The sequence below is a fragment of the Nicotiana tabacum genome, chromosome 1 (genome assembly GCF_000715075.1).
Source record: "Nicotiana tabacum cultivar K326 chromosome 1, ASM71507v2, whole genome shotgun sequence".
NCBI classification, from domain to species: Eukaryota; Viridiplantae; Streptophyta; class Magnoliopsida; order Solanales; family Solanaceae; genus Nicotiana; species Nicotiana tabacum.
In genome coordinates, this window is record NC_134080.1 from 19,155,746 (window position 1) to 19,227,834 (window position 72,089).

At 39.1% G+C, this 72,089-nt stretch overlaps 2 protein-coding genes across 2 annotated transcripts; one reads left to right on the top strand and one right to left on the bottom strand.

The window, feature by feature from the left end:
- The first annotated feature begins 31,878 nt into the window (after positions 1-31,878).
- On the top strand, positions 31,879-36,646 carry LOC107772698 (elongation factor G-2, chloroplastic-like). The gene is made up of 4 exons (XM_075243468.1): positions 31,879-32,304; positions 33,440-34,854; positions 35,182-35,694; positions 36,080-36,646. The coding sequence occupies exons 1-4, from the start codon at positions 32,046-32,048 to the stop codon at positions 36,245-36,247; spliced, it is 2,355 nt and encodes a 784-aa protein (XP_075099569.1). The 5' UTR covers positions 31,879-32,045; the 3' UTR covers positions 36,248-36,646.
- Positions 36,647-37,520: 874 nt separating this feature from the next.
- LOC107764535 (hsp70-Hsp90 organizing protein 3-like) lies at positions 37,521-42,107 on the bottom strand. Its single transcript, XM_075243516.1, has 7 exons — positions 40,905-42,107; positions 38,868-39,156; positions 38,713-38,798; positions 38,405-38,628; positions 38,082-38,148; positions 37,932-37,991; positions 37,521-37,819 (listed from the first exon to the last, which is right to left on the bottom strand). Exons 1-7 carry the CDS (start codon positions 41,793-41,795, stop codon positions 37,706-37,708), a joined length of 1,731 nt encoding a protein of 576 aa, XP_075099617.1. The 5' UTR covers positions 41,796-42,107; the 3' UTR covers positions 37,521-37,705.
- Positions 42,108-72,089: the final 29,982 nt, after the last annotated feature.

Sequence of the window (72,089 nt, forward strand, 5' to 3'; positions counted from 1 at the left end):
ATCCTGACCTTGCTGAGAAGCTTCGTGCTATTGACAATCAACTCTTTGAAATTAAAGATCTCCTCACATCCACTTAGTCAACTTTTAGTGATATTCATGCCATCTCCAAAGAAATAGGTCTGATGTGTCCAAGATAAAAATTGTTGTTCTCAGAGTAAGGGAGAACGATGTCAAGGCATTCAAGGAGGTCCATGACAGGTTTGATGGAATGAGAATTTCAGCCAATGCCAGCTTTGACCAACTGAAGGAGGCCATTTGCAATACTCTCACCTACTTTCTGCGTCGTTAATGTGGTTGTTTAAGACAATTTTTTGATGTGCTGTTTTTGGACTATTAAATCAGTTATTGGACAATTTTTTGTTTTTGTTTCTTGTTTTGTTCTGGTTGCTTTTTGGACTATAACTCTACTACATATAATGCTATAAACCTTGGTTTAGTTCGTGGTTTGCTCTACCTATTCCCTCTTTGCTAATGCCAAAAAGGGGGAGAAAGATATATGTATGTATTTACACAGGTACACAAAGTTTAGTCGATTGAAGGGTAAGTGCACGTTAGCATCTTGGCTGACGGGGAGTCATAGATCCTCTACAGCAGGAGTCAACTACAAAAACATTAGCAACTATAACCATGGACCAGTCAACTGCATACATTGAGGGGGAGTAAAATAGCAACTATAACCATGGACTAGTCAACTGCATACATTGAGGGGGAATAAAATACAGTGAAGTCAACTGTTGTTTATACATATATATTATTTTGTCATCATCAAAAAGGGGGAGATTGTTAGATCTGATTTTAATGATGCAAATAATATATATGTTCTATGTGCAGGAACTCATGAACAACATTTAAAGATTGAAGAAATCAATCAGAGAATATCAAGGAACCAATGGTTAGCTATGAGATGGAAGCAATCAATCAGGGAATTTAAGGAAAACAATTCGAGATTAGCAAAGATCAAGAAATCAATGGATAGCTACGAGATAGAAGGAATCAAGGAAAGCAATCCAAGATCAGAGAAATCAATCAAAGCCAAGACGGAATCAATCAAGCCTAGACTTAAGGAATCAAATAAATCGAGCGTATCCAAATTCGGAAGGTGCAAGATCTTGGGAAGCATATATGAAAAATCAATCAAGTCTCTCGTAAACATAGCCATTGATGTATGACCTTATTCTTACAAAGAATCAATTTCTCTCCAAGGATCAAATCTCTTGGGTTAGCAAATCTCTCCAGTAACCAAGCCTCTCTCAAAGTATTTAAACTTGTATTTGTACCCTAGAGCCACATACTTTGATCGAACCAAATACCCTCTATTTATTCTACTACAAACAAACATTGTAGCTCTATTAGATCTGTTGTGTAACAAGTTAGAGAATAAAGAGAGAACAATATTGGTGAGGCATTGTATCAAAAGAAACGAGTGAAATAGGAACTAAGCGATTGGTGTAGATCACACCATTATCTGTATTCTCGAAAAAACTTATTCATTGAAAAAAGAACTTTCTTGCAATCCAAAGGGATTAGACTAGTATTCACATTGAATTCGAACTAGTATAAAAATTCTGGTGTCTTTAATTCTCGCATTTAATTTCTGCATCTTAATTTCTGTCTTTACTAGTATCAAGTTCTTATATCTAGTCGACTAATCGTAAAACTAGTCAAATGATAGCTATTAAGTTTAAAAATAAACAATTCACCCCCTCTTGTACTTTCAAATACGTGATATCGTATCCTCAGTATTGTGTTCCTAGTCAAATTTGTTAAGAAAAAATGTATTATTCTCCAATATTCTTGTCCATTAATGAGCACGAACATTGAATATTCTCATGAAATTATGCAACATTTCTTTTTCAATTGAAGTTATTCAATCAAGTCGGTTTTTTGGAATCTTTCCAATTAAACACTTGGATGTTATTCCAAATAGGTGTATCAGCCGCCGCCATGCAAGTTTCTATGGATATTAATTCAATAATTGCATGGTTTGAAGGCCATGTTGATGGACATTAACTTTACTGATGCAAACAAAATCTCTACCCAATAAGTGTATAGGGTAAAATATTATATGACACATGGTCATCTAAATAAAAGTACGTGGAATTCATGACGAGGATGACCGAATACCGAACATAGATATTCCGCTTGTCACCAGAAGGGATAATGTTCATAAAAATGTGTTAAATGTCTTGCGCCCTGTAACATTTAATAAGGAATATTCTGCAATATTAAGCGCAACGGCCCGTTATAGGGAATTTGGCTTTTATATTCACCGTTACATCTTCATCAATGACCCTCGTAATTGACATTAAAAGTGGGCACGATCCTAGGACCTTCTTCCCTAGATACAACTATAAATAGTGAGCTTAGTTATCATTGTAAGACACGAATTTTCTGACAAACTTATACTACATTCTATATAAAGCTTAATACAATTTCACTCTAAGTATTGCATAATTCTTTATTTATTTTATTATTTTCAGGATCAAATTAGTTCACTTGTCTAAAAACCACGTATAAATTTAACTGTACCGTTTTACGGGTAAACAATGAGATAACTATTAATTAGAGAGTACAGGAAGAGGGCCCATGCATGCAATAATACGGACTACTTAATAAGTATGTTACGTGCACGTACATTCATTTTTACTTCTCCAGTATTTGGTTCTGACTTATGACTGCTAACTACTAAGCTGCTATTAATATATATCTGTAACTTTAAGGTCAGACGGTTGACTGATAATATTTGTCTAAAACTGAATGTAAATCTAAATCAAAACTTTAATTTATTACATAAACTTAGATGGATTGCAGATTCGACTAATAAGGATTAATCACTTGAACTTAAGATTCGACTAATAAGGATTAATCACTTGAACTTACGACGACGAGAAGATTATTTTACGACTGAAACCGCAATCAGGTTTGTGAGACTAATGCATTAATAATTTATAGTTTGCTCAAGCTACTTGTCGAGCGCGCGCATATATATATATATATATAGCGATATTCAAGAAAGACGACATAGAAAAATGATCATTTCCTATGCTAATTTGCAATTTGAATAAAGAAAATGATCATCTCATATCCTAATTGTATAGATCAATCCTGTATTATTTTTTACTAATCTCTGTGAAAGATGATCATTATTTAATAAATATATATATATAAAGAACTACAAAACCGAATTTCCTAACGCCTTACTCTTCAAAAACGGATTAAAAGTTTATCTTCCAAGATTGAACCATAACTGCGCATCTGCACTCTCGATAGTTGATGATTCTATATATATATATATATATATATATATATATATATATATATATGTTGGTAGTATAAACTATTATTAATTTTCACATCCTGATGAATCAAAATGGAATATCGTGTATGATTAGGTGCACTAATTCCTAGCTCATTCAACCTTGGCGGGTTGAATATGAAAATGGAAGGCAAATTTCTCTGCTGTACATCAAAATTTCTTTTCCTGCTTCTTATATTTTCCACCTTTACAACTTTTTTCTACCATTGCAATATAAGAAAATCTTAGATTGTCCGTAACTCAGTATTATTTAACCTATTATGTTGGTTTCTTAGCTGGCTTATACGTAAGAAATTGCAAGTATTTTAGCTTTTTCCTTTTAATTAAGGTCATTTGTTTAGTTGACTGTTATGAAATTTGAGCATTTGTACTGTAGTTTGGTTTGAGTAGGATATTTATTACTGGACAGAAATTGTATATTGACATATTTTTCTTAGCTTAGAATACACAGCATTTTCACTTAGATTTGTTAGCATAGGTAAACATAGGTAACTTATTAATTATAAAATTCTCAAAAACCAAAGGAAACGGGGACCTGTAAGAGTAACCGAGATTTCCATTGATCAAATAATAGTTAGAGAATACTACTGTAATATACAAACAGTAATGTATATATATACAAGCCAGAGAAAAAAACCTGCACAATTTTGCCTAACGAAGGAAGTTGAAGTTCACAAATATGGGATTTCAAGCTAATGTCAAATAAGACCTAATTGCACTTTTGGGGGGTTTAATTGCATTCAAACAACAATTTTCAGGACTCATGCTTTGGATACAAAGCCCATCAAAAGTAGTACTACAAAGGCCATAAAATTTTGAACTTTGTAAATTGACTGGGATAATTTTATTTTTAACATTGAATTAGCCACTAATTCTTGGTTGAATGACACAAATATATGATACTTTTGTGTCACGATTAATTTTTTTACCCTAGTAACACAAGTTCTAAAAAAGAGTCTCATGCTAGAGTTTTAAAGCATGTTAGGCAGTACTTTTCTTAAGTGCTAGAATTTTAAAGTACGACGCGCAGAATATTAAAAGTAAAAATTGTGTGGGTAGTCACTTTTTAAAATGGTATTTACTTTTTATCCAGTATTTTCAATCCTTAGCAATAGTAGCCACCAATCTATTAAAACTAATATGAAAAAACTGTGTTACTCTTTCTTCTATCTCTTTCATGTTAGGGAGAAGAACTGTGCAACTAGACTCTTTCTCATCTGTTGGATTGACGGACGCATCAGAATTCCTCCTCGAATCATCAAGGGTTAAGCTCCTTTTTGCAATGGAAAGACTTGACTGTAGCGATCTCATTTGTTTCTGCCATATTTCTTCCATGGATTTCATTTTCAACTCATACTCTGACCAAACGATTCTCATACTCTGACCAACGATTCTCATAAATTGTAATTATTATTATTATTTTTTGTGAAAAGATATAAATAACGTATGGTTTTCTGCTACATTATAGATCCTGAACTTACAGTTACAAGTTCAAAAGTTAAGGACACTTGGTCATGAACTTAGAATTACAAGTTCAAAAGTTAAGGACACTTGGTCCTGAACTTAGACTAACAAACTCAAAAGTTAAGGGCAATAGGTCTTGAACTTATAGTTACAAGTTCAAAAGTTAAGGACAATAGGTCTTGAAGTCCTGAACTTAGATTAACAAGCTCAAAAGTTAAGGACAATAGGTCCTGAACTTAGGCTAAGAAGCCCAAAAGTTAAGGACAATAGGTCCTCAAATTATAGTTACAAAGTTTAAAAGTTAAGGACAATAGGTCCTGAAGTCCTGAACTTAGACTAACAAGTTCAAAAGTTAAGGACAATAGGTCCTAAACTTAGGCTAAGAAGTCCAAAAGTTAAGGACAATAGGTCTCGAACTTAGACTAACAAGCTCAAAAGTTAAGGACACTTGGTCCTGAACTTATAGTTACAAGTTCAAAAGTTAAGGACATGTAGTCCTGAAGTTAAGTTCAAAAGTAAAGGACATATAGTCCTGAAGTCCTGAAATTAAGTTCTAAAGTTAAGGATATGTACTCCTGAACTTAAGTACAAAATTTAAGGACATGAGCAGAAGGGTATTTTTGTCCAAGCAATTAAAGTTTGTTAAAGCAGTGGCTAAAGACTAAAGACATTTTAAACAATGGCTTAAAAGTAAATACATGTGTTATTATTGGCTAACCGTGCAATTCCCCCATAATAAAACACGCAACAATTATAGTGATCATTAGAATTTTGCCATAAACACTAATGGATCGCCAGAATTTAGTCGTATTATGGCTGAAAATTTAGATAATCGGTAGAATTCCTAGTGCTTCAATATTCTAGCGATCGAGGAAAATTCCATCAAACGTACTTTAAAATTATGACGCATTGTGATGACCTTTATTTTGGAAATAAATTCTGTGTTTCGAGGCCTTAAAACCACCTTTTTATCTCACCTCAATTTGTGTGTGCAGTCTGGACGTATTTCTGGAAAGCCATTATGTGAAAATCTGTGAAAAATGGTAAATGTTGCTTTTAAAATAAATTTAAGTTGACTTCGGTCAGTATTTTGGGTAAACGGACTCAGACCCGTGATTTGACGGTCCCGGAGGGTCCGTAGAAAAATATGGGACTTGAGCGTATGCCCGTAATTGAATTCCGAGGTCCCAAGCCTGAGAAATGAATTTTTGAAAAAAATTATTTAACTGAAATTATAAGAGTTTTTTTGAAATTTGGATGTGTTTGAATTTGATGGTATCGGGCCCGTAATTTAGTTCCGGAGCTCGGTACATGTCTTATATGGTATTTAGGTTGAGCCTGTAAAATTTGGTAAGAAACATACTTGATATGACGTGAATCGGACCATCGGTTGTTAAAAAAAATGGAACTTAAGAGTTCATGAGATTTTTCTTTGATTTTGATGCTAAATTCATAGTTATTGATGTTATTTTGATGATTTGATAGCACGATCAAGTTGCATGATGTTTTTAGACTTATGTGCATATTTGGTTTGGAGCCCCGAGGGCTCGGGTGAGTTTTGGATAGGCCACAGAGTATTTTGAACCTTAAGGAAAGTTTGTTGGTATTGCAGGTCTGCAGATTTCACATTTGCGAAGTCTGGCTCGCAAATGCAAGCTTGCATTTGTGAAGACCCATCGCAATTGTGATGATGGGGTGGGGTAGGAACCCTCGCATTTTGCGAGGCTTATGTCACAAATCCGACTTCAACAGGGACCGCAAATGCGAACAACTATTCGCAATTGCGAAGAAAGCAGGATTTGGCCTACCTTTGCATTTGCGAAGTCTGGGTCGCATTTGCAAGTTCGCATTTGCGAACCTGACTTCTCAAATGCGATATCTGCACCTGTGCAAATTATAACTTAGCCGAGAATTCTTCATTTTTCAAACTTTCTCAAAACCTAAATATATTTGGGCGATTTTTAAAAGGCAACTACTTCTTCCAAATCGATTGTACGTCATTTCTAACCCATTTTCTTTAATCTTTAATATCTTTTCACATGATTTCAACTCAAAATAAAGGGTTTTCATGGGAAAATTGGGTGTTTTGGGTAGAACTAAGGTTTTTCAAATTTTGGGGATTTGGACCTCGATTTGAGGTCCGATGTCAGAACAAATTATATATTTGAGTTCGTGGGTGAATGGGTAATCGGGTTTTGGTTCAAACCTCGGGTTTTGACCATGTGGGCCCGGGATCGATTTTTGACTTTTTGGGGAAATCTTTAGAAAATATATTTCTATGCATTAGAATTGATTTATTTAGCATTTATTGATATCGTTAAGTAAATTGTGGCTAGATACAAGTGAATTGGTGGTGGAAACAAGAGGTAAAACGGTAGTTGAGGCATGATTTGTGTTCGAGGCATTGAGTTATGTGTTTGGTATAACCTTAGCTTGAGGGATTAAGAGTTGTGTCTTATTTGCTATGTGTTGATTGTGGAGTACGACGTATAGGCATGGTGACGAGTATCTATACATCGGTGTCAAGCATGCATGTGAGTCTCGTATAGTAATTGTTGTGAATCTATTGTGACTTATTCATGCTCAATATATGGATTATCATTGTTGGTTCCCTTGCTGGGATGTTATTGTTTATGATATTGTCTCCCTTGTCGGGATATTATTGGTTATGATATTGTCTCCCTTGCCGGGATATTACTATTTATGATAGTGTCTCCCTTGCCAAGATGTTGTTGTTATACTCATGTTCCCTTACCGGAATTCTTTCATGACTGATGTTGAATTGTAAATGGGATCGGGTGGCACACTGCCACGGTAATATATGAAATGGGAGTGGGTGGCACACCACTACGGTAATATATGAAATGGGAGCGTGTGGCATGCCGTCACGGTAATATATGGATTGGGAGTGGGTGGTACGCCGCCACGGTAATATATGAAATGGGAGCGGGTGGCACGCCGCCATGGTAATATATGAAATGGGATCGGGTGGCACGCCACCACGGTAACATATGAAATGGGAGCGGGTGGCATGCCGCCATGGTAATATATGAAATGGGATCCGATGGCACGCTGCCATGGTATTATATGATTCGGGATCAGGTTGCACACCTGCAACAAGAAAGAAATGAAAATGAACACAGTGTTTGTTTTCCTTATTCTTGTTGGCAATTGAATTTTGGCTTCTTTACATTTCTCTTTGGTATTTTGTTGATTATCTGATACTTCTCGCAGCATGCTTTTCCCCCTCCCATTTTTCACTATAAATATCTGCTTTTATTTTTCCGATTTATATGATCAACTACACAGGTTTATTTGGTAATCTGGTCCTAGCCTCGTTACTACTTCGTCGAGGTTAGGCTAGGCACTTACCAGCACATGGGGTCAGTTGTGCTGATACTACACTCTGCACTGTGTGCAGATCCCGGTGCAGCAGCTTTCGGGCCTCAGTGAGGGTGCTGTCTCCAGTCCATTCAGGTGACCCGAGGTAGTCCTGCAGGCATCCGCAGGCCTTGGCGTCTCCTTCTATCTTTCTATATTGTTTCTTTTATGTATTTCAGAGACAGCGTTGTATTTATCTTTTGGACCCTTATTTGTAGTATTCCTAGATAGTTTGTGATATTGTGACACCAGTTCTGGGTAGTGTATGTTTAAGGATTGGTATCGACATTTTTATTAAACTATTACATTTTATTCTTCCGCTTTATTATTTCCGCTAATTATGAAATGTTATATCACAACTACTAAAGGATTAAAAATGTAAAAGGTTAAGTAATTGAAACATTTGGCTTGCCTAGCTTTTACTAGTAGGCACCATCACGACTTCCGAGGGTGAAAAATCTGGGTCGTGACAAGTTGGTATCAAAGCTCTAGGTTACTTAGGTCTCACAATTCACGGACAAGATTAGTAGAGTCTGACGGACTGGTACGGAGACATTTGTATTTATCCCCCAGAGGCTACAAAGTTAGGAAAAACTTCACATCTATTCTTTCTTGTCGTGCGGTTTGGTTTCTCAATGCTAATTGAATTTTTACTCTATTCTTTCACAGATGGCGAGAACACGCGCTTCCCCATCCATCGATCAGTAGCCCGAGCCCCCAGTAGCAGCTCCCACGAGGGGCATAGGGCGAGGCCGAGGCTGTGCTAGAGGCTGAGGTAGGGCAGAGCTCAGCCCAGAGCAGCAGCACCAGCGGCGGAGCCTCAAATTGAGTTTGATGGTGAGGTTCCGGCCCAGGTAGTTCCGGTTGGGCCAACTCAGGTCCCAGAGGGGTTCATTGCTACCCCAGTACTCTAGGATGTTCTGGTCCATCTAGTGGGCCTTATGGAGAGTGTCACCCAGGCAGGCTTACTTCCTATAGCACCAGCCATCTCTTAGGGCAGGGGAGGAGCACAGACTCCCGCTACTCGCACTCCGGAGCAGATGGCTCCCCAGTTTAAGACTCCAATAGCTCAGCCAGTTGGAGCAGTTCAGTTGGGTGTGGTAGCTCAGACCGGTGATGGAGCAGTTATGTCTGCTGATGCCTTGTGGAGATTGGACAAGTTCACCAAGCTCTTCACTACCACTTTCAGCGGTGTATCTTCTGAGGATCCCCAGGATTATTTTGATAGTTGTCATGAGATTCTCAGGAACATGGGATAGTGGAGACCAATGGGGTCGACTTTGCTACTTTTCATTTGTCTGGATCCACCAAGACTTGGTGGAGAGATTATTGTTTGGCTAGAACAGCTGGGTCACCAGCTTTGACTTGGGATCAGTTTTCTCAGCTATTTTTGAAGAAGTTTCTTCCTATCACTCAGAGGGAGAACTATCGGAGGCAGTTTGAGCGTCTCCAGCAGGGTTCTATGACTGTTACTCAGTACGAGACCAGATTTATTTTACTTGGCCCGTCATGCTCTTCTTATACTTCCCATTGAGAGAGAGAGAGTAAGGAGGTTCATTGAGGGACTCGTTCAGCCGATTTGATTGCAGATGGCTAAGGAGATGGGGAGCGAGATTTCTTTTCAGGATACGGCCAATGTGGCTAGGAGAGTTGAGATGGTTCTATCATAGGGGGGTGGTGAGGGTTCTGACAAGAGGCATCGTCATTCAGGCAGATTCAGTGGTGCCTCGTCTGGAGGCAGGGATTCATTTGGTAGAGGCCATCCTTCTAGGCTTTTTCAGTCAGCACTTCAGGTTTCTCACGATGCTTCAGATGGTCGTGGTTCTCATATGAAGTATTATGATCAACAGTCCTACAGTGCATCGCCAGCCCCTATCAATGCACCTCTACTACAAAGTTTTTAGAGTGGGTATTCAGGCCGTCAGGGTCAGCAGTCTCAGCAGCCGAGGGCTTGTTTTACTTGTGGCGACACGAGACATATTGCTAGATTTTTCCCTAGGGCACCGAGCAGCTTTCAGCATTAGGGTTCCCGTGCCATGGCTCAAGCATCGGGTGTTCTACAGCCCGCTCAGTCAACTAGAGGTGGAGGTAGAGGTGCTAGAGGTGGAGGTAGAGGTGTTAGAGGTGGAGGTCAGGCCACTAGAGGTGGAGGCCAGCCAGCAACAGGCCGTCCCAGAGATGTAGTTCAGAGTGATGGGGCCCAGCCTCGATGTTATGCTCTTCCAGCCAGGCCTGAGGCTGAGTCTTTCGATGCAGTTATCACAGGTATTGTTCTGGTTTGTAGTAAGGATGCTTCAGTACTATTTGATCCAGGGTCTACATACTCCTATATGTCCTCTTATTTTGCACTGTATTTGATCATGCCTAGTGATTCTTTGACTGCTCCTGTATATGTGTCTACACTATTGGGTGATTCTATTATGGTAGATCGTGTCCATCGTTCATGTAAAGTTGTGATTGGGGGTCTTGAGACCCGAGTAGATCTGTTACTTTTGGATATAGTTGATTTTGATGTCATATTGGGGATGGACTAGTTATCACCTTACCACGCTATCTTGGACTGTCATACCAAGACTGTGACCTTAGCCTTGCCGGGACTGCCTCGTTTAGAGTGGAGATGGACTCCTGGTCATTCTACCCGTAGTATTATCTCATATATGAAGGCTCAGCGAATGGTCGAGAAGGGGTGTTTGGCCTATTTGACATATGTTCGTGATTCTAGTGCTGAGGTTCCTTCTATGGATTTTATGACTGTCGTTCGTGAGTTTCCTGAGGTGTTTCCTTCAGAACTACTGGGCATGCCACCCAGCAGGGATATTGACTTCTGCATTGATTTGGCTCCGGACACTCAGCCCATTTCTTTTCCACCATATCGTATGGCCCCACCTGAGTTGAAAGAATTGAAGGACCAGTTACAAGACTTGCTTGATAAAGGCTTTATTAGACCTAGTGTCTCGCCTTGGGGTGCGCCGGTGTTGTTTGTTAAGAAGAAGGACGGATCGATGAGGATATGTATAGATTGCCGGCAGTTGAACAAGGTTACAATCAAGAATAACTATCCATTGTCGAGGATTGATGATTTGTTTGATCAGCTTCAGGGTGCCAAGGTATTTTTGAAGATTGACTTGAGATCAGGCTACCATCAGTTGAGGATTTGGGCATCTGATGTCCCTAACAGTTTTTCGCACTCGGTACAGGCATTATGAGTTATTGGTGATGCCATTTTGGTTGACAAATGCCCCAGCAACTTTTATGGATTTGATGAACCGAGTGTTCAAGCCTTACTTGGATTCATTCGTGATAGTCTTCATTGATGATATTTTGCTCTATTCCCGCAGCCGGGAGGAACATGATCAGCATCTGAGAGTGGTTGTTCAGACTTTGTGAGATAGTCAGTTGTATGCTAAGTTTTCAAAGTGTGAGTTCTGGTTAAGTTCAGTTGCATTCTTGGGTTATGTTATATCAGCAGAGGGTATTCAGGTAGATGCAAAAAAGATAGAGGCAGTTAAGAACTGGCCTAGGCCCGCGTCAGCTACATAGATTTGGAGTTTCTTGGGTTTGGCAGGCTATTACCATCGGTTTGTGGAGGGGTTTTCATCTATTGCAGCCCCGATGACCAGGTTGACCCAAAAGGGTGCCTAGTTCAGGTGGTCGGACGAGTGTGAGGCAAGCTTTCAGAAGCTCAAGACAGCTTTGACTACGGCGCCGATATTGGTTTTGCCCACAGGTTCAGGGCTATATACAGTTTATTGTGATGCATCTCGTATTGGACTTGGTACGGTGTTGATGCAGGATGGAAAGGTCATTGTCTATGCTTCGTGGCAGTTGAAGATTCATGAGAAAAATTATCCAATTCATGATTTGGAGTTAGCAGCCATTGTTCACGCGTTGAAGATTTGGAGTAATTATCTGTATGGCGTGTCATGTGAGGTGTTCACAAATCACAAGAGTCTACAGTATTTGTTCAAGCAGAAGGAACTAAATTTGAGGCAGAGGAGGTAGTTGGAGCTATTGAAAGACTATGATATCACCATCTTATATCATCCAGGAAAGGCCAATGTGGTGGCCGATGCTTTGAGTAGGAAGTACTCCAGTATGGACAGTCTTGCGTATATTTCGGTCGGTGAGAGACCGTTTGTTTTGGATGTTTAGGCCTTGGCCAATCAGTTCATGCGGTTGGATATTTCTAAGCCCAGCCGTGTGTTAGCTTGCACAGTTGCTCGTTCTTCATTATTTGAGCGTATCCGTGATCGGTAGTATGATGATCCTCATTTGTGTGTTCTTAGGGACACAGTGCGGCACGGAGGTGCCAAGTAGGTTACAGTTGAAAATGATGGAGTTTTGAGGCTACATAATCGAGTTTGTGTTCCTAATGTGGATGGGCTTCGAGAATTGATTTGAGAGGAGGACCATAGTTCCTGGTACTCTTTTCATCTGGGCGCCGCTAAGATGTATCAATATTTGTGGCAGCATTATAGGTGGAGGAGAATGAAGAAGGATATTGTTGCATATGTGGCTCGATGTTTGAATTGTCAGCAGGTAAAGTACGAGCATCAGCGACTTAGTGGTTTGTTTCAGAATATCGATATCCCTAAGTGGAAGTGGGAGCGGATCACTATAGATTTCGTTGTTAGACTCACATAGACTCGGAGGAAGTTTGACGCAGTATGGGTTATTGTTGATAGGCTGACCAAGTCAGCACATTTCATTTGGTGGCAGTCTCTTATTCTTCTGAGCGGTTGGCAGAGATCTATATCCGGGAGATTGTTCGTGTTCATGGTGTGCCCGTGTCTATCATTTCTGACCGAGGTATACAATTTACCTCACGTTTCTGGAGGGCAATTCAGCGAGAGTTGGGCACACGGGTCGAGTTGAGCACAGTATTTCATCCTTAAATGGACGGGCAGTCCGAGCAGACTATTCATATTTTGGAGGATATGCTCTGAGCTTGTGTTATGGACTTTGGAGGCTCGTGGAATCAATTTTTTTCTTTAGCGGAGTTTGCCTACAACAATAGTTATCAATCGAGCATCCAGATGGCTCCTTATGAGGCTCTATATGGTAGGCGGTGTCGATCGCCAATTGGACAGTTTGAGTAGGGAGAGGCTCGGTTGTTGGGTACGGATCTAGTACAAGAGGCCTTGGACAAGGTCAGGATCATTTAGAATAGGTTTCGTACAGCTCAGTCCAGGCAAAAGAGTTATGCCGACCATAAGGTTCAAGATGTGGCATTCATGGTCGGCGAGCGGGTGTTGCTTCGGGTGTCACCTATGAAGGGCGTGATGAGATTTGGGAAGAGGGGCAAGCTTAGCCCTAGATTAATTGGTCCTTTTGAGATTCTTGATCGAGTGGGAGAGGTGGCTTAAAGACTTGCGTTGTCGCCGAGCTTATCAACCGTGCATCCAGTGTTTCATGTGCCCATTCTTCGGAAGTATCACAGCGATCTATCCCACGTGTTAGACTTCAGCACTGTCCAGTTGGACAAGGATTTGTCCTATGAGGAGGAGCTGATAGATATTCTATACCGGCAGATTCGTCAGTTGATATCGAAGAGTTTCCCTTATGTTCGTGTTCAATGGAGAGGTCAACCTATTGAAGCAGCGACCTGGGGGTCCGATTCTGATATGCAGAGCCGATATTCCCATCTTTTCTCCAACTCAAGTACTTCCTTCTTATGTCCGTTCGAGTACAAACAGTTGTTTTAGATGTGGAAAATGTGATGACCCAAAAGGTCATCACTTGTTTTGGAAATAAATTCTATGTTCCGCGGCCTTAAAACCTCCTTTTTGTCTCACCTCGATTTGCATACGCAATCTGGGCGTGTACCTGAAAAGCCATTATGTGAAAATCTGTTAAAAATGGTAAATTTTGCTTTTAAAATGAATTAAGTTGACTTCGGTCAGTATTTTAGGTAAACGGACCCGGACCCATGATTTGATGGTCTCGGAGGGTCCATTGGAAAAAATGGGACTTGGGTGTATGCTCGGAATTGAATTCCGAGGTCCCAAGCCCGAGAAATGAATTTTTGAAGAAAATTGTTTAACTAAAATTATAAGAGTTTTTAGAAATTTTGATGTGTTTGAACTTGATGGTATCGGGCCTGTATTTTGGTTCCGAAGCCCGGTACATATCTTATATGGTATTTAGGTTGAGCCTGTAAAATTTGGTAAGAAACGGACTTGATATGACGTGAATCGGACCATCGATTGTTAAATAAATGGAACTTAAGAGTTCCTGAGATTTTTCTTTGATTTTGATGTTAAATTCATGGTTATTGATGTTATTTTGTTGATTTGATCGCACGAGCAAGTCCGTATGATGTTTTTTGATTTGTGTGCATGTTTGGTTTAGAGCCCCGAGGGCTCGGGTGAGTTTTGGATAGGCCACGGAGTAATTTGAACTTAGGAAAAACTGTTATGTGTTGCAGGTCTGCAGGCTTCCGCTTTATTATTTCCGCTGATTATGAAATGTTAAATCACAACTGCTAAAGGATTAAAAATGAAAAAGGTTAAGTAATTGAAATAACTGGCTTGCCTAGCTTTCACTAGTAGGCGCCATCATGACTCCCGAGGGTAGAAAATCTGGATCGTGACACGCATAGCTATATTTTCAACTTTTCGTAACGAGATCAAAATATAAATAGTGTTAAAAAGGTCCATCTAACTTAAATTTCCTACTAATCCTTATGCAAACATCACAACACCTAAAAAATAGTAAAAATTATCTGGGGTAGCCACTATTTAAAGTGGTATTTACTTTTTTATCCAACATTTTTAATGATGAGCAAAAGTAGCCACTAGTTTATTAAAATTAATATGAAAGGACATTGTTATCCTTTCCTTTCCAAACGAAAATACACTGGTATCACAGGCTGGATAGATATGCCATTTTCAGGTTCTTTCCTTACTTCTACTTGTTCCTTTTTCACTTTCTTTCCTCGAGTAAGTATTTCAGTTCATTTCTAGAATGTGACACTTAAATGTTCATTTTCATGATCTGCATTCGTAGTAATTAAAGAGTTTTAGAAGAAAGTCGTTCAAGACATATTCGAAGATTGGCTGATCTGGATATTAGGAAAAACTTTTGAAGTGCATTCTGATCCTATTCCTCCTAAGCCTTCCACCTAATTATTATTTTAAGTTAAAAAGTTAAGAACACTTGGTCCTTAACTTCGATTTTCAATTTCAAAAGTTAAGGATACTTGGTCCTGAACTTAGAATTACAAGCTCAAAAGTTAAGGATACTTGGTCCTGAACTTAGACTAACAAGCTCAAAACTTAAGGACAATAGGTCTTGAACTTACAGTTATAAGTTCAAAAGTTAAAGACAATGGGTCCTTAAGTCCTGAACTTAGGCTAACAAGCTCAAAAGTTAAGGATAATAGGTCATGAACTTAGGCTAAGAAGCCCAAAAATTAAGGACAGTAGGTCCTAAATTTAGACTAACAAGCTCAAAAATTAAGGACAATAGGTCATGAACTTACACTAACAAGCTCAAAAAGTTAAGGACACTTGGTCTTAAACTTACAGTTACAAGTTCAAAAGTTAAGGGCACTTGGTCCTGAACTTAGACTAACAAGCTCAAAAGTTAATTACAATAGGTCCTGAACTTAGACTTACAAGTTCAAACGTTAAGGACATGTAGTCCTGAAGTCCTGAACTTAGAGTTACAAGTTCAAAAGTAAAGGACACTTGGTCATGAACTTTATGAGCAGAAGGGTGTTTTCGTCCGGGCAGGTAAAATTTATTAAAGCAGTGGCTAAAGACTAAAGATATTTTAAACAGTGGTTTAAAAGAAAATACATGTGCTATTAATGGCTAACCATGCACTTTCCCCTAAAAAATAAGCAATTTAATCCTCCAAATTAAAACGGGGACATATGGATAGACATTAATAAAAGAGGTATTTTATCAAAGGACAAAGAAGGTGTTATGATATACATATTTATATGGATGTCCACTAATCAAATATAATTCTTACTACTTTGTCTCATGACGTAGATAACCTCCACTACTTCTCACCATTATAGTTGTAACTCTTAGACCTCCATAACCTTCCCATGATCTTCTTTCATGATCTCAAATGTTTAATAGCATGTTTAAAGTAACCTTTTTGTAAGCCTCTATGTAACCCTATAAATAGAGGTATTTGGGATCATGTACTACACACTTAAAAAACACCTGACGAAATAAGAAAGTTCTCTCTTCCTCTCTACTTCTCCCGTCTATATTCTTGTTTTACATTATTACTTTAAGCTTAGTTTCTTACCAAGTTATCAACATGAATGCCTCATTCTTCATCAAGTTGTGGTAGATGTTTCTTAACTTTCTCGGCTTGGCCTACTCATACCCTTTTGGTTGTCAGATAACTATTTGTTTATCTGTTTTCACATAAAATGGTAAGAGTCTCTATGCTATTTTTGTTTACCAATCCACGTATTTTTAATTTTATGATTATGCTTAAAAACTGACATGCATTCGGTGTGGTGGTTTAGACTTCCAAGATATAGATCATTCTTCAATCTCTGATTTAATATATTAGAATAGGTGTTCAAAGTCCAACTGACCTATTTTAACAAGTTCAAGTAATGATCTAATAAGACTAGTATGCTAATTCAATTGCAGAGTGCCAAGTTTAATATATAGGTGCATTATGGTAATAAGACAACTTACCATATCGTTATTATCTACGTAAGCCATATAATATTTTCCTTTAGAGTTAATATTAATAGATATAATGCATAATCTCTTTATGCTTTTTGCAGCTGTTAAACATTATGATGAGTTCCCCTTTTTATTGATGCAGATACTTAAGTTTTATTGATCACTAGATGAGTTTACACTTATATCCATTGGAAGTGATAATACTTTAAGCCTTATGATGATTAAATGCGATGATGCAAGGGTAAGAAGATGGGTTCAAGCCCACCGTACCATGTGGGTAAGACATCGATTTCGAATCTTGATGCATCATGATAAGAGTTGGTTTGAGTCCCAACACATGCCTTTATATGGTTAAGGCATTGGGTTTGAGTCTCAATGCACCATATTGATGATATAATGACTAAAGAAAAATAATATATTTTTTATGAAAAAGCATGAAACATGCCCTACTTGATTTGCTCCATTCTTAAAGTGAATGTGGCAGCGGTGCATAATAAGTCTCAATGAAGACAAGTGGTTGACTAATGAACGTGGGCATGCCTAAGAGCAAAATAATAGTAGTCATCATTATGGTAATTGTAAAAAGGAGAATAATAAGGGTTCTCAAAATAATCCTTCAAAAGTGAAGGAAATATGTATCATTGTGACATGTTAATACGAGACACGTTCACATAATTATAAAAATGTGACTTGTGATAAGCATGGTAAATGCAGACTCATTCATGAAAGTGAATGAAGAAATATATGTGTGGTATAAATTATGCATAAGTATGCGCTACTGCATGGTTGAATAAACACTACAACTCACCTTTTCGGGAGGTTTGAGAGAAAGAAAGATAATGAATATTACTGTGAAGTTACATGAATATGTCTCGAGTACATGTGGTATGCCAAAAATATTTTGCCATGCCTTATAAAAAGTTATTAAAGACAAAATTAAAGCAAAAACTAATTTTGCTTATGATGATTTTGACCATGACAATTATTACAATATTATTTTCTCCGTGAAAGAGAAATTCACAATATTGATGGCGTGACAAAAGATCTTATAGTACAAAATCAGCTAAGAGCTCCGGAAGAACCAATTTGTTACTATCCAGATGAATAAAATTGTTAATGACATCGATATTGTATTAAGACTCAAAAACCTTTTTGAGTTTCAAATGTATTAGCCAAAGTGGTTGGCATATTGATACTATAAATGAAAGCAAGATTGAACATCTTAATATTACTATAAATACCGGAAAAATATAAAAGGTTACCTGACTTTCCTTCTATTTATACTACGCTAGTATAAGAATGATGATAGAATCATATGCCACAAGTAAACTAGAGGCTTACTTAAACAAATATCAGTTGGCATGGCCGGTTGGCCATCCCGGATCAATTATGATGCGAAAAATTGATTAAAAATTCACATTGGCATATATTGAAGAAATAGAATATTTTTCAAGAATTCTCTTGTGCTACTTATTCTCATGATATACCAGTTAAGGTTGGGATTAAATCCCTTGATTTCTGGAACGAATAAAAGGTGATAAATATATGGGCTCAGTCACCTGCCATGTGGACCGTTTACTAATATATGATTTTTAATAGATGCATCTATTCTATGGTCACATGTGCATTTGTTATCAACTTGCAGTTTGACTTTTGCAAGATTGCTTGCTCAAATTATTAGAGCACAGTTCCAGAATATAAATTATGATGATTTTCAGAATGTAAATTATGATGATTTGTCTTGATAATGCTGGTTTAAATCCAAGTTGGTTTATGTTAGAAACTGTGCGTCCACCAAACTATATAGAAAACCGGGTTCTCTATGTGTTTCCTCTAAAAATACTGATGAACTAAACTGCATAGCGATCTGGTCCTATATCAGTTTGGTATAGTGCTAAGTTTGTGTGAGTCCGCCAATTAGTAAAGTACCTGGTCCTTTATGCGGTTCTGCTGTGAATGCTTGTAAAGTTGTATGTAAATAAGGCAGAGAATTTTTACGTGAAAAATCCCACACAATGGGATAAAAAACCCACGACCTACACCTGTAGGCTTTTAACTTCACTAACGTGTATTCTCCCTATTACAAGCCACTTTACAATAACCCTATTGCAAAGACTTCAACTAACGTGTGATGCTCTCATAACAAGCCACTCTATATCTATCCTAGTTACAAAGACTTTGACTAACTTCTGATGTTTCCACCACAAGCCATTTTGTCACACTACGGTTACAAAGGCTTTTGTTTATGACTAATCCTAGACACAACATAAACTTAAGGAGTTTACGTATTTCCAACGGTTTCCTAGTCAACGCTTCTAAGAAAGCCGGATAGGAGTTATAATAAAGAACACATGACAAAGACTCAACAACCCTAAGGACTTAAGATATCATCAATCTTGGATCAGGTTCCTGAGGTTGCAGTAGCTTTTGTTCTTGAGAGAGGTTCTTGAGCACTTGAGAGAATTTTCGTTTTTGTATTTGCAAGTGTTGGAACCTGAATCTTGTGCCTTGCATAAGGTTTATACTAAACAAGACATCCTTAGTTATGTCCAATCTCAATGGGAAGTGACTGTTGCACTGTCTGCTACACTGTTGCAGGCAATTACTTTCTGCAGTTGCTTTCCAGCTGTACAGTTGACTTATACTTCTATCAGAGAACCCTAAGGGACCAGATCCCTGTTGTGTTCCTCTTTGTACAGTTGCGGACAGTCACTTTCTGTAGTTGCATTCCAGCTGTATAGTTGATTGACTTGTACTTCTGTCAGAGGATCACCAAAAGATCGGGTTCCTAATCTGGTGTTTGTGCACACTGCCCAGATTATCTTAAGTTGAGTAACTTGAATGATGTTTCTATAGACTCATTGTAAATACACCTTGATCACATCACTTGAAGTGATGTGAGCACTTTAGTTGATCAGAGAATGAGTGGGCACTGGAAACAGTGCAGTGCGGCAGAATCTTCATTTCCATCTGTGTCCAATTGACTTTGTACTGCTGTGAGAAACTCACAAGAGTATCAGGTCCTTGTTTGGGTTCCTACCTCCTGAAGCTGTAGCAAGTTCACATTTGGCTGGAATCCGTTAGATGCAGTATAATCTAAGTGAGTCAGGTTCCCTATCTGGTTCTTGACATTAAGTTTGTTAGATCATCAAAACACAAGACAGAGATATTAAAACCTATCAATTTCTCCCTTTTTGATGATGACAAACTTAGCATAAAAATAAGAAGTTAGAGTTTAGAGAACCAGATTGAATAACAGGAGACCACAGGTTTCCCCTGACTTTATGCCCTTACTTACACATGTTTCCCCATATGTTCCCCCTGACTTTTTACTATCACTCTTGATCTTTTATCTGGTTTTATACAGAAAGTTTGTTAGATCATCAAAACATAGATTAAAAGACCTTAAGCCCATCAATTTCCCCATTTTTGATGATGACAAACTTTTAACATTGATGACTATTTGACTTAACCAGATAAGGTACCAGCAACTACATATGTTCCCCCTGACTCTATTTTTCCCCCTGACTCTATTCTTCCCTCTGACATATGTCTGCATATGTTCCCCCTGACTCTATTCTTCCCCCCAACATATGTTCCCCTTGACTCTATTCTTCCCCCTTTTGGCATCAACAAAAAGACACAGTCAGACAAAAAGGCATAAAAAAGTCCAACAAAGCTAACTCATGTCACATATGTGCACACAATCATGATAGAAAAGAGAAGCAAAAGGGAAAACAAGCATTGTACAAGCAAAAGAAGAGTTATTTTATTAATAAGAAACTTGACTGTTTCAACAGGAGCAGCACGGTGAAATCCAACATGCTATCATAAAAAGACAAACAGAAAAGAAAAACAACAGCCACAAAATCAACAGAGCAAAAGATAACTGGCCAGTGAGAGGATCCTAGGGGGTACTAGAAGAGGGAGGCTTGGAAGAGGAGGCAACACTGATTTTGAGAGCTAGGTTCATGCGGGCAGTTGCAGACAATTGTTAGTCAAGTAGTTTCTCCCGCATGTTCTCCACTAGTTGCCTAAGTCCAGAACCTGTCTTATACCTGCCATCTCCTAGATTGTCGGGCAAGCATGCAACTCCACAAGACTTTTTTGAGTGCTCAAACTCTCCTGCCCAAGGCCACCGTCACTTGGAATGGTTTTTATTGAATCGGGTCCTCCCACAGTTTCCCACTTTTGTTTTCTAGACATTTTAACAAACTTCCCGTTCCTGCTTGCAACAGCCACAATGGCACTTTTTCAAAACAAATCTGTCTCAATCACAAGCTTTTGTAGATCTTTTTACTAAGAAACTAGGTTCCTCCACAACATCTTTATCAACCTCAACCACTGGAATGTGTTTATCAGCCACAGCTTCCTACTATTTCATCAACCTCTTCTTCTTTTTCTTAATACTCTGCTTACTCTTCTGTAAGGCAGACTCAAAAAGCCTCTTTCTTCTACAACCACCTGGTTTGTTTCAGCTAAAAGAGAATCAGGTTCTTCTATGATGGTGTCACGAACCAGAGACTCAAAAAGCACCAGAGTCCTTTCATCCCCTAAGAATGGAGTTTCTTCCCCCTGAGATTTAGGAACAGAGGAGAAGTAGAGTTTGCAACATATGGAAGTGAGACAGGGTTTGATGGATGAGTAGAGGTGACTGAAGATGAGGAGGAAACCGGTATGGGTATAGTAGTATCAGGGATAGTGAAGAAGTAGGTTTTTAGTGATAGTGTTAAGGGAGGAGGAGATGTGGGAGTGATGTTGATGGCAAGAGAAAAAGATGATTATTCGTTGGCCATGGTGAGAGAAGTGGTAGAGAGTTCTGAAGGAAAAATTAAAAAGATGCAAAAAGGAGACAATGGTTTAGAATTGCTGGTCTGAAAAGTCGGATGATGTGGCAGTTGAATTAATTTTTCTATCTTTTTTTTTAACAAGTATGCGAAAAACATATTACTACTAACCTGTAGTGCATGAACCAGGTTCCTAACCTATTTTTGTAAAAAGGTTTTTACAGCTCTCCTCCAAAGTTCAACACTGTACGTTTAGCTTCTATGATCATCATGTGTGTTTACCTGCAATGGTATAGATGTGAGTTAGGCCTAGTCAGAAAAACTTTAGCCAATTTTACCTTAGTGTGACTATCATAATCATGTCAGTAGAACCAGGTTCTCAATTAGGTTTAAGATACCCCAATGCCATCCTGTTTCTCAAAGTGTTCCCTGCTCAGAGCTTTGGTGAGGATATCTGCAATTTGATCATCTGTGCAGCAAAATCTTATACAAATAAGACCTTTTTCCGTATTGTCCCTAAGAAAATGGTGTCTGACATCAATGTGCTTGGTTTTCTTGTGTTGAGCCAGGTTCTTTTCCATGCTGAGAGCACTGGTGTTGTCATATAGAAGCGATACACAATCAATGTATACACCAAAAATTTCTAATTGTTGCTTGACCCATAGAGAATGAGCACCCGAGGCAGCTGCAACATATTCTACTTCAGCTGTTGAGAGAGCTACTGAGTTTTGTTTCCTTGTACCCCATGAGATAAAACATGATCCAAGGAAATGAGCCATTCCAGATGTGGTTTTCTTGTCCACCAGATAGCCTGCATAATTAGCGTCAGCATAACCAATAAGGTTGAAATTGTCCCCTGAAGGATAGTACAGAACCAGGTTCTGTATGCCTTTAAAATATCTCAGAATTCTCTTAGCAACCTTCAGATGAGATTCCTTAGAATTTTATTGTAACTTTGCACGTAATCCCATACTAAATACAATGTTTGGCCTGTTGGCAGTAAGGTAGAGTAGAGATCCAATGATTCCCATGCTTCCATATCAAACCTTTTCAAGAGTTCTTTGATGCATTTCTACTGACTAATACGCATTCCCTTTATGGAATGCTTCGCTTGAAGACCCAAGAAGAAATTCAATTCCCCCATCATACTTATTTCAAACTCACTTCCCATGAGTTTAACAAATTCTTCACATAATAAGTCAGTTGTAGCTCCAAATATGATGTCATCCACATAAATCTGATCAATGAGCAGGTTCCTTCCCTATTTCTTCAAAGATAATGTATTGTCAATCTTTCCTTTTGTGAAGCCATTTTCCAAGAGAAACTTGGATAGTCTCTCGTATCAGGCTCTAGGGGCCTGCTTCAATACGTACAATGCCTTATCCAATTTAAATACATGTTCAGGATGTACATGACGTTCAAAAACCTGGAGGTAGCTTGATATAGACTTCTTCCTTGAGAAAACCATTCAGGAAAGCGCTCTTCACATCCATTTGGAATAGGGTGAATTCCATATGTGAAGCAAAGGCAATGTGGATCCTAATAGCTTCCATGCGAGCTACTGGGGCAAAAGTCTCATCATAATCGATCCCTTCCTCCTGATTGTATCCTTGGACAGTAAGCCTTGCTTTGTTCCTTGTAGTATTTCCATGTTCATCTAGATCATTCCTGAATACCCACCCTGTCCCTATGATGATTCTGTCTGAGGGTCTAGGTACCAGGTTCCATCCCTTATTTCTTTCAAGTTGATGTAGTTCCTCGTACATTTCAGTAATCCAGTCAGCATCCTTCAAGGCTTCCTTGATATTTTTTGGGTTCTATTTGGGATAAAAATGCTGAGAAGGCTAGGGAATTTCTGGTTTTTGATCTTGTCTGAACTCCAGAATCGAGGGGGCGATTATATTATCAAATGGATGGGAGCTTTTGTGTTTCCAATTTGGGACTCAAGTTTGATTGGTAGAGAAATAGGGTAAGTTAAATGGGTTTCCCTACACTCCTTGTTCTGTTACTTGGAGAGTCCCTTGCACTGCATCTCCAACTCTTTCTTCTGCTTCAGGGGTAGTAATGGAAGTACCAGGTTCCTCTTGAGAAGTAGAAGAGGATTTTGCATTGTCTCTCACTTGTCTCCTTCATCTTACTCATCAAATCAGCCTTCCCATTTGAAACCCTAGATATTTCCCAGGGACCAAAAGTGGTTCATTATCTTAATCATCATTGTTTCCTCTTTGAGGAGGATGTCTCATTGAATAGAACATGAGCACTTCCTTCCACACAGTGTGCCATTTTGTTGTAGACTTTGTAGGCTTTTCTTTATGGGGAGTATCCCAGAAGGATTCCTTCATAGCTTTTTGCATTAAACTTCCCAAGCTGGTCCTTCCCGTTGTTGAGAACATAGCATTTTCATCCAAAGGTTCTCAGATGAGTTATATTTGATTTTCTTCCATTGAGCAACTCATAGGGGGTTTGTTTAGGAGGGACCTAATCATACACATGTTCACCAAGTAGCAAGCAGTGTTTGTTGCTTCTTCCCATAAATTTTTGGCGATTCCACTATTAATGAACATTGTCTGTGCCATGTCTTCCAGAGTTATGTTCTTTCTTTCAACAACATCATTTTGTTGTGGAGTCCTTGGTGCTGAGAAGTTGTGAGTGATCCCATTTTCGTTACAAACTCATCAAATTTTGGTGTTGTCAAATTCTGTCCCGTGGTCAGATCTGATGCATACTACCTTCAATTCCATCTTCACTTGGATTTCTTGACAAAGGCCACAAATACCTTGGAAGTCTCATCCTTTGTTCTAAGAAACAGTGTTCAGGTGAATCTTGAATTTGCAGATCACGAACCAGGTCCTTCTGAATCAATTTATTTAGATGTGAGAAGCTTGAATGCCCCAATATTTTATGCCAAAGTTCTGTGTCATCATCAACTGACTTCAAACATCTCATATCACCAGCTTGTAGAGATTCAAAAGTTAGCAACGTAGATGTTCTTGTGTCTTTTGGCTACTAAGACCACTTTGCCAGTTACCACATTGGTAACTGTGCACACTTTTGATAAGAACTCTACATTAATCTCTTTATCACAGATTTGAGAGACACTCAGGAGACTGTACTTCAGAACATCCACATAGACACGTTCAATTGAGTGTCAAAGTGTTTTTCCAACACCGAGAATGTACCCCCTTTTTTCTAAAGGATACATTCCCTTCCTGCAGAGCTTTTAGTGAGAGAGAGTCTATGGTGCTTCCAGTCATATGCTTTGAGCATCCACTGTTCATGGTCCATTGTAGTCCGCTTCCTCCCACTATTCCCTGCACATCTAAATTATGGGTTAGATTTAGGAACTCAAACTATTTTGGGTTCCTTGTTATGATAAAAGGGATGAATTAAGGCTTTTCTATTCTATGCAGTCAACATTGGTTTCTTGCGAGCGGTACCTGGTCCCCTGTTAGTAGTCACTTTGTCAGTAAACACTTTGTTTTTCTGAACAGATTGAGCCCTGGCCTGGCAATTTTCTTTGAAGTGTCCATTGTTCCCACAGTGGATACACAGCCAGTTATCAGGAACAGTGACGTACTTGTTGTGAGGGTTGTAACGAGTTTTCTCCTTTTGGAACCCGATTCCCTACCTGTTTCCACTATTGTTGAAGTACATGGCAGTGACAGTATCTGAGGACCAGGTCCACTTGAGAGATTTCTCAAGATCACTTTTTATTCATGTTGAAGTTGCTTATGTTTCTCGAGTTCACCACATATCCTAATTCTAGCAGCTTTCAACTCATTTTTAAGCCTAATGTGTTCCTCACTAGCTATCTCCTTTTCTTTTTCAGAATTTTTAGGTTTTAACTTAGTACAAGGTTTCACTATTGTTTCCCTTAGGTCTATAATTTCTGCCAAAAGATCATTCTTCTCTTTTCTGAAAATTTCAATGGTTTTCTTATGGTCAGTCACTATAGCCACTAAGTCGTCTCTAGTTTGTTCAAATTCTGCTAATTCTAAGGTCAAAGAATCCTTATCCTCCACAAGACTATGAAAGGCATTGATTAATACATTAGCTAAAGACATGAGTTTTCTTGGAGAATAGGATTTCAGATTTCTCTGAACATCCTTGAAATTTACCTCTTTGTTGTCATCGTCTTCATCATTATCTGATTGAGCCATTAAAGCAAAAGTTGAGTCATATTTAATCTCCTCGCCTTCAATTACCATCATGGAACTATCACCACTACCAGGTTCATCATCTTTCTCACTGAAGGAATCCCCTCATGTTCCAAGAGCCTGTCTCATCATATTGTCAGCTGATTTTTTTCTCTTGAAGTTCTTGGAGAGTTCTTACTTCAAGAGAGGACAACTTTTCATGAAGTGTCCAGGCTTTTCACACTTGTAACAAAGATCATTGTTCTTTGATCTATTAGAGCTGTCCCTTTTTAGTACTTCTCCATTTCTTTTGACCATCTTCTTAAACCTTTTGGTTAAGTAAGTCATGTCACTATCTTCCTCACTCGAATCAGTGTTATCAGCTTTAAGTACCAGGTACTTTTCCTTCTTTGGTTCTCTCCTTTCAAAAGTTGGTAGAGCAGCCATGAGGATCCTTCCTAGGTGTTAGCCTTTGAGAAAGAACCTGCTCTGATACCACTTGTTAGAAACTGTGCGTCCACCAGACTATATAGAGAACCGAGTTCTCTATGTGTTTCCTCTAAAAATACTGATAAACCAAACTGTATAGCGATCTGGTCCTATATCAGTTTGGTACATTGCTAAGTTTGTGTGAGTCCACCAATTAGTAGAGTACATAGTCCTTTATGGGGGTTCTGCTATGAATGCTAGTAAAGCAGTATGTAAATAAGGCAGAGGATTTTTACGTGGAAAAATCCCACACAAGGGGATTAAAAAACCATGACCTACACCTGTAGGCTTTTAACTCCACTAACTTGCAATCTCCCTATTACAAGCTACTTTACAATAACCCTATTGCAAAGACTTCAACTAACTTGTGATGCTCTCATCACAAGCCACTCTATAACTATCCTAGTTACAAAGACTTTGACTAACTTGTGATGTTTCCACCACAAGTCACTTTGTCACACTATGGATACAAAGGTTTTTGCTTATGACTAATCCTAGCCACAACATAAACTTAGGGAGTTTACGGATTTACAAAGGTTTCCTAATCAACACTTCTAAGAAAGCCAGATAGGATTTACAATGAAGAACACATAACAAAGACTCAACAACCCTAAGGACTTAAGATATCATCAATCTTGGATCAGGTCCTTGAGGTTGCCGCAGGTTTTGTTCTTGAGAGAGGTTCTTGAGCACTTGAGAGAATTTTCGTTTTTGTATTTGCAAGTGTTGGAACCTGATTCTTGTGCCTTGCATAAGGTTTATACTACACAAGACATCCTTAGTGATGTCCAATCTTAATGGGAAGTGACTGCTACGCTGTCTGCTGCACTGTTACAGGCAGTCACTTTCTGCAGCTGCTTTCCAGCTGTACAATCGACTTATACTTCTATCAGAGAACCCTAAGGGACCAGGTCCCTGTTGTGTTAATCTTTGTACAGATGCGGACAGTCACTTTCTGCAGTTGCGTTCCAGCTGTATAGTTGATTAACTTGTACTTCTGTCAGATGAGCACCAAAAATCAGGTTCATAATCTGCTTCTTGTGCATACTGCCCAGATTGTCTTAAGTTGAGTAACTTGAATGATGTTTTGTATAGACTCATTGTAAGTACACCTTGATCATATCGCTTGAAGTGATGTGAGCACTTTATTTGGTCAGAGAATGAGTGGGCGCTGGAAAAAGTGCAGTACGGCAGAATCTTCATTTCCAGCTGTGTCCAATTGACTTTGTACTGCCGTGAGGAACCCACAAGAGTATCAGGTCCTTGTTTGGGTTCCTACCTCCTAAAGCTGTAACAAGTTCACATTTGGCTGGAATTTGTTAGATGCAGTGTAATCCAAGTGAGTCAGGTTCCCTATCTGGTTCTTGAAATTAAGTTTGTTAGATCATCAAAACACAAGACAAAGATATTGTAAACCTATAAGTTTAGCATAAATTGTATGCCTCCAATTATAGCTAACCTATTATTTATGAGAACAAAACTCCCAAAAAAAAAAATTGGTATGAGGTGTATTATTTAATATACAACAGCAATTGTATGCATCTAGCCAACAAGTTATGATAAATTTTCCCTATCATTATTGGTTCAGGGTTAGAAATCAAACAATTTCCATCTAAAAATATAAATGTACTATATGATTTAGTTGTTCCACCACAATACAGAAAGATTGGTCCCTAAAGAAGGTTGGGGATATGTGTTGGTGATCCCAACATTAGGGGAAGAAAATGGACAGCTAAAAAAGTAATACATGGAATGAATTATTATGAGTACACCTAGATCCCCGTACAAGGAAATGTGAACTTGAAGTTCAAGTGATAATTCATTTGTAAAATATTGTCACGCGCATTTACTGACTCAAAGCTAAATATTATATCTCAGCTGCTAATTCTCCAAATAGAATAAAATGCATGATGGACAGAGTGTATGGCAAGCATGAATCGTAATAGACTAATCGGTTCCAAAGCTAAAACTCCTTGAAGAAGGAGAGGAGCAAATGATCAAGATGGTCATAATAAGGAGACAAATATTCTAGAAGATCACCACGACCTAATATTTCATAAGACCTCATGGGAGAGGCTCAGGTACCTGAAAATAATAAGATAAAGAGATTTCAATAAGTTATGTCTTTATCGAGTAACGATGGAACCGATATAAAGTGATCGTCGGCGATATTGTTGATATAATATAGCGCTCAATATTATTAACATTGACAAGGATCTTGAGCTCAAATCTATCATGGAATTTGGACAGATAAATAATTGACTAAATAAAAAATAAAAATTGACTTCACCTAAAAGATATGAAATTGGACGAATAGTCCCAAAACCTGAAAGTATAAAGCCAATGGATGTATAAATGTGTTCTTGTGCGAAAAGTTAAATAAAAAATCAAGTCGGTAGACATAAAGACGACCGGTGGCACAAGAACACATTTATACATCCATTTGCTTATGATGAATTTGACCATGACAATTATTATGATATGGTTTTCTCCGTAAAAGAGAAATTCACCATATTGTTGGTGTGACAAAAGATCTTATAGTATAAAATCAGTTAAGAGCTCCGGAAGAACTAATTTGTTACTACCCGGATGAATAAAATTATTCATGACATTGATATTGTAGTAAGTCTAAAAAAAACTCTTTGAGTTTCAAATGTATTAGCCAAAGTGGTTGGCATATTGAGACTATAAACGAAAGCAAGATTGAATATCTTAATATTACTATAATTAAACCGAAAAAATATAAAAGGTTACCCGACTTTCCTTCTATTTATACTGCACCAGTATAAACATGATGATGTAATCACATGCCACAAGTAAACTATAGGTTTACTAAAAGAAATATTAGTTGGCATGGCCGGTTGGCCATCCGGGTTTAATTATGATGCGAAAAATTGATTAAGAATTCACATTGGCATATATTGAAGAAATAGAAGATTCTTCAAGAATTCTCTTGTGCTACTTATTCTTATGATATACCAGTTAAGGTTAGGATTAAATCCCTTGATTTCTAGAATGAACAAAAGGTGATATATATATATATGGGCTTAGTCACCTGCCATGCGGACAGATTTTAATATATGGATCTATTGTATGATCACATGCGCGTTCGTTATCAACATACAGTTTGGATTTTGCAAGGTTTCTTGCTTAAATTATTAGAGCACAATTCCAGAATGTAAAGTATGATGATTTGTCTTGATAATGTTGGTTTAAATCCAAGTTGGTTTAGCAGAAATTGTATGCCTCCAATTATAGCTAAACTATTATTTATAAGAACAAAACTCCCAAATAAAGAAATTTGGTATGAGATCTATTATTTAATATACAACAGCACTTGTACGCATCTCGCCAACAAGTTATAATAAATTTTTCCTATCACAATTGGTTCAGGGTTAGGAATCAAACAATTTCCATATAAAAATATAGATGTGCTATATGATTTATTTGTTTCACCACAACACAGAAAGATGGGTCTCTAAAAAAGGTTGGGGATATGTATTGGTGATCCCAACATAAGGAGAAGAAAATGGACAACTAAAAAAGTAATACATGGAATGAATTATTATGAGTATACCTAGATCCACGTACAAGGAAATGTAAATTTGAAGTTCAAGTAATAATTTACTTGTAAAATATTTTCAGGCGCATTTGCTGACTCAAAACTAAATATTATATTTCAGTTGCTAATGCTCCAAATAGAATAAAATTCATGATGGACAGAGTTTATGACACGCATGAATCGTAATAGACTAATCGATTCCAAAGATAAAATTCCTTAAAGAATGAGAGGAGCAAATGTTCAAGATGGTCATAATAAGGAGGCAAATATTCTAGAAGAGCACCACGACATAATATTTCATAAGACCTCATGGGAGAGGCTCAGGTACCGGAAAATAATGAGATAAAGATATCTCAATAAGTTATGTCTTTATTGGATAACAATGGAACCGATATAAAGTGATCGTCGTCGATATTGTTGATATATTGTAGCGCTCAATATTATTAACATTGACGAGGATTTTGAGCTCAAATCTATCATGAAATTTGGACAGATAAATAATTTCCTAAATAAAAAATAAAAATTAACTTCACCTGAAAAATATGAAGTTGGACGAATAGTCCCAAAACCTTAAAGTATAAAGCCAATGGATGTATAAATGTGTTCTTGTGCGAAAAGAGAAATAAAAAAATCAAGTCGATAGACATAAAGACGGCCGGTGGCACAAGAAGATTTGTAAATATTCTGGGATTGGTTATATGGAGACATGTTCTCCTATGGTAGATGTAGTCCTTCCACGTTTTGGTATGACAATACATTTGATATGCATATAATGAAAATCCTTAAAGGATTTTAATTATTCTGAAAGATATAAAGGATTCCGGAAATTTGTGAAATAAATCTTCAAGAATCCTTGTATGACATGTATGATTTATTTTTGTGTCTTAGTGCAATTGGTGTACTTGCTAGAATCTTGAGTGTAATGTTTTACTAGCAAGATTTAATCTTACTTCGATATGGAGATACTTGAATTCAATTAGTATTATATTACAAGAGAAACATTGATAGATTTGTTTATTCTAATAAATATTGCAAAAGTTTTGTTGGTTATGCAAATGGAGGGCATTACATGAAGTTCATTATTCATATCAAAATACTAACAGTTTATAAATTAAGTGACTCAACATGAATGAGACATATGATTTTTTTAAGAGAAGATTACAATAATATTGAAGACGATGTTGCGTGCATAATTGAAAGAAAGATATATTGAAGGAGATAGAATAAAGCACATCTCGCCAAAGTTTCTTTGCAGAGACGATCTTCAACAGAATGATAAAATACATATTTAAAAAATTCATTCAAGTGATAATTTGGTGGAATAATTAACTAAGGCATTGTCTATCTCAATATTAGAGAAGTTGTTATACAATCTTGGAATTTGTCATTTTCGAGAAATAAAGTGATGTTTTCATCAGGAGGAGGCAAATACATGTTGTACTCTTTTTCCCTTAGTTAAGGTTTTATCCAATTGGGTTTTCCTGGCAAGGTTTTTAACGAGGCAGCAAGTAATGTGTATTATAAGATATGTGTACTCTTTTTCTTTTACTAGAATTTTTTCCTAATGAAGTTTTAACGAGGCACATTATCTATGAATATCCAAGGGGAGTGTTATGAAATACATATTTATATAGATGTCCACTAATCAAATAAAACTCTCACTACTCTTCTTTATTATGTAGATAACCCAACTACTTCTCACCATTATAGTTGTAACTTTCACACCTCCATAATTCTCATAATCTTCTTTCATGATCTCAAATGTTTAATACTATATTTAAAGTAACCTTATTGTAAGCATCTATGTAAACCTATAAATAGAGGTATTTGGGATTATGTACTATACACTTAAAAAATATTTGATAAAATAAGAAAGTTCTCTCTTCCTTTCATACTCCTTTTGTCAATATTTTTATTTTATATTGTTATTTTGAGATTAGTTTCTTAACCAAAGGAAAATTGTAGCGCGAGAGAACTATTAGTGGATGTCGTTCAATGTCTCACAAGACAATATATAAAATACACTCTTTTTTCCTAGGCCTTACAATATTATCCCATAGTCCAAAATCCAAATAGACCTAAAAACCAAAGGTCTAAAAATGACCAAATCACCAAAAATACTCACACCTCAAACTGTTTTCATTATCCCCACCCCACTCCTTTGAGTCCTGTCCATACCAATATAAACCAGTAGTAGTAGAAATATAAACACAAACACAACCAGAAAACAAAGTAGGAGGAAGAAAAATGGCAGCAGAATCAGTGACAAGAATGTCATCTGCTGCTTCTTCACTCTGCAACTTTAATGGGTCTCAAAGACCGGTGCCCATTTCTAACCGGGTCAGCTCTTCTTCTCGGAGGAATCGTTGTGTTAAAGTACAGTCCCTTGCTTCTGAATTCCTTGGAAGCTTCAAACTGTGCTCTGTTTCGGCTTCTAGAAGCTCAAGATTAAGTCAAAAGCCCAAAAAGAATGGCTTTTCTGTCTTTGCTATGGCCGCCGCTGAAGGTATCAATTCTCATCCTTTTTTCATTTTTTCCACTCTTTCAATGTTATATACTTCAAATTTTTTTTGGGATTTTAAATGGAAATTTCAATTCTTTTTGTAGAGGTTCAACTGTGTTGATTTTTTTGTGTAATTTTAGATGGATAACTTGTAAATACAACTTTTTTTGGGGGTACCTAGTATAATAGTTGAGGTGCGCGAGAGCGCAGACACCACCATTATTAAAAAGAATAAAATGTCTAATTATGAATGAATGGATACAGAATAATTATATAGCTGACTCCTTTCAGTTTGAAATTGAGAATTAGTTGATTGATTGAATTTGAGAAATGAGATGGTTTTATGTTATGTGACTGCCTTAGACCTTAGTTACTGATTTGTATAATTTGAAACTTGATTAGGATTGAGAACATAATAAATTGGAGCGAATGGGCTCGAGAAAAGAAAGGTCATATTTGGGGAGAATAAAAGGGGTTTGGTTTGAGGATTGATGAACAAGAAGGAAAATGAAATAATTTAATTTTGGAATGTGGAACAGGAATCAAAGGTTGACTCTTTAGTCCGGATAACTGTAGAATGTAGTACTTAATTTTTGAAGGTGTCTACTTTGAGTTCCACATTGTGGAGTTTCTTGCTTAAAAGTTCAAACTCATGGTGAATAGTGATATCCTCTGTTTAGTGCATTTCAAGAAAAAATGTATTGAGAATTAAGAACTTGTTTTGATGTCAACTTCTTGATATGTTCTTTTTTCTATATAATCATGGTGTCCGGGCTAGCTTCCGTGCACCTTGACTAATTCCACGAGATACTTGCTACCTCCAACCAGCAACAAGATCACCTAGTGTTTTACCTCCATTGGGATTTGAACCTGAGACTCATGTTATGTTCTTTTTCCTAAAAAAACTTGATGATTGGAAATATTCAAGAAACTTCTTTTAGATTTATGGTTTATCAATCACGGTCTAAACAAACATCAAGTCTTAGGCGATGACCATATATTATAGGTTGATATTGACTCGTAAGTCTGCTGGTATAGATAGATGTTATACGGGACTTCTTTTTTGACTAGACAGTGTATTGGTAACTCAATCGCGGAACAGAAACTCATGTGCTGCCTCCTCTTTTTTTTCCTGCAGAGGGGAAGAGAACAGTTCCTTTGAAGGACTACCGAAATATAGGAATTATGGCTCATATAGATGCAGGGAAGACAACTACGACTGAACGTGTCCTTTACTATACTGGCAGAAACTATAAAATTGGTGAAGTGCATGAGGGAACAGCCACAATGGACTGGATGGAGCAAGAGCAAGAGAGGGGGATTACAATTACTTCTGCTGCTACTACCACGTTCTGGAACAAGCATCGTATCAACATAATTGATACTCCTGGTCATGTGGACTTCACTCTTGAAGTAGAGCGTGCCCTTAGGGTTTTGGATGGTGCCATATGCTTGTTTGACAGTGTTGCTGGAGTGGAACCTCAATCGGAAACTGTTTGGAGACAAGCTGATAAGTATGGAGTCCCAAGGATATGTTTTGTTAATAAGATGGATCGTCTCGGAGCAAATTTCTTCCGAACAAGAGACATGATAGTATCAAACTTGGGTGCTAAACCACTTGTAATTCAGATTCCAATTGGTGCAGAGGATAACTTCAAAGGATTAGTTGATCTTGTGAAGATGAAAGCTATTGTTTGGTCCGGAGAAGAATTAGGAGCAAAGTTTTCCTATGAGGATATTCCTGCTGACCTTCAAGAGCTGGCTGAGGAGTATAGGGCCCTGATGATTGAGACTGTAGTTGAATTGGACGATGATGCTATGGAGAACTACTTGGAAGGAGTTGAACCTGACGAGGAAACCATTAAAAAGTTGATCAGGAAGGGAACTATTGGTGGCAGTTTTGTCCCAGTCTTGTGTGGCTCAGCTTTCAAGAACAAGGGGGTTCAGCCGCTTCTTGATGCAGTTGTGGATTATTTGCCTTCTCCAGTTGACTTGCCAGCAATGCAAGGAACTGACCCTGACAACCCAGAAGTGACCATTGAGAGGGCCGCAAGTGATGATGAACCGTTTGCTGGTTTGGCATTTAAGATCATGAATGATCCTTTTGTGGGGTCTCTCACATTCGTCAGGGTATATTCAGGAAAGCTTAGTGCAGGATCATATGTTGTGAATGCAAACAAAGGCAGGAAGGAGAGAATTGGCAGACTTCTGGAAATGCATGCTAACAGCAGAGAGGATATAAAGACAGCGTTAACTGGTGATATCGTCGCTCTTGCTGGATTGAAAGATACAATTACAGGAGAGACATTGGCTGATCCCGATAAGCCTGTAGTGCTTGAACGCATGGATTTCCCAGATCCTGTTATAAAGGTTGCAATTGAACCCAAGACCAAAGCGGACATTGATAAGATGGCGACAGGCTTAATTAAACTGGCTCAAGAGGATCCATCTTTCCATTTTTCACGGGATGAGGAGATTAACCAGACAGTTATTGAGGGAATGGGAGAATTACATCTTGAGATCATTGTTGATCGACTCAAAAGGGAATTTAAGGTATCTATTTGGAAACCCCTACGCAACCCTGCAACACCACACCCCCCCCCCCCCCCAAAAAAAAAAAAAAAGAACTACTTTTTCTCCTATTATGATCAAGAAGAATTTCAATTTCAATTGCAATTGCTACTTTCACTATTACTCTTATTTTCTGCTGAAAGTGATATCTGATAAGAGAAAATTGTCTGGATATATGCAAAATTCTTGCTTATCAGACTCTCAAGCAGAAATTTATTACCTGGGATATTTGCAAAAAATGTCTCTCACATGGCTGAAAATATCTGATTTCTTACATTTATTAACTCAGTGTTGCTTACCCATTGACAGGTGGAAGCTAACGTTGGAGCTCCACAAGTAAACTACCGCGAGAGCATTTCCAGGATCTCAGAAGTGAAATACGTCCACAAGAAACAGTCTGGTGGGTCAGGACAGTTTGCCGATATCACAGTAAGGTTTGAACCCATGGAAACAGGTGGTGGATATGAATTCAAGAGTGAAATCAAGGGAGGTGCGGTGCCAAAAGAATATATTCCAGGTGTTATGAAGGGATTAGAAGAATGCATGAGTAATGGGGTGCTGGCTGGCTTTCCCGTTGTTGATGTTCGTGCAGTGCTAGTAGATGGCTCTTACCATGACGTGGATTCAAGTGTTTTGGCATTCCAGCTTGCTGCTAGGGGAGCTTTTAGGGAAGGGATGAGAAAAGCTGGTCCGCAATTGCTAGAACCGATAATGAAGGTTGAAGTAGTTACACCAGAAGAACATCTAGGAGATGTGATTGGCGACCTTAACTCAAGGAGAGGTCAGATCAACAGCTTTGGAGATAAACCTGGTGGTCTTAAGGTATGATTAGCGGACTCCTTTCATCTATCTGCTTGTTATATCTATGTTTTGCACTTCCAACTGCACCTTATTTTGAATGAGAATTGGAGATGCATAGTTTTAACACAGTAATCGAGCGTATCATAGTATATGAATTAAGTCAATTTAAAAGAAACAATCAGTGTTTCATCCATTCTGATTTATACGGCACTCTTTCCATTTTGAAGATTTGCAAGGTAGGTAGCTTTCTCTATCTTAAAAAAGGACCGCTTAGAGGAACTGTAACATGTCCTATTTTACCAGTATGAACAACAAACATAAGTTAAAAGTATGCATGTGATAAATTGCTGTTTCTCTGGAAAAATATATATGAATCCCTCTGATGGATCTAATTTGGTTGGTGCAGGTGGTTGATGCTTTGGTTCCATTAGCAGAGATGTTCAATTATGTTAGTACCTTGCGAGGAATGACAAAAGGCCGCGCGTCATATGTCATGCAATTAGCCAACTTTGATGTTGTTCCCCAACACATTCAAAACCAGCTTGCCAAAAAGGAGGAAACAGCAGCTGCTTAATCAGCCAGCTTCCAGATTTTGGATCCAAGAACTTAAAAATAGGTATTTACTCGACGAAGATGTTAAGGCGTGCACGATATTCTTTTTGTACCAGCATGAAAGACTGATGGAGAATAGTTGATATTGGTTATAGGTTTGAGCTTATAAACGATTTGTCTAATCTGGTCGAATTCTATAAGCTTAGTCTCTGAGGGGGGGGGGGGGAAAAAGAAGGAATGGCAACAGTGTAAATGCATTTAAGGTATATCTCATCCAAAGAAACTTCAATTGAGTATGTCCTGGTTGTGGGATTCAACTTACTATATGAACAGATTTTTGCCTGTAACAATTTAATGCTGTCTCGTTGGATCTTAGTGTAACATCTGATGGTTGAGTTGTTTAATTTACGTTTGTTTTTAAGTTGCTATCTCTTTATAATATAGAGTTCCAAAATAAGCAGAGTAGTCTAATGTTGTAACCCTAATAAGTAGGTTTATCATTTATGCACGAGGGCTTGTAGCTCCGTTAAAGTTTTTGCTGATTTACCTTTTGTTCAGGTCTCGTTATAGTAACATAGGCACCATTACCATAGAGTACTCTGATACGTTATAGAATTTATTCTAGTAATGGATTCAGCTAAGATAGAACTAATCAAGTTTAAATCATACATCTGCCTATATTGTCGTGCCAGTCAATGTAGATCTAAAATACAGGATATGCCATAGCATCAGTTTTCATCAAGCATTAACTTATCTCAGGACCAATTAGAGAGTCCTATTTTATAATCATTTTAATATCTCTAACAGGAAATATTGCCCTGAAATTCATGCAAACACATACTACAGATTTTTAATGTGATAAATTTTCGAAACGACATGATTTCGAGATACCTCCTTTTCCACTCCCTCCCTAAACTCAAGTCTGCATAAAAGAACTGAACCAACGCCTGAGAACAATTTAACGATGTACGTCGATTGTTGTTTTTTACAGTGTTAGAATTGTTTCTCTTTTGGTGGAGGAGACACCACTTAAGAATACTTGTTCTTTTTTGCAAAACCAAACAGTTACTCCAAACTATTTTAATTCTTAAAGCTGAAATTTTTCTATGACAATGTTCGATGTCAATATTTTTAACTTTTCTCTAATAATGTTCATTCTTAAATATTTTTTCTACACGCTCTTTTAAACCATCTTAAAAGCAGAGTCACCGCACTCCTACGAATTGAGCAGATCACTCCAGTGTCGGAGAGCTAGCAGCATTACTTGTAGTACAACAATCAGGAGGACATAAAAATGCCAACAAGATGCAAATTTTAACAGTTGCCACAGAAGAAAAACGGGAAACCAAAACATTGTGCGACCTTACACCCTCAAAAGAGTAAAAGGAGTTCTATGAACGATTCCCTTGAATACACGAACGACAACAAATAATGGATAGCCATGCCCTATTTCTCTTGTGAATTGTGAATGTTTCTCTACTTATTTAACTTGGACAATTCCTGCATTAATCAACTTTTGGATCTTGTTCATCACAAGAGGGTTCTTCATATGATCCTGCGCAGCTTTTGGGTTCTCTTGAAAGTCAGTTAGCACCTGCTCCAAAATACAACATTCACACCCAAATGCAGTTAGTTACAAATGTAGAAGTTACATAGTGTCATTGGTATGACAAGTCAAAATAGTACTCTCGACGACCAAATATTACCTGTCTCATTACTGGGTCTGTAAGGATGTTCTGAATTTCTGGATCCTGCATTCCCTTGGCCTGTTCAAAGAATCAGATGTATGAGTGTTACCATTACTCCCGTTACTTCTGCCCGGAGCAAGATAAGAGTACAGTGCAAAGAAATGATACCTGTCTCTCTTTGAGTTCCTCTGGAGTTAGATCTCCACGGCTTCCCCTGTTTATTTGCTCCACACATCTGCAAAAAGACAGTAGTTCAAGTTGCAAGCGAAAACCATAAAACTGACAAAACCACCTCACTTCTACATCGATGGTCATGTTGTCTTGAATAAACAAGATACAGCAAATTTCAGAGGAGGAAGAAGAAGAACCAGTAAAGTCAAATACAGATCACACCCCAAAGGAAACCAACTTTAGGAATCATGATCACTCTCAAAACCTCAGAAGAAAGCAACTGATGAGATACAAGAACATAAAAAGAAATATCTAATCACCTCTTCACACCATCTAGCAGTTCCTGATTCTGAGGATCATGCTTCAATCCTTCCTGGTAAGTTTCCATAGCTTTTTCGTACTCTTTCATGAAGAATTGAACAGCACCTTTCCTGGTGTAGCCCTTTACAAATGTTGGATCAAGCTCAATGCACTTCTCAGCATCCTTGAGCCCCTCAGGCAATGCAGCTAACTTCGTGTAGCAAGCAGCCCGGTTGCTATATGCCTAACAAAAAAAAAGGGATTCAGCCCTTAATGAAGGACTGAGAAAAGTCCTCGAGTCTAAAAAGGTGACAGAAGAGATGAATACCCTCGGGTCTTTAGGATTCCTCTTTATGGATTCAGTGTAATGCTTAACCGCCTCGGGATATTTCATCTCTTTGAAGAACTGGTTTCCTGCAACATAGTGAAGAAAGTTAGACCCATAAGAGTAAAACAACTCAGACAGCATTAGGAAGAAAATACCTTTCTCACGCTCTTCGTCTGCTATTTGCGGATTGAAATACTCTTGCTGCTCTAATTCCTTTCTCGCCTTCTCAGCATCATTGAGTTTCTTCAGAGTATCCGGGTTGCGATGTTCAGTCAGGGCTTTCTGGAAAACCTCAATTGCAACTTCAAAATCCTTTGAACTTTTTGCCATCTTTGCCAAGGCAGTTCCCTTTCGAGTCAGAGCCCTTGCAATCATTTTAAAGTCTGACCTTAGCTCTCTCCCCCTTTCAACAGCTTGGTCACAATCTTTGATGCAATCCTCATACTGAAATCATGGCAAAGAATTATGGGGTTTTCTTTTAAAAAAGGACAAAAAGGAGAAACAGACTGGGAGGCAAGGGGGATAGAAACCCAAAACTCAGCACCATGTCTATTTCTCTAACGATTCAGCATCTCATGCAGTTCCCAGAAAAGTCAAGGATACATAGGTGCAGTAAGCTAGCCAAAGATTCAAAACCAAATGATTGCTTGGGATCTCCAACTCAGCACCATGTCTATTTCTCTAACGATTCAGCATCTCATGCAGTTCCCAGAAAAGTCAAGGATACATAGGTGCAGTAAGCTAGCCAAAGATTCAAAACCAAATGATTGCTTGGGATCTCCAACTCAGCACCATGTCTATTTCTCTAACGATTCAGCATCTCATGCAGTTCCCAGAAAAGTCAAGGATACATAGGTGCAGTAAGCTAGCCAAAGATTCAAAACCAAATGATTGCTTGGGTCAAGTTGGTGATTAATTAGAAAAGGGAGTGATGAACTCGCAAACCTTTACCCATGAACTCAAGAATCTTGCTGGTCCTAGTTGGAGATCAACTAACAAAGGATGTGGATGACTCGTGATCTAAGACAAATGCCACCTGCTCATCTAATAGATTGGAATAGCCATTTCACATAGTGAAAACTCTTCATTAGGTATTATGCCCTCCTATAATTAGGAAAGGACGACTCAAATGGGCAATTCTACTGCAGCAGGTAAAACCACAGACACGCACGCAACCCCCCCCCCCCCAAAAAAAAAAAACCCAGACCAAAAAAGAAAGGAGAAGAAAGAATAGGTGAAAAAAGATCAGTGACCTGCTTCTGGATATAAAGATTAGACCGAATGATTGGAAATACTATTACAGCATTCAGCAAGACTGTACTAACAGCCAAGCCAAATAACCAAAAAATTTAACACCTTGAGAAGGGTAATCACCCAAATACATGAACTCTTCTACACAGAACAGTATGTCCAGCATTATAAATCCACCAATAAGACAAACTCCTATTCCCTGATATAATCACAGCATTCCCATATACCACGTTTGTTATATTGAAACCCAATTACAACCTTAGTAATATTGAAAAAAATCCTCCATCACAAGGTGTTACAGCACTACCAGATGGCCTTTTACCTATGAGAAAAGTGAAATCCTTCTGTGGCATCACGTATGCCTGATAATGAACTCAGAATTCCTTCAAATATGTCATCTTAGTAGACAATGCATAAAAACAGACATACAACCATAATCAGATAAAAGAAGACACAAGTAGTGACAAAGGTGCTCCATTCCTTGGTTCCAATTTATATTGACACTCTTTCCACATCTGGACGTTCCAAAATGTTGCTATCCAATTTCTATAGTAATATTTACAATTGAAATTCCTAAAAGTAACAAAATTCCTTTTTTAATCACTGTCAAGATGCACATGGATTATCCTACCATTCCCGCACCCTCCTACCAATGTCATCGGGTGCCTCTAACCACCAAGACTTACTAAGATGGGGAGAATTCAAACTTTATCTCCCATATTCTTCAGTTCAATTGTGTCACTACACTAAATTTAATATCTTTCAACCCTTTGTCTCCCATAATCTTCATTCAATTGCACTTACTAGGCTAACTCTAGGATTGCAACTTTTTAAAAATTATAACTTTGATACTGAACCATAAAATTTAATATCTTTTTAACTTTACTACTATTATTACACTACATATAACTCAAAACAACATTAAGGAATGTGGATAATACCTTTCCCATCTCCAAGTAGACAGCAGCACGGTTAGTAATGAATGAAATATCCTCATCATCAAGCTCAATAGCCTTGCTATAATGCTGAATTGCAGTCTCGAAATCCTTCTTCTTGTAAGCCGCATTACCCGCTTCCTTCTCCTTCTGTGCCTTTGCTTTCCTCTCTTTAATCTCCTTCTCCTCCTCACCCACTTCCATTGGCTCGGGCTCCGGTTCGGGCTCGGGCCGCTTCTTCTCCTCCTCCGCAGGCCTCTTCCTCTCCGGCGAAGGTTCCGGCATCTCAGCATCCTCCTCCTCCGGCATCCTCGTCGACAATTTCATACCTAATAAAACCCCAAGTGCTTGCATTACCCTTTGATCCTTCAAATAAAGGTTCAGATTACTCGGATTCTTTTGAATATCTTTCATCATGTTAACAAAATCGGGCTGGTTCAAGTAAGCCCGTGTACTTGAGTCGGCAGTCAACTTAGCCCACATCTCGGGTCCAGAAAACGCATCACCGAAAGGGTTTGCAGAACTAGCCGGGCCACGAGATCGGGCCTGAGCTGCCTGAGCATCAGAAAGGCCAGATTTTAAGGCCTCGTTATTTGGATCAATTTCAAGGCCCTTCTTGTAAGCAGAAACGGCTTCGTCGTAATGGTGAAGACCTAAGTGTGCCGCGCCAAGACGAGAGTAGCCTTTAGCCCAGTCGGATTTTAGGTCAACTGTTTTTTGAGCATCGGATAAAGCGTCGGAATATTTTCCGATGGATGCGTAAGCAGCAGATCGGTTGGAGTAAAGAACGTGATTAGTTGGTGAAAGATTGATGGCTTCAGTGAAGTGGGTAATAGCGTCGGTGAAATTGCCGGCGGAGAAGGCGGCGTTGCCCTTGGCCTTAGCTTCGTCGGCCATAGTTGATTTTATGGGAAGTTTCTGGAAGAATAAGCGAAGAGTGTAGTGAATAGAGGAAGAAGATTGCGGGTTGGGGGATTTCTTAAAGAGGGGGAGGGGGAGGGGGAGGGGAGGGGAGGGGGAGGGTTGTGTGGTAGTGGCGACTGGAGGGTTCTAGGGTGTCGTTGAGTTTCTAGAAAGTTCGATGACGATTGCTGCTATTATTGGAAATCTAGGGTTATGTTATTAGCTTTAAAGGAAACAGTGTGGAAAATTTGGCAAAGAGCGTTTTATTTTTCTTTTCCCTTTTAGAATTGGGTGTCCCAAATTAATTTTGGTTCGTCTCAGTTAAATCCTAATGTGGGAATCCTAACGTGAGGTTGAGTAATTGATATGAAAAAAGTAGAGTAATTGAAATCTTTTACTTGAATATCCTCAAATCACAAATTCAACTGAATTTTTGTAAAGTGAATTGCAAAGTTCATTCTCAATTTCATAAATTAACATCAATTGTAAGTGAAAATAGCGTTGATTCGTACCCACATTGTTTCGAGAGGAATAAAAAAGAATAGCATGCTTATTAATGGGGAAAAAAAGGAATAGAACAGAAATTGAAGCGCAATGTTACGAATTTAGCAGCATAATTGTCGAAGAGGGGAATAATTTTGGTCACTAATTTGCCATGCCTTATTAGGTTGTAACTTTATATGGACACATATATTCCCTGTACCTTAGCATAATGGTTTCATCCCTATGTTCTGTATTTATTTTATGTATGATACGTCTAGAGAACAAGTACAAAAGTTATGATTACTGTCACTACATTGGCCTCTTCAACTTCCAGCAAATATGCGGAAAATTGGCGCCTGAACTTCTAAATGTGGAGACATCTAGAGCTATGGATGTTGCCTCAAATTGGTACTCCATATAATATGTTTGCTATGGTTTCAAGAAGATCTAGATAAGGGCTCTTTAAACAAGAAGTTGTGTACCCAGTAGTTCTGTTTACCCCCAAAATTACGGTAACAATTAAATTTGTACGCGATTTAAAAATATATAATTTAATTTAATACGAACAATTAAGAATAAAAGATAAATGAATTAAGGACGAAATAAATGATCAAACCAATCGCAATGTAATGATCAAGCCTGATCTCAGATTTGAACAGTGGAACTCGTCCTCGATTGGACCCTCGGTACAAGCTCGGGCGCGAGTGAATAAAAGAACAAAAGAGTAATGCCTTGAATAATAGCTAGAAGACAAAAGTAAACTTTTATTGCTTTGAATTGCATGTTACAATGTGTCGGACTAAAGAAAACTTTCCCTTTACATAGTAGGAGAATTTCAGTCCTACTACAGGTCCTAAAAAGGTAAAAAAAAAAAATCCGGTAATTGTTGATCCATAATTGATACTGAACAGGATTCGCACTGTAATATCTGGTTGAGGGCGAATATTACGGCCCCCTATCCGTCATGCGTAACCGTTCCCCCCGACTTCCAAGGTCCAGAAGTTATACTCGATCCGGATACATTGTTTTACCATGTCAGATCTTAGATACATCGTTCATTCCTCTCGGGTCTCGATATAAGGGGTTTCTGACCTCGATTATAATCACGTCGATCCGTGCTTCCCCTTCGTTCTCTCATCGAGGAATCGAGAAAAATTTTGCCCCCTATTTTACCCGTACACTGATAGTCCCCTCGTTTTCCGAAGTTGATTTATCGAAGCAATGGGAAGCGATAAATTAACCCCGGTACTTCCTTCTAAGTTACAATCGAGTTGACGGGTCTGTGAAACTTCCCATCAGTCGCGTCGTTCTGACTTCGGACACGTGTCAGCCACCGGTTGATTGTGTCACGACCCAAAATTCACTAGTTGTGAAGGCACCTAATCCAACCCGTTATGTAAGCCAACTATACTGTCCAATTCCAATAATATTCAATTAGGCAATTTATCAAAAGAAATTATTAGAATCTTATAGTTTTCCCAAGGACTAGTAGTACAAATCATGAGCTTCTAAGAATAGAGTTTACAAAGTTGATATTAAGAAAATATATCTTCTGTTTGAAAAGTACATAAATAGAGTTTTATAAATCTAAGGCTACCATGAACAAGAGGCAGCTACAACAGGAACACATGTACATCTTCAACTCCATCTCTCATCGAACACAGCAACCTCAACAGCCAACATCTGCACGCAATGCGCGGAAGTGTAGTATCAGTACAACCGACCCCATGTACTAGTAAGTAACAAACCTATCCTTAGGTTGAAAGTAGTGACGAGCTGGAACAAAGGTCGGGTCCAACACCAATAGCCAACAACAGTTCATAATAACGTAAAGCAAGTAATAAAAGAAATAACTTGGAATTCAAGAATGCTCAAGTTATTCATAATTTTTAAAAAATAGTTCCACTTTTCAAGTGTGTCAGTGAAAACCCAAATCATTTACCGAAATCGTCCAAAACTTTTGAGTAAGTTTGAAAACTGTGTTTTCCCCCAAAAATCCTTTCGAAGATACATAAGATGTTTCATTTTTCAGATAGCATGAGGAAAGTACATTTTTATGCCTACATGTTAAGATACAGGTAAAATCATGAATGTCATCAAAACCGGCAGCAAAAGAAAATGCATCTCTATGCATGTATCTCAAGTACGCATGTCAAATGCAATGCCTCTCAGTGATGAACTCATGTACTCACACTCTTAGAGTACTCAACCTCACTGTCTCGCATTATCTCTTACCGTGCTCAATACTCAGCACACTCAATCACTTGCACTGTACAGTACTCGTTGCGGCGTGCAACCCGATCCATATACATATAGCCATAAGCTGCGGTGTGCAGCCCGATCCCATAATATATAAATAGCCATAAAGCTCGTTGCAGTGTGCAACCCGATCCATATACATACATCCCTCAGGCTCGTTGCGACATACAACCCGATCCATATACATACAGCCCTCAGGCTCGTTACGGCATACAACCCGATCCAGCCCGATCCAATAAAATATAATCAATATAACATGATGCGGCGTGCAGCCCGATCTCATAACTGTCACTCATAATCAGGCTCTCAGCCTCACTCAGTCCTCAATATCTCCAGTCTCACTCATGGGCTCACAGTGTCATGAAACTAGCCCGACAATAATGATATGATGTATCAATAAATAACAACTGAGACTGAGATATGATATGAATGCATGAACATGACTGAGTACGAATATATTAGTACAAATCAGTGAGATGACAGCAAGAAATGACCACTAAGGGTCCCAATAATATCGGCATAAAACTTAACATGATATCTAGCATGATTGACAACTCAATTACTTTATCACATGGTGAAAACACAAATAACAACAAAATAGGGCCACTATACAATACCGTGGAACCAACAGAGTCACAATTCACAGGGTGAATACCCACACGCCCATCACCTACCATGTGCGTCACCTCAATACCAATCACATAACACGTAATTCGAGGTTTCATACCTTCAGCACTAAGTTTAGAAGAATTACTTACCTCGAACAAGAAAATTTCAATACCGAGTAAGCCAAGCGACGCTCCAAGAATGCCACCTCGCACGTAGTAACCTCCTAACGGCTCAAAACTAGCCAAAAGCGATTCAAATACAACAAATAAAGCCCAAGAAAACAAGTCCAATAAAGATCGAATCCTAAATCAAATCCCAAATCTGGCCAAAAAAATACACCCGAGCCCGCACCTTGAAACTCAACAAAACTCACAAAATCCGACAACCCAATCAATTACAAGTTCAACCATACTAGTTTCACTCAATTCCGACTCCAATTCGATGTTCAAAACTCAAAAATTCATATTATGAAACTTTAGGCCAAAACCCCTAATTTACTAGACATCAAGTGTTATAACTTTAATTTTTGGATCATCTCCAAATTCTTTATAGATTGTGAGATATAAGCTTTCAAAGTCGGGTTAATGAAGCAGAAATTTTACTCTATATGATCGCGTGAAGACTTCCGTAACCGCATAGCACAACTCCATTTTTCCAAATTTTGTCTATCCTAACGCGGCCAGATCTACACTAACAGATTGTACACCCCTGTAGCCAAAAATCAACAACTAAAATGGCCTAGAAATGGTCAGAAACTACCCCGAAACTCACCTGAGCCTCTCGGGACCCCGTCCGAACATACCAACAAGTCTCAAAACATATTACGGACTTAGTCGAGGCCTCAAATCACATCAAATAACGCTAAAAACATGAATCACACCTCAATTACAAATCAATGAACTTTGAAACTTCAAACTTTCACAACCGATGCCGAAACCCATCAAATCACGTCCGATTGACCTCAAATTTTGCACACAAGTCACATTTGACGTTACAGACCTGCTTCAACTTCCGGAATCGGAATCCAACCTAGATATAAAAAAAGTCCACTCCCGTTCAAACTTTTCAAAATTCTCACTTTCGCCATTTCAAACCAAATTCTACTACGGACCTCCATGTCACAATCCGGACGCGCTCCTAAGTGCAAAATCACCCAATCGAGCTAACGAAACCATCAGAAATCCAATCCAAGGTCAAATACTAAAACGTCAAACCTGGTCAAACCTTTCAAATTTAAAGTTGCTAGCTGAGAATCATTCTTCCAAATTAAATTCTGAATAACCTAAAAACCTAAATCGACGATTCACATAAGTCATAATACATCATACGGAGCTACTCATGCCCGTAAACTACCAAGCAAAGTGCAAATGCTTAAAATGACCGGTTGGATCGTTACATCCTCCCCCACTTAAATATACGTTCGTCCTCGAACGTGCCCAGAGTTGTTCTCAAAACCATCAAACCGCAGTGTAACCTTACCATGCTTATACCCGGGGGTGATCCCACATCACCCTATCCCATATAGGTTTGATAATACAACATAACTGAAATTTCATAACTCAACCTAACCCATAAATCTCATAACCAAATTTCCAACATCCGTAATTTCCCATAAGATCAGAATCTCGCATCTACATACTGTATAAATCTAAACAAGCTATATCAAGCCATAATCACAACCCAAGATGTACTCACATAATATACCACATAACTCAAATACTCATAGCGAAAATTTCCAATCACAGTAGTTGCTCAAAACAACTCAATGCCGGTAATAAACCTCTTATCAAACAAAGCCTTGTTTTAACATCTTCATATACTACCAATGATGAAAGAAACACGTAGAAACTCATAACCATTCATCAGATCAACAAGTCATGGAGCTCCCTCTCCTTCGACAATGACTATAGCAAATTTCTAAGCCGACTATCTATATTATCCTTCCAACCATGCTGTAATTAATTCCGATAGTATCCATTCTAGGTCCAATGACCTTATCTCATCCAACACGACCACTCTAGTGACATGACACATCAATACAATCTAAAGCTGTAATGCGTGTAATCCGTGCATCAATAAGCAACATTCCAAATGTGCTCAAACATGGAAAATGACTCAAACAAGAGAATTGTCCCGCAAGTTCAACGGGTATCACCACAACGCAATTCTAAGAACCATCACAAACCGCAGAATCAAAACACACGAATCTAACACAAAGGATCATACCTCGATATAACTCTGCTACAATGTGTGACCCCATCCAAACATTGGTCCATATTATACGCCTCGAGTCACCCTACCCAAAATCAATAACCACACGAAATTCGACATCAAGTGCCCAAAGTGCATTACCATAACCACAGAGAGAAAATAACACCATACAATAATCCAGAAAAAACATAGCTAACGCGCAATCAATCATGTAACACCCAAATACCATCTCGCTCAAATTCTGCTATAAAGCCCAAATAAAACCGCACCCTATGTGCATATAACCAATGAATCACAACTCCTCGTAGTGTAGAAGAGCAACTCACAAATCATTTTAGAACACGAATAAGCCCAACAATAACCGAATGGCACATCCCTCAACAATAGCAGTATGAAGCCAACCAATCCGGCTCGGTGTAGAATACGCATCCAAATTGGGCCTACCAATGGACCCCCAAATAAGCTCTAGTCACCCACAGATAGATAAATAACCCTCCGAAAGTTCACAAAGGCTGAATCATAACACATACTATCCTCTGGCTAACCTTGGCCATATTTCCACAGTCTACAACCATGAAACAATCTGCTCCTGAGAACTCATAGTCTACAAATCCACAGAACACAAGAATCACCATATCTGATCCCAACTCTACCGCCCGAATATCCAACACATCTCTCATACATAATCATTTTACGAGGAATACTTCTATAATTCTTTCGTGCCATATAGTAAAATTTGAATACAAACAGTCGATCAACCACGAGAGTGTTGCAATACCAATGAAGTATCAAAAAATCAAAACACATTGCCTCTTCTGAAATGTATACTCTCATCAAACTATACCAGATAGTAATGTGATTTACCTAATCATCTGAAACTGTCCATGCTGCCTAAGAAATTATGTCCTTCCCTTCAAAATCGAATCGTGACCTTGCACCTGCCAATTTCAATCCCACACAAAACACATCATATATCATGCCATTATATGAAAAATACGAGGGCTTCATAATCCACTCCGAGTCATAAGCAACTACTCACTCAATTAGCCAAGAACTTTTTATTTGATCCCATCCAGGAGAAAATCACAATACGCAACATGTCAACACACCAGTAGGAAATGTACATCTTAAACCATGGTAGAAACCATCAAGAACTCTCTGAAACCCATTTGCACTTAACCAAACCGTCAGGACTGAATCCTTCTAACTCAACCAAGTTACGCAAACCATCAAAACCTGAGAGTATCGCTACATAACACCTGTATAAACTCACTACATCATAAGAACCAAAAGGGCCAATCAAATCTGTTACCATGCTGATCCAACCCGTTACCAGCCCGTTCTAATTCTCCGAGTTCCGTCCGAATTGCCTTCAAATTGATACTTCTCCTCGCCATAATACCACAATCCTCAACCAAGACTCACCACACGAGACCCTAACATAAAACCACACCACCCTAAGGCTCATAAGCCGCTGAATGCTCTCTTAAGCACCCCAAAAGTACCACAACCGAGATGCCCACTCTGAAGAGACCTTCTGTGAATTTAAAGTTGTTCCTTTTTACCTTCCGGATACTGAAATGTATAATCCATAATGATATAGAAATACTGCGAGTCTCGACACCATCCAATTTAAATCTCAGCTTATAGCCATATACAAATCCGCAACATTCTCAATTGCCATGTACAAATCTTGAATTCATTAGAACCATTCTTGAGAGTCATCCACTCTACTCGAATCTCAAAAGCACCGCCCAAACGGACTGAAAGACCTGTGCCCCATCTGCACACCAACACTCTAAGAAGTAATCGACACTTCTAAGTAACCGAGTGGATTCCTACTCCATGCGCACTACATCTCTCACCAATAACTATTCAAATCATTCCATGATTCTCATATACCCATAAAGCATAATACAACCTGCATCCTGAAATTTCCTTACCCAAGTCATTCTCGAACTCATCCTCTGCAAGTCATAACTGATTCACCAGTATACCTCAAACTGAAACCAATACAACACATAACCGTGTAATTATCCCGCCGATAGCAGACTCCCCTACTTGGTTTAAAGCCAAGAAATAAAGCATCTGATAACTTACAATAGCCACCCCCATACTGGCATAATACCGTAATAGGATTTAACTAAATCCTTCCTAAGCTCATGTAACATAAACCATATGATACCTCAAATCATTTGTAAATCTTGCATTCATCCTCGTAACAGTTAAGCCAATTTCCGCAAGTGATCCAAACTCAAATTGAACTACATATAATTCACTAGTAAAAGGGAACTCTCAACAAACAACATAGGGATAACACAAACCTTAGGACACCCAGCAGGAGATAACCCACATGTTTTGCCTTATGATGACATCTCTCTATACCCTTACACAGTTAAACAACATGAAAGATCCTCCAATATGCTCATAACTCGACATTATACGTCACATCGAGGTAGAAAATAAAGCACCCAATAGTCTTTTTAACATTACAAGCAAACTCTTCTAGTCAAATTCAACCCATATGAACACATCTCGCAGTCACATCATACTCATCACGTAGCCATCCAGCCACAAATTCCACTAATAAGGACACAACCGGATATATAAATCCAAAAGCACATGCTCACACAATCAACATCTCTATGCTCAAGCTACAGTCAAAACCCAGCCTGAAGTCCTCCAGACTAGCCCATCATCAGCATACTGAAATCACATCTCGCACCTCATCCATAGAATCACAAGCCATTGATGCAAAGCTGATATCGAGCGCTCATGTGCGCATACGAAAGCATGGAAGGAATTCAAAGAGTTACGCTTCAAGCTGAATAAATGTCGTACGATAAGGAAAGAAAGATGGGAAGTATATCCTAAATGTCCTGTATCCTCTCGAAGATAGGTATGGACGTCATCATACCGATCCGCAAGACTCTACTATACACTTGCTCATGACTTGTAGAACCTATGAACCTAGAGCTCTGATACCAATCTGTCACGACCCAAAATCCGCTAGTCGTGATAGCACCTAACTTAACCCGCTAGGTAAGCCAAATATACTATCCAATTCCAATAATATTCAATAAGGCAATTTATCAAAAGAAATTATCTGAATCTTATACATTTCCCCAAGGACTATTAGTACAAATCATGAGCTTCTAAGAATAAAGTTTACAAAAATGATATGAAGAAATACATCTTCTGTTTGAAAAGTACATAAACAGTTTTATAAATCTAAGGCTACTATGAACAAGAGACAGTTATAACAGAAACACAAGTACATCTTCAAATCTAGATCTCATCGAACACAGCAACCTCAGTAGCCAACATCTGCACGCAATATGCAGAAGTGTAGTATCAGTACAACCGATCCTATGTACTGGTAAGTAACAAACCTAACCTTAGGTTAAAAATAGTGACGAGCTGGAACAAAGGTTGGGTATAACACCAATAGCCAACAACAGTTCATAATAACGTAAAGCAAGTAACAAAAGAAATAACTCAGAATTCAAGAATGCTCAGCTTATTCAAAATTTAAAAAGATAGTTCCACTTTTCAAGTGTGTCAGTGAAAACCCAAATTCTTCACCAAAATCGTCCAAAAATTTGAGTAAGTTTGAAAACTGTGTTTCCCCCCAAAAATTCTTTCGAAAATACATAAGATGTTTTATTTTTCAGATAGCATGGGGAAAGTACATCTTTATGCCTACATGTCATGATACAGGTAAAATCATGAATGTCATCAAAATCGGGGAGCAAAAGGAAATGCATCTCTATGCATGTATCTCAAGTACGCATGTCAAATGCAATGCCTCTCAGTGATGAACTCATGTACTCACACTCTCAGAGTACTCAACCTCACTATCTTGCATTATCTCTTACCGTGCTCAATACTCAGCACACTCAATCATTTGCATTGTACAATACTCGTTGCGGCGTGCAACCCGATCCATATACATATAGCCATAAGGCTCGTTGCGGCGTGCAACCCAATCCATATACATATATATACATAGTCGACTACGCTCACTGGGGTGTGCAGACTCTGGAGGGGCTCTTTCAGCCCAACCACTATATCGCTGCGGCGTGCAGCGCGATCCAATAAAATGTAATCAATATAATATGTTGCGGTGGGTATCCTGCTCCCATAACTGTCACTCATAATAAGGCTCTCAGCCTCACTCATTCCTCAATCTCTCCAGTCTCACTCACGAGCTCACAATGTCATGAAACTAGCCCGACAACAATGATATGATGTATCAATAAATAACAACTAAGACTCAGATATGATATGAATGCATGAATATGACTGAGTACGAACATATTAGTAAAAATCAATAAGATGACAGTAAGAAATGACCACTATGGATCCCAACAGTATCGGCATAAAGCCTAACATGATATCTAGTATGATTGACAACTCAATTACTTTACCACATGGTGAAAACACAAATAACAACAAGATAGGGCCACTTTACAATGCCATAGAAACAACAGAGTCACAATTCAAAGGGTGCATGCCCACACGCCTGTCACCTAGCATGTGCGTCACCTCAATACCAATAACATAACACGTAATTAGGGGTTTCATACCTTCAACACTAAGTTTAGCAGAGTTACTTACGTCGAACAAGCAAATTCCAATATCGAGCAAGATAAACGATGCTCCAAGAATTCCACCTTGCACGTAGCGTCCTCCGAACGTCTCAAAACTATCCAAAAGCAACTCAAATACATCAAATAAAGCCCAAGGAAACAAGTCCAAATGATAAAGATCAAATCCTAAATCAAATCCCAAATCTGGCCAAAAAATCACACATGGTCCCGCACCTCGAAACTCGACAAAACTCACTAAATCCGATAACCCATTTACTTACGAGTTCAACCATACTAGTTTCACTCAATTCTGGCTCCAATTCGATATTCAAAACTCAAAAATTCAACTTTAGGCCAAACCCCCCAATTTTCTCTTTAACAAGAGCTAAAATCAAAGATAGATTCATGAAATACAACCAAAACCGAGTATAAAACACTTACCCCAATTCATATGGTGAAAAATTGCTTCAAGAATTGCCTCAATCCGAGCTTCCTAGCTCCAAAAATGCAAAAATGGCTGAAACCCTCGAACTAGAATACTTTATAATCTGCCCAGGCATTTACCCTATGCTATCGCGGACAAACTAATGCGATAGTGAAGCACAAAATTATTCAGCCCCTTTTTTACTCTATGGCGGCCATTCTCCTGCGATCGAGAAGGACAAATTTTTCCAACAGCCTTCTCCAACTCTTCCGGACAGTCTCTAGTATAATGGTCATAACTTTTTGTAAAAAAACTTCAAATTACAATTAGTTTGACTTTCTGAAAACTAGACATCAAGGGCTACAACTTTCATATTTGGATCATCTCCAAATTCTTTATAAATTGTGAGATATAAACTTCCAAAGTCGGGTTAGTGCAACAGAGATTTTACTCTATGCGATCACCTGAAGACTTCCGCAATCGCCTAGCACAACTCCATTTTTCCAAATTTTCTCTTTGCAAATGGCCTAGAAATGGTGTGAAACCTTCCCGTAACTCACCCGAGCCCCTTGGGATCCCGTCTGAACGTACCAACAAGTCTCAAAACATATCACGGACTTAGTCGACACCTCAAATCATATCAAACTACGCAAAAAACACGAATCACACCTCAATTCAAAATCAATAAACTTTGAAACTTCAAACTTCCACAACCGATGCCGAAACCTATCAAATCACGTCCAATTTACCTCAAAGTTTGCACACAAGTCACATTTGACATTATGGACCTGCTCCAAGTTCCAAAATCGGAATTCGACCCTGATATAAAAATTCCACTCCCGGTCAAACTCTCCAAAATTCCCACTTTCGTCATTTCAAGTCAAATTCTACTACGGACCTCCAAATTACAATCCGAACGCACTCCTAAGTCCAAAATCACCCAACGAAGTTAGCAGAACCATCAGAAATCCAATCTGAGGTCAAATACTAAAATGTCAAACTTGGTCAAACCTTTCAAATTTAAAGCTGCTAGCTGAGAATCATTCTTCCCAATCAATTCCGAATAACCTGAAAACCAAAATTGATGATTCACATAAGTCATAATACACCATAAGGAGCTACTTATGCCCGTAAACTACCAAGTGAAGTGCAAATGCTCAAAACGACCGATTGGGTCGTTATATCCTCCCCAACTTAAACATACGATCATCCTCGAATGTGCCCAAGAGTTGCTCTCAAAGCCATCAAACCACAGTGTAATTTTACCATGCTCATACCGGGGGTGATCCCACATCACCCTATTCCATATAGGTTTGATAACATAACACAACTGAAATTTCATAACTCAACCTAACCCATAAGCCTTAGAACCAAATTTCCAACTTCCGAAATTTCCCATAAGATCAGAATCTCGCATCTACGTACTGTATAAGTCTAAACAAGCTGTATCAAACCGTAATCACAACCTAAGATGTACTCACATGATATACCGCATAACTCAAATACTCATAGCGAAAATTTCTAATCACAATAGCTGCTCAAAACAACTCAATGCTAGTAATAAATCTCTTATCAAACAAAGCCTCATTCTAACACCTTTATTTACTACCAATGATGAAAGAAACACGCAGAAACTCATAACCATTCATCAGATCAACAAGTCATGGAGCTCCCTCTCCTTCGACAAGGACTATAGCAACTTTCAAAACCGACTTTCAATATTATCCTTCCAACAATGTTGTAATTAATTCCGATAGTATCTATTCTAGGTCGAATGACCTCATTTCATCCAACACGACTACTCTAGTGACATGACACATCAATACAATCTAAAGCCACAACCCGTGCAATCCGTGCATCAATAAGCAACATTCCAAATGTGCTCAAACATGGAAAATGACTCAAATAAGAGAACCGTCCCGCAAGTTCAACGGGTATTACCACAATGCAATGCTAAGAACCCATCACACACTGCAGAACCAAAACACACGAATCTAACACAAAGGATCAGGCCTCAATATAACTCCACTACAATGCATGACCCCATCCAAACACTGGTCCATATTATACGCCTTGAGCTACCCTGCTCAAAATCAATAACCACGCGAAATTCGACATCAATTGCCCAAAGTGCATTACCATAACCACAAAGAGAAAATAACACCATACAACAATCCATAAAGAACATAGCCAATGCGCAATCAATCATGCAACACCCAAATACCCATCTCACTCAAATTTTGCTATAAAGCCCAAATAGAACCGTACCCTATATGTATATAACCGACGAATCACAACTCCCCATAGTGTAGAAGAGAAACTCACAGATCATTTCAGGACACGAATAAGTTCAACAATAACCGAATGGCACATCCCTCAACAATAGCAGTATAAAACCAACCAATCCGACTCAGTGTAGAATACGAATCAAAATTGGGCCCACCAATGGACCCTCAAATCAGCTCTAGTCACCCGCAGATAGATAAAGAACCCTCCGAAAGTTCACAATGGCTGAATCATAACACATACTATCCTCTGGATAACCTTGACCACATTTCCACAGTCTACAACCATGAAACAATCTGCTCTTGAGAACTTCTAGTCTTCAAATCCATAGAACATACGAATCACCATATCTGATCCTAACTCCACCGCCCGATATCCAACACATCTCTCATACATGATCATTCTACGAGGAACACTTCTATAATTCTTCCGTGCCATATAGTAAAATTTAAACACCAACAGTCGATCAACTAGGAGAGTGTCGCAATACCAATGAAGTATCCATAAATCAAATCATATTGCCTCTTCTGAAATGTACACTCTCATCAAGCCATACCAAATAGTAATGTCATTTACCTAGTCATCTAAAACCATCCATACTGCCTAAGAAATTATGTCCTTCCCTTCAAAATCGAATCGTGACCTTGCAACTGCCAATTTCAACCTCACACAACACACCGCATATACCATGCCATTATATGAAAAACATGAGGACTTCATAATCCACCCCGAGTCATAACAACTACTCACTCAATTAGCCAAGAACTTTTTATTTGATCCCATCGAGGAGAAAATCACAATACGCAACATGTCCCACACACCAGTAGGAAATGTACATCTCAAACCATGGTATAAACCATCAAGAACTCTCTGAAAACTATTTACACTTAACCAAACCGTCAGGACTGAATCCCTCTAACTCAACCAAGCTACGCAAACCATCAAAACCCAAGAGTATCGCTACAAAACACATGTAGAAATTCACTACATCATAAGAACCAAAAGGGCCAATCACATCTGTTACCATGCTGATCCAACCCGTTACCAGCCCGTTCTTATTCTCCGAGTTCCGTTCGAATTGCCTTCAAATTGATACCTCTCCTCGCCATAATACCACAATTCTCAACCAAGACTCACCACACGAGACCCTAGCATAAAAACACACCGCCCTAAGGCTCATAAGCCGCTGAATGCTCTCTTAAGCACCCCAAAAGTACCACAATCGAGATACCCACTCTAAAGAGACCTTCTATGAATTTAGAGTTGCTATTTTTTACCTTCCAAATATCGAAATGTAGAATCCATAATGATATAGAAATACTGCGAATCTCGACACCATCCAATTTAAATCTCAGCTTCTAACCATGTACAAATCTGTAATATTCTCAATTGCCACGTACAAATCTTGAATTCATTAGAACCATTCTCGAAGTCATCCACTCTACTCGAATCTCAATAGCACCGCCCAAACAGACTGAACGACATGTGCCCCATTTGCACACCAACACCCTAAGAAGTAATCCACAGTTCTAAGCAACCGAGTGGATTCCTACTCCATGAACACTACATCTCTCACCAATAACTATTCAAATCATTCCATAATTCTCATATACCCATAAAGCATAATACAACCCGCATCTTGAAATTTCCTTACCCGAGTCATTCTCGAACTCAACCTCTGCAAGTCATAACTGATTTACTAGTATACCTTAAATTGAAACCAATACAACACATAACCGTGCAATCATCCCGCCGATAGCAGACACCCCCACTTGGTTCAAAGCTAAGGAATAAAGCATCTGATAACTTACAATAGCCACCCCCATACTGGCATAATACCGTAATAGGATTTAACTAAGTCCTTCCTAAACTCATGTAACATAAACCATATAATACCTTATATCATTCACAAATCTCATATTCATCCTCGTAACAGTCAAGCCAACTTCCGCAAGTGATCCAATCTCAAATTGCACTACATATAATTCACTGTTAAAAGAAAACTCTCAACAAACAACATAGGGATCACACAAACCTCAGGACACCCCGCAGGAGATAACCCACCTGTTTTGCCTCAAGCTAACATTTCTCTATATCTTTATACACTTAAACAACATGAAAGATCCTCCAATATGCTCATAACTCGACACTATACATCATACCAAGGTAGAAAATCAAGCACCCAATAGTACTTTTTACATTACAAGCAAACTCTTCTAGTCAAATTCAACCTATATGAACAAATCTCGCAGTCACATCATACTCATCACATAGCCATCCAACCAAAAATTCTACTAATAGGGACACTACCGGACATATAAATCCAAAATCACTTGCTCACACAATCAACATCTCTGTGCTCAAGCTACAGTCAAAATCCAGCCTCAAGTCCTTGATCGAGGCCAACCCGCACTACTATTAAGTAGCGAGAGAGGGTCGAAGCAGCTTTTACCCGATTAAGGTCGGGATCGATTTTCACAGGGAGCTAGAAGTTGGAGTTGGATGTCTATCTAAAGTGGAGTTGTGTATGTGTTCCAAATTGCACTTCTTAACATTTTTGGGTTTTTGATTTACTTCTAATTTTATCAAACTACAATGCTAAATTAAACTAGAATAAGCTAAGAGTAAACTATTGCGAGTTGTTCAAATGGTTAAAAGGCACTAGGGTAGTGACTTTCGCCTAGGTGGTCAATTAACGAACACTTGAGTCTAAGACATGATTGACATATTTGAGGAGTATGATATAACCATTGCACGATATTACCCACTCTACACCTCTCGGTGGTTCGAATGATTTTGCCCGAATTAACTTTCTCAAGACCAATTGGGTATGCAAATTTGCACAAGCAATCAAGGTTCAAGTCGGGTATTACTATCTCTAGGTTTAACCTTTTAATTGGGGCTATCAATCTCTTGAGTACGCCCCAATTCCTTGTTGGACCAATTTCAGAAACTTAGGCTCTCTTTCTCAAGAAGAGCCAAAGTCAACTAAACACAAACTAGTGTTTGCAACCGTCAATTCAGCAATTAAACATGAAATTAGCCCAAATATCAAACACCCATAGTCAATCTAGCCCGAAAATACAAGACCCATCAATTACCCATACTAGGGTTGAGCCACAACCCTTGCTTATGGGTCTAGCTACTCATAATTAGAGAAGAAAACAAGGAAATAGATGAAGAAAAACTCATATTAATTAATTGCTAAGATAAACTAGAAGATTCAATGTTGAAATGAAGCTAAAATTACTCAAAATAGCTAAAATATTCGAAGTCGCAAGCGCAGCCCAGTACCAAAACTATCTGATAACCTAAAAATGGGAAAAGAAGATATTTATACTAAGATGAAAAATCTGGACAAAAATACCCTTGCGGGGCTAGTGCGGACTGCACAAAATCACATGCGGCCGCACTAAGGCTCTTGACTTAAAATTTAGCTCTCTAAACTCAGGCAATGCGGACCGCACAGAATCGAGTACGGTCGCAGTGGCTTCTAGTGTGGTCTGCATGAAATGGAGCGTGGACCGCATTGGCTTCAATCTCCAAACTGGCACTTCTCTGATCCTTGGTTTTGCAGACCACACTAAATTGAGTGTTGCCGTAGTGACTCCAATGCGGACCGCATTAAATCGAGTGCGACCGCATTGCCTATTGGCCTGGAAGTCAACCTCTCTAAACCTCACTTGTGCGGACCGTACAGAATGGTGTGCGGCTGCATTGAGCCTGATTTGCCTGAGTTTGTCTTGTCTTGGTACTTGTGCAATTTTTACTCCTTTTTGAGCCGATCTTTGACATCTTGTCACTTTGTTGATCAAACCTGCAATCAAGCATAACTTGTGAGTATTTTGGGACTATTTTGTACAAATTTCTAATCAAAACATAAGCAAGAAGGATATAAAATGTATCAAAATCCCTAGTTATCAACTCCCCCAAACTTAAGTTTTTGCTTGTCCTCAAGCAAATAAAATAAGACCCACCCCTTAAGGAAAATTCCAAGAAGATTCAGCTGTCCTAAAGTGCCCTCATCTAGCATCAATTGGGACTAAAAATTGCCCTCAATACAAATGAATCATTAACAACATTTTACTCTTTGAAACACTATGGATTAAGTGCGACACAAGAGCATCAAGAGTTGACTCAACACATCAAAGAACTCTTTCTATTACTTTGGTCATTGTGGAACTCAAACTCGCATATTCTCAACTCTCCCCTAAGCAAACCTCTCCTTTAGAATAATAGCACTCAGAACGAGGTTAATAGAAAATCACTCATCTCTCTCAAGGAAAAGTCACGAGTCCGGCTTTAAGTACCATATGCTTGCCCCTTGTGTGAGTCACCACTAATGTAAGTTTCATTCAACTCAAGATCATATAGGGCTTTTGTGGAGACATAGAGAAGGCTTTTGGTTTAGGTTAGGTAATGTTTGGTTTAAGTAGGTTCCATCTTCCCTTAAGTACTTCTTTATTTTCATTTTGGCTCAAATTCATTTGACTTTTTGAGTCTTTTCACTTCTTTCTAAGGGGTTAGAGAGACACACTGTCACTCTTTCTTGTACATTTCAAATATTTTCTCCTTTTTCAACTTTCCATACCTTTCATTCTTTGCTTTTCTTGAATCCCTTTTTTTATTCAATTCTACTTTGAGCATTCTTTTTGTCTTTTTTGCTTTTCTTTCTTTTTCATTGCCTTTCTTTTTCTTTATTTTGTACCTTTTTACCACTTTGTTGCCATTCTCGTCTCTTCCCCCAAACTTATACTTTGTGCTAAAGGAAAGATTAGGTGCCAAGAGAGGGTATCTTTTAGAATGGGTAAAGGCTTGTATCATGGTTCTTTGAAGGAAAAAGGTTTAAGGCTCAAAAGGGTTGACTAGGGATCTTATTATTGGTAGGTTATGGAAGTGTTCAAGCTATCATTTGGACCAAGGAGAGCCTATAATCATGTCTCAAGTCAAAATTCACTTAGGATTTCGCCTAAACAAACATTTAGGGCAAGTTCTAGACCAATAGCTCAGGACTTGGATTGCTAAGGACACAGAGCCGGGGTCCCATAACAACCTTAGATAAGATTTGAGCACACAATGATCTCGAAAAAACACTTGATGATTATCGGTCAACACAAGAGTCTCAAGGTCACGACTTTCACCATCCTAAACACAACAATTTGTTTTTGACCATGAGATCAATGACAAATGTGCTAGGCCCAAGTGAAACTTTGCTTGAGGTACCTTACCACTAACTACTAAAAAGCAAAAAGAAAAACGGACTCAAACCCTTAAGAAGGTTGTCACGCCATCCATCATTGGGAAGAGACACCCGATTCACACAAACTCCACCTTTGGAAAGAACCGTGACATTAAGAAAACCAAAGGCTTATTACAAACATTCAAAACAAGAAGCTACGAACATAAATAAGAAGCTAAGAAAGAAAAATTGCGGAAAGTAAAATGAATATATACAAGAGGGAATTTAATCGAATATACAATAGATGGGATGAATATGTACAATGTAACATAACTTTATATATAGACCCAAAGTAAAATAAAAGTACGAGAAATGTAACGAAATGTTAAAATTATATACAAACCAAAGATGAAAAATAAAGAAAACATAAAAACTGTCAAATATATACAATAATCCAAATCCATAAAAGTAGGCTCCACCCCCTCAAATGAAAGCTGACATTGTCCCCAATGCTAATTAAACCAAATAAGTACCAAAAAGAAAAGGGGAAAAGGATATAGAGACTCCATATGGCCCATCTGTCTGCATGGTCTCCTGAGTGGTTCATGTATCCTCAATATGTTTGGGAACCTCAGACTGGTTCCCTATAGCTTGTTGTTCTGCTACTGGGACCTGGGCCTAGACCTGGACAGGCTCCTGAGGTGCATCATGTGGCTGACTGGATGAAGTCTCCGGTGGGTCTGCCAACTGGATGACTGCATCGTCTGCTCGGGCAATCATCCTCTTCTTTTTGGCAGGCCTCTAGGACTGCTCTGGCTGGGGATGAGCTTCTGGTACCGGGTCCTATAGCAATAAGTCCAAAGGTAGATGATCTACCTCCATCCTATCAACCTCAGCCCTCAGCACCTTTATGGACTCCTTGGAAGCCCGCGTCTTCCTCAACTTCTTGTGCTCCTTAGCAAGCTCCTTGAGAGCCTTGCTGTGTGAATCAACAGCATCCGTGAGCACTTTTGGGTGTCAAGGATTTTTTTTCTGGTTTGCCAGAATCTCGTTGAGGGCATCTTCGATAGACTGCGAGACCTGCGGAGGCGGAGGTGCCGACTGAGCTTCCACTGTAGAAGTGAGGATAGAAAACTTGGATGAAGCTGTCTGCATCCAGTTGTTGATGCTGAGAAGAGCCTGGCCCAGTCGGTGTGCAGTCACTAGGTAGGCTCGAGAAGAGGGTATCTCGGGATCTGCTGAAGTGGATGGACTAGGAGGAATGTCTGCGGAGGTGGAGGCAGGCTGAGTAGGAGCCACTACCACAACTGGCTCTTCAGACTGTCCAGTTGGAGCAATAGTTGTTCCCTTGAAGTTCTTATTTTTTGGGTTGTCATCACCCTACATACTATACCATGAGAACGGGGCCTTCCCTTTTACCTTTATATCAAATGGCCTCTTTTCAACTTTGAGGTCCCTGAAGTACATGGTCAAGAAGCTAGGGAAGGGGTATTTTATGTCACCCTCACTGACTACATGCGTAATTACCCGAGATATTACCTTCCCGACATTAATCGGGTACCCTACCATGATCGATGCCACCAAAACTGCCCGATGAAGAGGGAGGGAGTTGTCATGAGTAGTGGGGTCCAATCTCCTGCACACAAATGTTTCCCACCCCTTGACATCGAAATTCAGACTTCTTCTACAAATTTTCACTCCCGTATTTAGCCAATTGGGGGTGGTACCTAGGATTGCTAGATACTGTGCCAACCAAGGACAGACCTCCTCGCCCAATTCCATCTTTTCCATATACAGTTCCTCATCTTCCTCATCAAAGCCGAGGTAATCATTTATTGTTTTCCCATCAAAAAGCACCTTCAGATTTTGCACCTTGGTCACTTTTGTGCCCTTTATGATGTGGGCAACATTGGTATAGAATTCCTTGACCAGGTGCTCGTTTGCATCATCATAGTTGTTCAAGAAATACTCTCAGCCAATTCTCTCCCTAAACTGACTCCTCACATTGGGATTGTGAGGTAATAAGTCTCTATCAACAAAGCTCCTTTCCGGGATCAACTTCCTCACCGGCCACCATTCCCTAAATTTGTGATAAGCTACCTCGCTCACAAACCGTCATTGCCACACCTTCGAATTTTTAGTTCGTTCTACCCCGACAACCTGGGGCTCACCCCCTTCTCCTACTGCACCCTCTACGGATAATGAAGTTGTGGGAGAGGTGGAGTATTTGTCCCCACTGCCTTCAACTGAGCCCTCAAATGATACAAAAGATACATTTACTGACGCTTAGGCAGCGAAGGAAGTGGGAGGAGTGTTTGTTAGTCTGTTTCTCTCCGGCCAATCAGGGATGTACTCTGGGATTGAGTCTGAAGATATCTCCCAGGAGGGCTCGTACTCTCTCCCAGACAGGTCAATGGCCCTATCAACAGCTTTAACCATCTTCCTCATATTTTAAATGTTTTGCCGGGCTTGAGCAGTCAATCTTACCATTTTCTATTTCCCTCCCCGGGAGGATTCACCTCGACCAGCTTGTTTATAATCCTTGCCTCTTTGTTTCACTATTGTTTACAAACATCATCCATTAGGCTTTCTAGTATCAGTAAAAACAATTAAGATCAGAGTTGTAGAAAAGAAAAAGTTGCAGACAGTTGCAGAGGTAACACCCCGCACAAAATGGAGTGCAATCGTACAGAGGCCAATGCGGACCGCACAAAATGGCAATGCGGTCCGCATAGAGGTGGGGTTTAGACTACCCACTCTCTGTATTCAGGCAATGCGGACCGCACAAAATGTAGTATGACCGCACAAGGACCAATATGGACCGCACAAAATATAGTGCGGCCGCAGTCCCTGGAGATCAGATTATAGACACTTATCAATGCGGTCCGCACAAAATGCCATTGTGAACCGCACTAAAGTACCGCGGACCGCACTGAGTGCCCAGAAGCAACAGTCACTTAGGATTCAATGTATTTTGATTTTAAGTCTAATTTCACACCTAATAAAGGTCCCTAAGTGTTTGCCCAGTGATTTTAACTACCTAATTCTACTTTAATCAAGAAGTTCACTACCCTAACCTAACAATCGAAGAAAATACAGGAAGAACAAAATAATAGACGAGAAAAACAAAAAGTAAAGGAGAATAACAAAATTAAAGCAATTAAAAAAGAAGACAAGTTACCAGATGTGAGATTTAGTGATGATTAATGATTCCTAGCAGCTAGTTACGAGCAAAAGGGATGAAGAACAGGGGTTTTAGGGGTTCTAAGAGTAAAGAGATCGAAAAGTGTAATAGGAGGGCCTCAGGCCCTATTTATAGAAAATAACCTGGGGCCTAGCTTACCAACCTAGTGCGGATTGCACAAAATGGACTTTGGTCCGCACCACACAACATGATTCAAGTTGAGAAGGCAACCCACTGCGGTCCACACAAAATGCCATGCGGCTGCAGTAGTCCACCGCAGGCTGCACAAAATGTAATGCGGATGTAGTGGCAAACTTCAGAGAGTTGGACGTTTCATCCTTCATCAGTGCGGTCCACACTAAATGTAGTGCGTCCGCATTGAAAACTTTAGAGACTGGAACACTTTTTTCGCTATGTCCTGCACTGTATCAACATAATCCTGTAGCATCTCACAACCAGTTAGTCCAAAAATAAATCCTATACTACCATGAAAATCAAAGAAAAACACATGTGTTGCCTCCCAAGAAGCGCCTGATTTAACGTCACGGCATGACGCAGGTTACCATTAAATTATTTGAGATGAAGAAGTGCCACCACGTGGCTGTTATTAATTTTTCCCAAGTAGTGCTTGATCCTATGCCCATTCACTCTAAAAATTTCCCCATTTTTGTTCTTTAAATCAAGAGCACCAAACGGGGTCACACACACCACTTCAAAAGGTCCACTCCATTTTGATTTAAGCTTTCCCGGAAACAGACGTAACCAAGAGTTGAACAAGAGAACCAAATCACCAACTTTGAACTCCTTTCTACGAGCATATTTATCATGAAGGTACTTCATCTTGTCCTTGTACAAGGATGAACTGGAGTAGGCATGGAATCGGAATTTATCAAGTTCATTAAGATGCTCCACACAAAGATTTGCTGCAATATCCCATTCAAGATTTAGCTTCCTCAAAGCCCACATGGCCTTGTGCTCTAACTCGACCGGTAGATGCAAACTTTCCCAAACACCAATCGATACGGAGACATACCAATCAGAGTCTTATAAGCACTCCTATAAGCCCATAGAGCATCATCCAACTTCTTTGACCAATCAGTCCTATTTGCATTGACCATCTTTGACAATATGCTTTTGATTTCCCTGTTGGAGACTTCAATTTGACCACTTGCTTGAGGATGATAGGGATTAGAAACTCTGTGACTGACATCATACTTTGAAAGCAAAGTGTTAAAAGCTCTATTGCAAAAATGAGACCCCCCATCACTTATGATTGCACGAGGAGTACCAAACCTTGTAAAGATGCTCTTCTTGAGAAATGCAACAACACTCCGGGCCTCATTGTTGGGCAAAGCCATGACTTCAACCCACTTTGAAACATAGTCCACCGCTACAAGAATGTATGTGTTTTTACACGAGCTAACAAACAAGACCATAAAATCAATGCCCCACACATCAAAAATATCAACCTCAAGAATGGTATTGAGAAGCATCTCATCTTTCTTCGAAGTTCCACTCGCTCTTTGACATTTATCACACCTCTTCACAAGTTCACTTGCATATTTGTACAAAGTTGGCCAATAAAACCCACAACTAAGAACTTTGGAAGCCGTCCTCGCCCTGCCATGATGGCCACCATAGGGAGAGGAATGACAAGCCTCTAAGATACTCAATTGCTCTTCCTCCGGGACACACCTTCGGATCACACCATCCCAATAGAAATCCAAACTATCCCGCTTGAGCTTCTTCCTTTGGTTAGAAGAGAGATCACACGGGATTATACCAGTCACAAGGAAATTAGCAACATCGGCAAACCATGGCAGATCATTCATCGACACCGAAAGGAGCTGTTCGTCGGGAAATGAATCATTGATCTCTAGGCCATCACGAGGCCTCCCCTCCTCCTCCAAGCAGGACAAGTGGTCCGCCACTTGGTTCTCACTACCCTTCCGGTCCACAATCTCGAAATCAAACTCTTGAAGTAACAAGACCCATCACATCAGTCTAGCTTTGCAATCCTTCTTCATCATCAAGTACTAGAGTGCGGCATGGTCGGTATGAATAATAACATTAGCACCCATAAGATACGACCGAAATTTTTCCATTGCGAACACAATAGCCAAAAGTTCTTTCTCGATCACCGTGTAGTTCACTTGAGGGTCATTCATTGTCTTGCTCGCATAGTACACCGGATGAAATATTTTATTCACTCTTTGACCCAAAACCGCCCCAACCGCAACATCACTTGCATCACACATGAGCTCAAAGGGCAAGCTCCAATTAGCTGCGGTAATGATAGGAGTGGTGATCAACTTATGCTTGAGAAGTTCAAATGCTTGCATATATTGTTCATCAAACACGAACTTAGCATATTTTTCCAAAAACTTGCACAAGGGATTCACCACCTTTGAAAAGTCTTTGATAAATCTCCAGTAGAACCCCGCATGCCCAAGATTGGTTTCTTCACAACGGGCCAAAACCCTATCAAGATTTTTCAAGCAGTCATCAAATGAATCCCCCACAACACTAAAGTCGTCCATGAACACCTCCAAAATGTCTTCCACCATATCAATGAAAATGACCATCATACACCGCTGAAATGTAGCCGGTGCATTACACAATCCAAAAGGCATCCTAGAGAAAGCAAATTTGCCATATGGACAAGTGAATGTGGTCTTCTCCTGATCTTCAGGAGCAATCAAGATTTGGTTTTACCCAGAATACCTATCCAAGAAATAGTAGAAGGCACGCCCAGCAAGTCGGTCTAGCATCTGATCAAGAAAAGGCAAAGGAAAGTGATCCTTGCGGGTCCCTTTATTCAATTTGCGGTAATCCATACATACCCTCCAACCGGTGACAGTTCTAGTAGGAATCAACTCATTTTTGAATTTGCAACCACGGTCATGCCACCCTTCTTCGGTACACATTGCACCGGTAAAGTCCACGAGCTATTAGAGATGGGGTACACAACCCTGGCATTCAACCATTTGATCACTTCCTTTTTCACAACTTCTTGCATTGTCTTGTTCAACCTCCTTTGATGCTCCACGGAGGGTTTTGCATCATCTTCTAGAATAATCTTGTGCATACAGAATACTGGGCTTATCTCCCGAATATCATCTAAAGTCCATCCAATTGCCTTTTTCCACTTTTGAAGCACTGCCAATGTGGCATTAACCTGCATGTTATTAAGACAAAAGGAAAGAATAACTGACAAAGTAGAATTTGAGCCTAAGAACTCATACCTAAGGTATGGAGGCAGTGGTTTCAACTCCAACACCGAAGGCTCCTCAATTAAAGGTTTAGTTGGTGGAGTCTTTCTATTCTCGAGGTCCAAAGACAATTTCCTAGGCTCATAAGAGTAAGAGCCTATTCCATGTAAAGCGTTCACGCACTCCACTCGGCCCTCATCATCATTGACATCAAGATTCAATAATACGGCCTCCAAAAGGTCCTCTATATTGATCATTGCACTGGTGTCATCAATTATCATTGCTGTGACGAGGTCCACAAAAGAGCATAGCTCGGTACTGTTGGGCTGCTTCATTGATTTGCAAACATGAAAGACCACTTTTTCGTCACCCACCCGGAAGGTGAGTTCTCCTACTTCTACATCAACTAAGGCCTTCCCCGTAGCAAGGAAAGGTCTCTCCAAAATTATAGGAACTTCATAATCTACCTCACAATCCAAGATCACAAAGTCAGTTGACAAGATAAATTTGTCCACCCGGACAAGCACATCATCAAATATACCCAATGGTCTCTTCATCATTCTATCTGCCATTTGTAATCTCATGGAAGTCGGCCTCGGCTGCCCAATATCCAAAGTCTTGAAAACGGAATAGGGCATCAAATTGATACTAGCCCCCAAATCACATAGAGCTTTAGGAAACTCCGCACTCCCAATGGTGCAAGTAATGGTGAAAGCACCGGGATCTTCAAGCTTGGGGGCCATTGAATGCACTATTGCACTAACTTGGTGAGTCATCTTTATAGTTTCACAATCCATAGACCCCTTCTTTTTTACCAAGTCCTTCATGAATTTAGCATAGCCCGACATTTGTTCAAGAGCCTCTACTAAAGGCATATTGATGGATAAGCTCTTCATCATGTCAATGCACTTTTTGAACTGATTCTCATTTTTCTGTTTCACAAGCCTTTGAGGATAAGGTGGAGGTGGCCTTGACAAAGGAGCCTTGGCTTTAAGCATAACCGGCTTCGGCATGTCTATTATGTTTTTCCTAGACGGGTTCACATCATTTTGGGTTTCCACCTCGACATCTTGAATATCAATCCTCACTTCTTCATTCACATTTTCATCAACAACATTTTCAACCAACAAAGGAACTTCATCTTCTTGCAACTCAACATCATCATTCACAATTTACTTTTGTTTGGAGGCATGCACATCACCGCCTGTCCTACTTCTTGTTGTTACCACCATAACATGATTATTACCACCCTTTGGGTTCACTACCATATCATATTGTAGAGCACCCTTAGGGCGAGTATTTAAAGACTATGAGATTTGGCCTAACTACACCTCCAAGTTTCTAATAGAGGTATTGTGGGAAGCCAACTGAGCATCCGAGTCCGCATTCTTCTTCATCATCTGTTCGAACATCATTTCGATTCTACCCATATCATTACTAGAAGAACTAGGACCTTGAGATTGAAATGAGGGTGGATTGTTTGGTTGTTGGTATATTGGGGGCCTTTGAAAGCCTTGCCCTCGGTTTCCTTGGTTTCCATTATTCCATCCACCTTGATTATTATTACCACCCCAATTGTTGTTATTACTATTCCAATTTCCTTGGTTGTTTTGATTGTTGTTATGATTGCCCCAGTTGTTGTTTTGGTTGTTGTTCCCCCAGTTACCATTGCCTTGTTGTTGATTGCCCCAATTGCCTTGGGGTCTCCATTGTTGTTGGTTGGAAGAATACCTCTTTGGCCTTGATAATTATTCACGTATTTCATCTATTCACTTTGTTCATCATAACCATCATTTTGAAATCCACCACAATCATTTTCAAATTGCTCCAAATTCCCTTGGTTCTATTGACTTCTTTGTCTTCTTTTGTTGGCAAGAATGTTAACACCCTACATGGCATTCACTTGGTGAGGATTTTGAACTTGTTGCAACTGTGCCTTTGCTAGTTAGCTCATTGTAGTTGTCAACTTAGCTATAGCCTCTATGATCATGTAATTTCTTGTGCAAATGAATAACCGTAGAGTCACCCTGACGCACATTGGCGCTACTTTGCCAAGCAGAAGAAGTGTCAGCCAACTCGTCAAGAATGTCACAAGCTTCATCATATGACAACTTCATGAAGTTGCCCCCAACAAGTTGGTTCACTATGCATTGGTTTGTTGTATTAATGCCCCGGTAGAAGGTTTGTTGGATCATCGCCTCAATCATATCATTGTTGGGGCATTCCTTCACCATTGTTCTATAATGCTCCCAAATCTCATGCAAAGTTCCATGGGCTCTTGTTTGAACGCCAAGATTTCATCTTTCAATGCAGCCATATGCCCCGGTGAGAAAAATTTTGCAGTGAACTTGTCCGCCAACTCATTCCAAGTAGTGATGGAATGGTTAGGAAGTCGCTCGAGCCAATCCAATGCCTTCCCTCTAAGTGAGAATGGGAATAGTCTTAATCGGAGAGCATCCTCAGATACATTAGATTGCTTGCTCCCCCAACATGTATCCACAAACCCCTTGAGATGTTTGTAAACATTTTGATTTGCAGCGCCCGTGAAATACTCACGTTGGTTTAGTAAGGTCAACATCACATTGGTTATTTGAAAATTGCCCGTTCGGATTCGGGGTGGGACAATAGCACTTGCATAGCCTTGGTTTGGAAGCACTCTAGGAGCCACTCTTAGAGGTGGCGGAGGAGGGTCTGGGATATTGTCATTAATATTAGCATTAGCCTGGTGGCCTCTACGCTGTCCTTGAGGTACAAAAGTCACCTCATCATCTCCGACATCATCTACCTCCTCCCCCGCAATCACATTTCCAAGAGGGTCATTGGCGATGTTTGCTGCCATTTGGTACCTGAGTTGTGACACAAACAAAATTAGTAACAAAGAAGGAAAGAAGAACAATACACAAAACTATTTAGATAGATAGCCAAAACCGTTAGCTCCCCGGCAACAGCGCCAAAAAGTAATCGAGGCTAACCCTGCACTATTATTGAGTAGCGAGAGAGGGTCAAAACAGCTTTTACCCGATTAAGGTCGGGATCAATTTCCACAGAAAGCTAGAAGTTGGAGTCGGGTGTCTGTCTAAAGTGGAGTTGTGTATGTGTTCCAAATTGCACTTCTTAACATTTTTGGGTTTTTGATATACTTCTAATTTTATCAAACTACAATGCTAAATTAAACTAGAATAAGCTAAGAGTAAACTATTGTGAGTTGTTCAAATGGTTAAAAGGCACTAGGGTAGTGACTTTCGCCTAGGTGGTCAATTGACGGATACTTGAGTCTAAGGTATGATTGACATATTTGGGGAGTATAATATAACCGTTGCACAATTTTACCCACTTTACACCTCCCGGTAGTTCGAGTGATTTTGTCCGAATTGAATTTCTCAAGACCAATTGGGTATGCAAATTTGCACAAGCAATCAAGGTTCAAGTCGGGTATTACTATCTCTAGGTTTAACCCTTTAATTGGGGCTATCAATCTCTTGAGTACGCTCCAATTCCTTGTTTGACCAATTTCAGAGACTTAAGCTCTCTTTCTCAAGAAGAGCCAAAGTCAACTAAACACAAACTAGTGTTTGCAACCGTCAATTCAGCAATTAAACATGAAATTAGCCCAAATATCAAACACCCATAGTCAATCTAGCCCGAAAACACAAGACCCATCAATTACCCACACTAGGGTTGAGCCACAACCCTAGCTTATGGGTCTAGCTACTCATAATTAGAGAAGAAAACAAAGAAATAGATGAAGAAAAACTCATATTAATTAATTGCTAAGATAAACTAGAAGATTCAATGTTGAAATGAAGCTAAAATTACTCAAAATAGCTAAAATATTCGAAGTCACGAGCGCAGCCCAGTACCAAAACTATCTGATAACCTAAAAATGAGAAAAGAAGCTATTTATGCTAAGCTGAAAAATCTGGACAAAAATACCCCCGCGGGGCTACTGCAGATCGCACAAAATCACGTGCAGCCGCACTAAGGCTCTTGACTTAAAATTCAGCTCTCTGAACTAGGGCAATACGGACCGCACAGAATTGAGTACGACCGCGGTGGCTTCTAGTGCGGTCCGCATGAAATGGAGCACAGACCGCATTGGCTTCAATCTCCAAGCTGGAACTTCTCTGATCCTTGGTTTTGCGGACCACACTATATCGAGTGCAGCTGCAGTGACTCCAATGCGGACCACATTAAATCTCATGCGGCCGCATTGCCTGTTGGCTTGGAAGTCCACCTCTCTAAACCTCACATGTACGGACCGCACAGAATGGTGTGCGGTCGCATTGAGCATGCTTTTCCTGAGCTTGCCTTGTCTTGGTACTTGTGCAAGTTTCACTACTTTTTGAGCCGATCTTTGACATCTTGTCACTTTGTTGATCAAACCTGCAATCAAGCACAATTTGTGAGCCTTTTTGGGACTATTTTGTACAAATTTCTAATCAAAACATAAGCAAGAAGGAGTATAAAATGTATCAAAATCCCTAGTTATCAGTCCTCCAAACTGGCCCATCATCAGCATACTGAAATCACATCTCGCACCTCATCCATGGAATCACAAGTCATTGATGCACAACTGATACCGAGCGCTCATGTGCACATTTGAATGTGTGTAAGGAATTCAAAGAGTTACGCTTCAAGCTGAATCAATGTCGCACGATAAGGAAAGAAAGATGGGAAGTGTATCCTAAATGTCCTGCAGCGTCTCGAAGATAGGTATGGACGTCATCATACTGATCCACAAGACACTACTAGACACTTGCTTATGACTTGTAGAACCTATGAACCTAGAGCTCTGATACCAATCTGTCACGACCCAAAATCCACTAGTCGTGATAGCACCTAGCCCAACCCGCTAGGTAAGCCAACTATACTATCCAATTACAATAATATTCAATAAGGCAATTTATCAAAAGAAATTATCTGAATCTTATACATTTAACCAAGGACTGGTAGTACAAATCATGAGCTTCTAAGAATAGAGTTTACAAAGCTGATATAAAAGAAAATACATCTTCTGTTTGAAAAGTACATAAACAGAGTTTTATAAATCTAAGGCTACCATGAACAAGAGGCAGCTACAACAGGAACACAAGTACATCTTCAAATCCAGCTCTCTTCGAACACAACAACCTCAGCAGCCATTCATCTGCACGCAATATGCAAAAGTGTAGTATTAGTACAACCTACCCCATGTACTGGTAAGTAACAAACCTAACCTTAGTTTGAAAAGTGGTGAGGACCTAGAACAAAGGTTGGGTCCAACACCAATAGCCAACACAGTTCATAATAACGTAAAACAAGTAATAAAAGAAATAAGTCAGAATTCAAGAATGCTCAGCTTATTCATAATTTAAAAAAAATAGTTTCACTTTTACAGTGTATCAGTGAAAACCCAAATCCTTTACCGAAATCGTCCAAAAATTTGAGTAAGTTTGAAAACTGTGTTTTCCCCCAAAAATCCTTTCGAAAATACATAACACAACACAACTCCATTTTTCCAAATTTTCTCTATGCTAACGTGGCCAGATCTATGCTAACGCATTGTACACCCATGTAGCCAAAAACCAGCAACTAGAAATGGTCTGAAACAACCCCGAAACTCACCCGAGACCCTCGGAACCCCGTTCGAACATACCAACAAGTGTCAAAACATATCACGGACTTAGTCGAGGCCTCAAATCACATCAAACAATTCTAAAAACACGAATCACACTTCAATTCAAAATTAATGAGCTTATAAACTACAAACTTCCACATTCAATGCCGAAACCTGTCAAATCACGTCCGATTGACCTCAAATTTTGCACACAAGTCACATTTGACATTACGGACGTGATCCAACTTCTGGA

What these genes read in the sequence shown, in the direction of transcription:
- LOC107764535 (XM_075243516.1), bottom strand. Translation starts at nt 41,795, where the DNA reads ATGGCCGACGAAGCTAAGGCCAAGGGCAACGCCGCCTTCTCCGCCGGC. An exon ending in TCTACTTGGAGATGGGAAAG is followed by an intron (nt 39,157 to 40,904) that starts GTATTATCCACA and finishes CCATGATTTCAG; the next exon opens with TATGAGGATTGCATCAAAGA. An exon ending in CTGCTAGATGGTGTGAAGAG is followed by an intron (nt 38,149 to 38,404) that starts GTGATTAGATAT and finishes GTCTTTTTGCAG; the next exon opens with ATGTGTGGAGCAAATAAACA.
- LOC107772698 (XM_075243468.1), top strand. Translation starts at nt 32,046, where the DNA reads ATGGCAGCAGAATCAGTGACAAGAATGTCATCTGCTGCTTCTTCACTC. An exon ending in TGCTATGGCCGCCGCTGAAG is followed by an intron (nt 32,305 to 33,439) that starts GTATCAATTCTC and finishes TTTTTCCTGCAG; the next exon opens with AGGGGAAGAGAACAGTTCCT. An exon ending in GACTCAAAAGGGAATTTAAG is followed by an intron (nt 34,855 to 35,181) that starts GTATCTATTTGG and finishes ACCCATTGACAG; the next exon opens with GTGGAAGCTAACGTTGGAGC.